Source organism: Chiloscyllium punctatum, chromosome 14, assembly GCF_047496795.1.
Source record: "Chiloscyllium punctatum isolate Juve2018m chromosome 14, sChiPun1.3, whole genome shotgun sequence".
Lineage (NCBI taxonomy): Eukaryota > Metazoa > Chordata > Chondrichthyes > Orectolobiformes > Hemiscylliidae > Chiloscyllium > Chiloscyllium punctatum.
The window spans coordinates 50,841,800-50,913,888 of record NC_092752.1 but is presented as its reverse complement, the minus strand read 5'-3'; the positions used below and the strand labels follow the sequence as shown (position 1 = coordinate 50,913,888).

Genomic DNA, 72,089 nt, shown 5'->3' with positions numbered 1-72,089 from the left:
GATGGACTGGGACATTTTCCACTGCAGTGTAGGAGGTTGAGACCTTGCCAACCTTATAGAGGTTTATCAAACAATGACGGGTATAGTAAATGTTGACTAGCAGGTGTCCTTTCCTTCGGGTGGCGGATTTCAGGACTGTGGATAATTTTTAGATGACAGGAGAAAGCTTTACAGAAGACATAGTGTCATAGAGCTGTCCAGCATGGAAACAGACCCTTCTATCCGACTCGTCCCTACTGAGCAGGTGTCCCACATTAATGTGCGTCCATTTGCCCGCATTTGGCCCATATCCCCGGAACCACTTCCTATTCATGTGCCCATCCAGATGCCTTATAAATGTTGTACTTGTTCCCCCTCCACAACTTCCTCTAGCAGCTCGTTACATATAAAGCACCCTCTCTTTGAAAACGCTGCCCCTTAGATCCCTTATAAATCTTCAACCTCTGACCTTCACCCTGTGTCCTCTAGCTTTGGAATGTGCTACACTGGGGAAACGACTTTGGCTATTGACACTATCCATTCCATTTGTGAGTATATAAACCTCTATGATCACCTCTCCACCGCTGATGCTCCAGGGAAAATAATACTGACATATTCAGCCTCTCAATACATCTCAAAACATCCAATCCTGGCAATATCTTTGGAAATCTTTTCTGAATTCTTCCAGATTTCACAGATCCTTCCTCGAAGAGTGAGACCGTAATTGCACAAAGTGTGCAATAGTGGCCTAAGCAGTGTCCTGTACAGCCGCAGTATGATCTTCCAACTCCTACATTCAATGCACTGTCCAACAACGACACGCAAATCAAACATCTGCTTCACTATACTATATACCTGCGACTCCGCTTTCAAAGTACTATGAACCTGCACTCCAAGGTCTCTTTGTTTAGTAACACTCCCCAGGGAATTAACATTAAATGTAGAAGTCAAGCCTTGTTTTTCCTTTCCAAAATGCAGCACTTCACATTTATCTAAATTAAACTCCATCTGCAACTCTTCAGCCCATTGGTCCATCTAATCAAGATCCCGTTATATTCCGTGGTAATCATTTTCTATATCCACTGCATCTTCAATTTTGTTGCCAAATATGAACTTACTAACCATACCTCCTGTGTCCACATCCAACTCATTTATGTAAATGATGAACAACAGTGGAACTAGCACAAATCATTGTGGCACACCACTGGTCACTGGCCTCCAGTCTGAAAAACAGCCCGAAACTACCATCCTTTGTATTCTAACTGAGCCAGTTCTATATCCAAATGGCTAGTTCTCCGGGTATTCCATGAGATCTCACCTTGCTAACTAGTCTCCCACGGGGAACCTTGTCGAATGGCTTAGTAAAGTCAATGTAGATCACGACTGCTGCTCTGCCGTCATCAATGACAATAGACAATAGACAATAGGTACAGGAGTAGGCCATTCTGCCCTTAAAGCCAGCACCACCATCATTATGATCACGGCTGATCATCCTCAATCGTATCCTGTTCCTGCCTTATCACCATAGTCCTTGATTCCACTATCCTTAAGAGTTCTATCCAACTCGTTTTAGAAAGTATCCAGAGACTTGGCCGCCACAGCCTTCTGGGGCAGAGCATTCCATACACCAACCACTCTCTGGGTGAAGGAGTTTCTGTGCAACTCTGTTCTCAATGGCCTACCCCTTATTTTTAAACTGTGTCCTCTGGTTTGGGATTCACCCATCTGCGAAACCATGCTTCCTGCCTCCAGAGTGTCCAATCCTTTAATAAACGTATACGTCTTAATCAGATCCCTGCTCAACCTTCTAAACAAAAGGCTATACAAGCCCAGTTGCTCCAATCTTTCAATGTAAAATAGTCTAGCCATTCCGGGAATTGTCTTCGTGAACCTACACTGCAGTCCCTCAATAGCCAGAATATCTTTCCTCAAATTTGGAGACGAGAACTGCACACAGTCCTCCTGGTGTGGTCTCACCAGGGCCCTGTACAGCTGAAGAAGAACCTCTTTGCTTCGATACTCAATTCCACTTGTTATGAAGGTCAGCATGTTATTAGCTTTCTTCACTGCCTGCTGTACCTGCATGCTTACTTTCATTGACTGATGTACAAGGATGCCTAGATTTTGCTGTACTGCCCCTTTTCCTAACTAGACTCAATTTAAGTAGTAATCTGCCTTCCTGTTCTTGCCACCAAAGTGGATAACCACACATTTATCCACATTGAACTGCATCTACCATGTCTCTATCTACTCACCTAGACTGTCCAGGTCACCCTGTAATCTCGTAACATTTTCCTCACATTTCACCCTGTCACCCAGCTTTGTATCATCAGCAAATTTGCTAATAGTACTTTTAATACCATCATCTATATCATTAATATACATTGTAAAAAGCTGCCGTCCCAGCACTGATCCCTGCGATACTCCACTGGTCACCACCTGTCATTCCAAAGGGGAGCCATTTATCACTATTCTTTGTGATACCCCAATACCATGCTCCCTTATTTTGCTCACTAACCTCATATTTGGGACTTTATCAAAGTCCAGGCACACTACATCCACTGGATATCCCTTGTCCATCTTCAGAGTTACATACTCAAAACATTCCAGAAGATGAGTCAAGCAAGATTTCCCCTTTATAAATCCATGCTGACTCTGACCTATCCTGTTACTACTATCAAGATATGTCGTAATTTCATCCTTTATAATTGACGCCAGCATCTTTCCCTACTGAGGTCAGACTAGTTGGTCTATAATTCCCTGCTTTCTCTCTCCATCCTTTCTTAAAATGTGGGACATTAGCCACCCTCCAATCCTCAGGGGAACTGATCCTGACTCTATAGAATATTGGAAAATGATCACGAATGCATCCACGATTTCTCGAGCCACCTCCTTCAGTACCCTAGGATGTAGACCATCAGTTACCGGGGAGTTATCAGCCTTCAGACCTAACAGTCTCTCCAGCGCCATTTCCTGGCCAGTATAAATTCTCTTCAGTTAAGGTTGTTTAGTCACAATTATCTTTGGGAGATTGCGTGTGTCTTGCCCAGTGAACGCAGATCTGAAGTACTAATTCAACTCTTCTGCCATTTCTTTGTTGCCCCTAATATATTCACCCGTTTCTGTCTGCAAAGGCCCAATTATAGCTTTAACCAATTTTTTTTTCCTTTCACAAACCTAAAAAAGCTTTTCCTCTCCTCCTTTATATTTTTGGCCAGTTTACCTTCGTAGCTATTTTTTTTCTCTGCATATTTCCTTCTTAGTTATCCTCTGTTGTTCTTTAAAAGCTTCCCAGTCCTTCGTTTTCCCACTTATCTTTGCTATGTTATACGTTTTCTCTTTTGACTTTGTATGTTTCTTAACTTCCCTCGTCAGCCACGGACACCCTTGCCTCTTCTTGGGATGTTTCATCCTTTTTGGATTGAATTCATCCTGCATCTTCTGCATTATACCCAGAAATACCTGCCATTGTTGCTCCGCTGCCATTTCTGCTGGGGTATTGCACCATTGAACTTTGGCCAGCTCCTCCCTCCTACCTCCATAGTTCCTTTTATTCAACTGAAATATTGTCACTTCCGATTGTACCCTCTCCTGTTCAAATTGCGGATGAAAGCTTATTGTATTATGGTCACTACCTTCTAATGTCTCCTTCACTTTGAGGTCCCTGATCAAATCCGGTTCGTTGCACAGCCCCAGATCCAGAATTGCCTTCTCCCTGGTAGGCTGCAGTACCAGTTGTCCTAAGAATCCATCTCGGAGGCACTCCACAAACTCCCTTTCTTGGGCTCCAGTACCATCCTGATTCTCCCAGTCTACCTGTATGTTGAAATCCCCCATAACAACTGTAGTAATATCTTTGCGACAGGCCAATTTCAGCTCCTTGTTCAACTTACACATTACATCCAGACTACTGTTTGGGGGTCTGTAGATAACTCCCATGAGGGTGTTTCTACCCTTAAAATTTCTCAGCTCTATCCATATTGACTCTACACCCCCTGATTCTAGGTCCCCCCGCCCAAGGGTCTGGATATCATTCCTTACTAACAGGGTCACCCCACCCCCTCTGCCAGTCAGTCGGTCCTTACGATAGCACGTATCGCCTTGAATATTCATTTCCCAGGCTCTGTCCACTTGAAGTCACGTCTCCGTTATCCCCACAACATCGTAGCTGCCAATTTCCAAATGAGCCTCAAGCTCATCCATCTTATTTCTAATGCGTCATGCATTCATATATATTCATACGTTTTTTTGTTATCTCTTCAAGAAAAAGTAATCCAGTTCGTGAGACATGATCTCCCATGCACAAAGTCATGTTGACTCCTTTATCAGTCCTTGCCGTTCCAAATACATGTAAATCCTGTCGTTGGGATTCTCTCCAACAACTTGCCCACCATCGATGTCAGGCTCACTGTTCTATTGTTCCCTGGCTTTTCCTGACCAGCTTTTATATTAAAGGGACCACGTTAGTCAGCCTCATGTCTTCCAGCACCTCACCTATTGATGATACGAACATCTCATCACGATTTCCAACAATCACTTCTCGAGCTTCCCACAGAGTTCTTGTGTATACCTGATCAGGACCTATGAAGTGCATTTTTATTACACATCGTTTGGTTTTTGTATGGCATGAACGTCCTCAGAAGTGATACATGTGGGTTGTTACAATGTTTAAAAGACATTTTATTAAGTACAATAATAAGAGAAGGTTTGGAAAAATATGGACCAAGCGCAGGAACATGGGACTGGTTTAGTTTGAAATTATCGTTCGCATTGAGTGGATGGGCTGATATGTCTGTTTTCAAACCCCCTGTATAACTCTATTGTCCCATGTGTCTTTGTATGTCCAAGTTTGTATCTGCAAATTTCAGTCCGGGCTTGCCGATTTGTGTGCGTTTATATGTGTATCTATCTCTCTGTGTAATCTGCATTAGTGTGTATATGCATGTTTATATCTCCATCTCTGCATCTATGTGCAGTGGGAACTGTTTTGTTTTGGGGTGACTCATTGAATGGGGTTCAAATCCTCCCTTCCTCCCTCTCCTCTCCCTTTTTTGCTGAAAGTAATACAATGCCATGCTCTGCTGGTGTGTTTTAGGACTTTTCAATCCTTTCTTAGATGTAAGATTATTTGTAAGGGTACGTGACTAAACATTGCATCTTATAAGATGGGTGTGTATGTACGTGCGTGCGTGTGTGTCAATGTGTGTGCCTATGTGTCTGTATGTCTGTGTGTGTTCCGATGTGTGTATGTATGTTCGTCTGTTTGTGCGTGCAAGTCTCTGTGTGTCTGTGAGTGTCGGTGTGTGTTCGTGTGTGTCCTTGTCAGTGTGAGTGCGTGCCTGTGTGTCTGTATACATCTGTGTGTGTGCATGTGGGTGTCTGTGTCGGGGTGGCTGTGGGCATTGGTCTGTTTGTGTGTGATTGTGTGAGTCTCTATGCGTGTGCCTGTGTGAGAGTGTATGTGTGCGTGTGTGGGGTGTGTGGGTGTTTGTGTGTGTGTGGGGGGGGGGGAGTGTGGCTCAATGTAAAGTAGTATGTGACGATGCACCTTGGTAGGAATAACTCTGGAAGTCAATATAAAACAGTCTGTACCATTATAAAGGGGGTGTAGGAGCAGAGAACGCTTGGTGAATATATGCAGAGATTATTGAAGATGTCAGGACAAGTGGGGAGAGCAGTAACTATCACAGATTCGTTTCAGTATCTGAGCTTTTTACAGGAGAGGTGTCGGAGGGAGTCTCCATGCTCCCTTCCTGGGAATTGGTGGTGACGATGTGTTGTGAGCCCACCCTCCTGCCCACCGAGACCATGGCAATTCCATTTGTACCAGCTCGAGACAAAAGAGAGATGGCATCAGGACCATGGCTTCTAAGTTGTGCCGATGGAATGGAACATACATTGGGTTTAAAGTGAGAATTGCCCTTCACTGAACATTGCTCCTTACTCGGTCGGTGGGACGTGGATGTTTCAGAATCTCCACACAAGGCGTCCTGGTCCTCTCTGGCTCCTACCAGGGTCCTCCCCATATGGCTCAGGGAAGGGTGAGGGAGCGGAAATCGGGCACTCCATCACCCAGCTTGGCCCTTTCCGTCCTATTCCAGGCTGTTTCTCCTGGAATGGGAGAAAGGGAGGGTAGGAGGGTGGGACGGGGTGGGTGCAGTGTTATTAGTCTTGGGGGTTAAGGTGAGTGAGAGAGACAGACAGACAGAGAGGCACACAGAGAGATAGAGCGACCATAATTATATTTGTTTTAAAATAGTGATGGGAAAGGATAGACCAGATCTAAAAGTTGAAGTTCTAAATTGGAGAAAGACCAATTTTGACGGTATTAGGCAAGAACTTTCGAAAGCTGATTGGAGGCAGATTTCACAGGTAAAAGGGTGGCTGGAAAATGGGAAGCCTTCAGAAATGAGATAACAAGAATCCAGAGAAAGTATATTCCTGTCAGTGTGAAAGGAAAGGCTGGTCGGTATAGGGAATGCTGGATAACTAAAGAAATTGAGAGTTTGGTTAAGAAAAAAAAGGAAGCTTATGACAGGATAGGTCAAGTGAATCTTTAGTAGAGTATAAATGAAGTTGGAGTAATCTTAAGAGGGAAGTCAGGAGGGCAAAAAAGGGACATGAGATAGCTTTGGCAAATAGAATTAAGGAGAATCCAAAGGATTTTTATAAATATATTGAGGACAAAAGGGTAACTAGGGAGAGGATAGGGCCCCTCAAAGATCAGCAAGGCGGCCTTTGTGTTGAGCCACTGAAAATAAGGGAGATAATTGATAAATATTTTGCATCAGTATTTACTGTGGTAAAGAATTTGGAAGGTATAGATTATTTGATAATAGATGGTGGCATCTTGCAAACTGTCTCAACTACAGAGGAGTAAATGCTGGATGTCTTGAAACGGGTGAAGATGTATAAATCCCCAGGACGTGCTCAGGTGTACCCGCGAACTCTTTGGGAAGCCAGAGAATTGATTGCTGGGCCTCTTGCCGAGGTATTTGTATAATCGATAGTCACAGGTGAGGTGACAGAAGACTGGTAGTGCCACTGTTAAAGAAGGGCGGTAAAGACAAGTCAGGAAACTACAGACCGGTGAGCCTGACCGGTGAGCCTGACCGCAAGTTGTAGGAGGGAATCCATTGGGACAGGATGTACATATATTTGGAAAGGCTAGGACCGATTACGGATAGTCAACATGGCTTTGAGCGTTGGAAATCATGTCTCACAAACTTGATTGAGTTTTTTGAAGAAGTAACAAAGAGGATTGATGAGGGCAGAGCAGTAGATCTGATCTATATGGACTTCAGTAAGGCTTCTGATGAGGTTCCCCACGGGAGACTGATTAGCAAGGTGAGATCTCATGGAATACGTGGAGAACTAGCCATTTGGATAAAGAACTGGCTCAAACGTATAGGATAGAGGGTGGTGGTGGAGGGTTGTTTTTCAGACTGGAGGCCTGTGACCAGTGGAGTGCAACAAGGATCAGTGCTGGGTCCTCTACATTTTGTCATTTACACAAAATGATTTGTATGCAAGCATAAGAGGTACAGTTAGTAAGTTTGCAGATGACAACAAAATTGGAGGTGTAGTGGACAGCAAAGAGGGTTTCCTCAGATTACAACAGGATCTGGACCAGATGGGCCAATGGGCTGAGAAGTAGCAGATGGAGTTTAATTCAGATAAATGCGAGGTGCTGCATTTTGGGAAAGCAAATCTTTGCAGGACTTCTACATTTAATAGTAAGGTCCTAGGGAGTGTTGCTGAACAAAGCAACGTTGGAGTGCAGGTTCATAGCTCCTTGAAAGTGGAGTCGCAGGTAGATAGGATAGTGAAGATGGCGTTTGGTATGCTTTCCTTTATTGGTCAGAGTACCGAGTACAGGAGTTGGGAGGTCATGTTGCGGCTGTACAGGACATTGGTTAGGTCACTCTTGGAATATTGCGTGCAATTCTCTTCTCCTTCCTATCAGAAAGATGTTGTGAAACTTGAAAGGGTTCAGAAAAGATTGACAAGGATATTGCCAGGGTTGGAGGATTTGCGCTACGGGAGAGGCTGAACATCCTGGGGCTGTTTTCCCTGGAACGTCGGAGATTGAGGGGTGACCTTATAGAGATTTACAAAATTATGAGAGGCATGGATAGGTTAAATAGGCAATGTCTTTTCCCTGGGGTGGGGGAGTCAGGAACGAGAGGACATAGGTTTAGGGTGAGAGGGGAAAGATATAAAAGAGACCTAAGGGGCAACTTTTTCACGCTGATGGTGGTACGTGTATGGAGTGAGCTGCCAGAGGAAGTGGTTGAGGCTGGTATAATTGCAAAATTTAAGAGGCATTTGGATGGGTATATGAAGAGGAAGGTTTTGGAGGGATATGGGCCGGGTGCTGGCAGGTGGGACTAGATTGGGTTGGGATATCTGGTCGGCATGGACGGGTTGGACCGAAGGTTCTGTTTCAATGCTATACATCTCTATGACTCCAGGACTCATTCAGAGCGAGAGAAAGGTTGGTGGTGGGGGGATGGGTGGGGGGGGGGGGGGGGAGGGTGAAGGTGGTGCCTGCAATAGTGAGAGTGGTCGAGCATGATCCATATTTGGGTGTCGATGATATAACAGATATACAGTGAGTGAGAGGAGCAGGAAGAATTTGGTGAGCCTTACCCTGACAGAGTGGGGAAGGTTATTATTGCTTGTCCTGTATTACTGGACATTTCTTCAGTCCTCAGATAATGCACTGACCTGGGTGGGGAGCTCAGACCATGCTCGAACGGTCTAGTATTGTACCCCACCCTTGGAGAGAATGGTTCCCCTCTGTACGAGCTCATTCACCAGGATCTCCGCTTGTCTGTTGACAAACCGTGATGTAATTGCCCGTTATCTGCCGTGCTCGGGGTAACCTGTGCAGGGCAGCTCCAAACACAGAAAGCTCAACCATGTGCCCATTGGCCTTTAAAGATACCACCTGTGTCAGGTATCACGGAATATCTAGGGTCATGCGGGCGTTCCTGAATGCCTCCAGAAATGATAGGTTGGAAAATCGGGCTGGCATTAAATAAAAGCGACACCATGGGGTGGGGTGGGTAATTAATGAGATGAGTTCGATAAGATAGCACCAGGAAACTATTTCAGTCTCATAGACAATCCTTCCGTCACACTCAATGAAAATGTTATTGAGACAAGTTATTGTTAGATTCAACCCAATGAGTCAAAGACTCTGCTGACCCTACTCCCAGTAACAAAGCTGCTGAACAAATGCTCATCCAATACTCTCCATCATCTGAACTCACACCAATATCCTGTTCATCCATCATTCCTGGAAACACTGGCGCATGTTGCAGGATACTGTTGAAATGTCTTCATTTCAGCATTCTGGAACCTGGGGACAAGACCTTCCATGACATTGTTTCTCAGTCTCCCCCACTCTGTCTATTTCCCAAACCGCTCCCATTTGATGATACTTAAACTTATTCCCCCGCCATCTCTCCCTAGCAATGATGTTCACACCGGCAGCACCCCTGTGTCATGACACAATGGAGATTTGGAGCTGTAAATGGATGGGAGTGGCATTTCCTGTCATTTCCAGCATGGTCTGCAAGTTTTCCTTCGCTGGGCAGTGATCTCAAACAATGTTACTGAACAATGCACTGAACAACACAGTCCCACATCCTGGTCACATATCTCATCTGGGTTTATTGATCAATGCACTGCTGAGGTCTGCAGTGTTCCACTGTGGACTGATTGCAGCGTGGTGTTCAGCAGTACACTAGCCTGGTCTGCGCAGTGTTCCATGCTGAAAACATATCTCCTCTAGGTTTATGATATCTAGTCTGATTCTGTGAGGTGGATTGACAATGTGATATAACTGATCATTACAGTTGATATGGCAATGCCTTAATTTTTGTTCTCAATCATGTGATTGGATCCTCCAAATTCGGACTCCTCTGGCCAGTCTCATTCTTCAGTCTACCTCCATCGTTCAGTAAGCAGTTCTAACATGAGTAACTTTCCAGTTTCAGTGTGAATAACTGTTCTTTCTATTTCCCTGGCTTTTGGACTTGCTCACCCTGGAGCATTGGGATTCACTCTGATAAACCTCAGTAAGGTCACTCATCAGAACCAACGCTAAAGGGAACATAGCCGCAGCCCATTCATACTCTCCATGTTGATCAACATCACTCGCCACCACCACCCGACACAACACTGTCAAGAAATGTCGATGCTCCTCTGATGCTGCCTGACATGCTGTGCTATTCCAGCAGAACATTCTCGACTCTGATCTCCAGCATCTTCAACCTCCACTTTCTCCCTTGAGGTAATGTATCCAGAAAATTCCCGACCAGACATTTTATGCAGCTGGTCTGTTATTTTATCCCTGTCTCCTTTATAAATAGATTGGGGCATATACAGCCCTGCAGTGCTCTGGCAATACTCCCACGTATATGGAAAAAGTTAATAAAAAGAAAAAAATTAAAGTCCGTCCGTCAGTCGCCCTCATCCATTCCATCGAGACTGAGTAAATATTGCCTTTTATTATGACATGAAATGTTATGTAAGGAAGTGGTTAACTGAGCTTGTTTGTTCGGTGACTTTAATTAATGTCAGTCTCCACGGATTCTAATTATCCCAGTGGAGACGTGCCATCCTTTAATGATAAATGGGCACCGTTCAATGTGTTATCCCAAAGTAGGAGCCGGAGCATCATTGACAGCCCTAACAGAGATCAGCAGCTCCAGATAGAGAAGGGGAGGAGAGATCATAATCTGAGAACATTAGATTAGAATGTCTCAACAATTGAACAGAATCTGAGAGCATTGGACTGGAATATTCCAACAATGGCTCGGAATTTGAGAACATTAGACTGGAACGTTCCAACAATGGACAGGGTTTTATCCAATGACGTTTGGTTTCTTTCTACATATTATGATCGGTTGTCATTGTATTCAAGGATCTTTTGTGTCCTTCGGATTATTCAATATTTTAACTATCCTCTTCTGTCTATCGTTGGTGTTCCTGGTAAGTCCCACCATCCAGGTATGCTTTTTCTATAAACTTGTTACGACTGCGTTTCTGTTCTCTCATGTAGTCTTCAGGTCTTGCCACTATAATTCTTCATGTTGAGTCTATGAATCCAATATTCACTCTGCAGACCACGACTAACTGCATCACGGAACTTGTTCAATTACTGTATCTCTCCTTGATTCTGGCAGTGTTACTCATCGGTCTCTATGTTGACCTACTCACTTTCCGATGTGAACCATCGTCTCCCTGCCCTTGTTATTTAAATATTGGGAGTGTGGAGGTCATAAGTTTACAAACTCCGTTTCCTTCATGGGACTCCATCCCATCCCTGGCCAATATCTTTTTTTAAAATTCATTTCTGGGACTTGGGCTGACCAGCATTAATAGCACATTCCTATTTGCCCTTGAGAAGGTGGTGGTGAGCTGCCTTAGAACATAGAACATAGAACATAGAACAATACAGCACAGAACAGGCCCTTCGGCCCACGATGTTGTGCCGCACTTCTATCCTAGATTAAGCACCCATCCATGTACCTATCCAAATGCCACTTAAAGGTCGCCAATGATTCTGACTCTACCACTCCCTCGGGCAGCGCATTCCATGCCCCCACCACTCTCTGGGTAAAGAACCCACCCCTGACATCTCCCCTATACCTTCCACCCTTCACCTTAAATTTATGTCCCCTTGTAACACTCTGTTGTACCCGGGGAAAATGTTTCTGACTGTCTACTCTATCTATTCCTCTGATCATCTTATAAACCTCTATCAAGTCACCCCTCATCCTTCGCCGTTCCAACGAGAAAAGGCCGAGAACTCTCAACCTATCCTCGTACGGCCTACTCTCCATTCCAGGCAACATCCTGGTAAGTCTTCTCTGCACCCTCTCCAAAGCTTCCACATCTTTCCTAAAGTGAGGCGACCAGAACTGCACACAGTACTCCAAATGTGGCCTAACCAAAGTCCTGTACAGCTGCAACATCACCTCACGACTCTTGAATTCAATCCCTCTGCTAATGAACGATAATACTCCATAGGCCTTCTTACAAACTCTATCCACCTGAGTGGCAACCTTCAAAGATCTATGTACATAGACCCCAAGATCCCTCTGTTCCTCCACCTGACTAAGAACCCTACCATTAACCCTGTATTCCGCATTCTTATTTGTTCTTCCAAAATGGACAACCTCACACTTGGCAGGGTTGAACTCCATCTGCCACTCCTCAGCCCAGCTCTGCATCATATCTAAGTCCCTCTGCAGCCGAGAACAGCCCTCCTCACTGTCCACAACTCCACCTATCTTTGTATCATCTGCAAATTTACTGACGCACCCTTCGACTCCCTCCTCTAAGTCATTAATAAAAATTACAAACAGCAGAGGACCCAGAACTGATCCCTGCGGAACTCCACTTGTAACTGGACTCCATGCTGAATATTTACCATCTACCACCACTCTCTGACTTCGACCGGTTAGCCAGTTTTCTATCCAATTGGCCAAATTTCCCTCTATCCCATGCCTCCTGACTTTCCGCATAAGCCTACCATGGGGAACCTTATCAAATGCCTTACTAAAATCCATGTACACTACATCCACTGCTCTACCCTCATCCACATGCTTGGTCACCTCCTCGAAGAATTCAATAAGACTTGTAAGGCAAGACCGACCCTTCACAAATCCGTGCTGGCTGTCCCTAATCAAGCAGTGTCTTTCCAGATACTCGTAAATCCTATCCCTCAGTACCCTTTCCATTACTTTGCCTACCACAGAAGTAAGACTAACTGGCCTGTAATTCCCAGGGTTATCCCTATTCCCTTTTTTGAACAGGGGCACAACATTCGCTACTCTCCAGTCCCACCCCAGTTGCCAGTGAAGACGAGAAGATCATTGCCAACGGTACTGCAATTTCCTCTCTTGCTTCCCACATAATCCTAGGATATATCCCGTCAGGCCCGGGGGACTTGTCTATCCTCAAGTTGTTCAAAATGTCCAACACATCTTCCTTCCTAACAGGTATCTCTTCTAGCTTACCAGTCCGTTTCACACTCTCCTCTTCAACAATACGGTCCCTCTCCTTCGTAAATACTGAAGAGAAGTACTTGTTCAAGACCTCTCCTATCTCTTCCGACTCAATACACAATCTCCCACTACTGTCCTTGATCGGACGTACCCTCGTTCTCGTCATTCTCAGGTTTCTCACATACCCATAAAATGCCTTGGGGTTATCCTTGATCCTATCCACCAAGGATTTTCATGCCCTCTCTTAGCTCTCCTAATCCCTTTCTTCAGGTCCCTTCTGGCTATCCTGTATCCCTCCACTGCTCTATCTGAACCCTGTTTCCTCAACCTTATGTAAGCCTCCTTCTTCCTCTTTACTAGACAGTCAACCTCCCTCGTCAACCAAGGCTCGCTCACACGACCATTTCTTTCCTGCTTGATAGGTACATACGTATCAAGGACACGTCGTATCTGCTCCTTGAAAAAGTTCCACATTACCACCACATCCTTCCCTGACAGCCTATGCTCCCAACTTATGCTCCTCAAATCCTGTTTTACAGCATCGTAATTTCCCTTCCCCCAATTGTAAAATCTACCTTGTTGTGCGCACCTATCTCTCTCCATGACCAAGGTGAAAGTCACAGAATTGTGGTCACCATCACCAAAATGTTTACCCACTAACAAGCCCATCACTTGTCCTGGTTGGTTACCGAGTACCAAATCCAATATGGCCTCCCCTCTGGTTGGACAATCTACATACTGAGTTAGAAAAGCTTCCTGGACACACTGCACAAACACCGCCCCATCCAATCTACTTGATCTAAAGAGCTTCCAATCAATATTTGGGAAGTTGAAGTCGCCCATGACTACGACCCTGTGGCTTCTGCACCTTTCCAAAATCTGTTTCCCAATCTGTTTCTCCACATCTCTGCTGCTAATGGGGAGCCTATAGTAAACACCCAACAAGGTGACTGCACCTTTCCTATTTCTGACTTCAGCCCATACTACCTCCAAAGGCAGATCCCCCTCAAACTTCCTTTCTGCAGCCGTTATACCATTTCTAATTAGCAATGCCCACCCCCCCTCCTTTTTTACCACCCTCCCTAATCTTACTGAAACATCTGTAACCAGGAACCTCCAACAGCCATTCCTGTCCCTCATCTATCCACGTTTCCGTGATGGCCACAACATCGGAGTCCCATGTACCAATCCACGCCTTAAGTTCACCCACCTTATTTCTGACACTCCTTGCGTTGAAGTATATGCACTTGAGCCCATCTCTGTGTCTGCAAGTAATCCCTGTCAGTGCTACCTTCTCCACAGCCTCCCTACAGTCTTGGACATTCTGACACACAGCTAGCTTACTTGCTGGGCTACAAGTCCGGATCCCATCCCCCTGCCTAATTAGTCTAAACCCCTCCGAAGAGTGCTAGCAAACCTACCCCCCAGGATATTGGTGCCCTTGTGGTTTAGGTGCAACCCGTCCTGTTTGTACAGGTCCCACCTTCCCCAGAATGCAGTCCAATTGTCCAAATACCTGAAGCCCTCCCTCCTACACCATCCTTGCAGCCACGTGTTCAACTGCACTCTCTCCCTCTTCCTTGCCTCACTGTCACGTGGCACAGGCAACAACCCAGAGATGACGACTCTGTCTGTCCTAGCTTTTAGCTTCCAGCCTAACTCCCTGAGCTCTTGAATGACCTCCCCACCCCTCTTCCTACCTATGTAGTTGGTGCCAATGTGTACCACTACTTCTGGCTGCACACCCTCCCCCTTAAGGATTCTGAAGACACGGTCCGAGACGTCTCGGACCCTGGCACCCGGGAGGCAACAAACCATCCGAGAGTCTCGCCCATGTCCTCAGAACCGCCTATCCGTCCCTCTAACTAGAGAGTCTCCTATAACCAGATGGTGCTGGAGGTTTTAAAACACACAGGTATGGAGAGCTGCAGGACCCTGGTTAAGCGCCAGGACACTATGGGATGCTGAAGAAGAAATTGTGGAACCCCTAGCAATGATGTTCGTACCATTGACGGTCATGGAAGGTGGCATCGTGGACAGTGAAGGAGATTTGCTAAGATTACAAAGTAATCTTTGTTAAATGGGGGAATGGGCTGAAAAATTGTAGATGGAACTCAATCTGAATAAATGAGAGGTAATGCATTTGGCAAAACGAACAATGGGGTAGAGGTTTTACAATTAATGTTAGGGCTTTGGTTAGTGTTTTAGAGCAGAGGGACCTCCGGGTTCAGGTACATAATTCTTGATGCTTGCATCACAGGATGCATAAGAAAGTGCTTTGCATGCCTGACTATTGCTCAGTCCATTGAGTGGAGGATTTGAGACGTCATGTTGAGATTGTACAGACACTGGTTAGGCCTGTTCTGCAATACTCTGTCCAGTTCTGGTCGCCCAGTTATAGGGAGGATATTATTAAGCTGCGTGGAGTTCAGAAGAGATTTACCTGTACGTTGCAAGATATGGAAGGTCTGAGTTCTGAAAAATGGCTGGTTAGTCCTTTGTCACTGGAGCCTGGAAGTTGAGAGGTGACCTGATTGAGGTTTATGAAAAATAATGAGGGATATGGATAGAGTAAATTACAGTTGCCTTTTCCTCAGGTTAGTGGAGAGAGATGTTCAGAAAGAAGACATGCGGGGCAAATTGTTGTACAGAGGGTGGTTTGATTGTGGAATGAACGTCCTGAGGAAGGGGTGAATGTGGGTACAATTACAACGTTTCAATGACATTTGGATAACTCCGGGAATAGGGTAGAATTAGAGGAATATGGGCCAGCAACAGGCAGCTGGGAATATTTTAATTTGATACCAAAAGAAGGTTTCCATGCTGTACAACTATCACAAGCATGTGGTTTTATTCTATTAATTAAGAAAGGCTGTGATGGAAAGCGAGGGAACTAAAGACCAATTAGTTCCCTCGCTTTCCATCACAGCCTTTCTTAATTAATAGAATAAAACCACATTCTTCGAGATACCAGTGGTGGGTAAATTGTGAAAATGATTCTGCCAGACAGGAGTCACATTCATTTGGAAAGGCAAGGATTGCTGAAAGATAGTCAGCACGGTTTTGTGCGTACAAAGTCAGGTCTTACTAACTTGATGGCTTTTGTTGAAGTGGTGACCATACATTGCCTACACTACCATCATCATGGCCTTTGGCAGGATTTAGCATGGTATACTGGTCATAAGATTAGACCTAACCAACTGGATACAAAATTGGCTTGACAGTAGGAGACAGAGGGTTGTTGTTCAGAATGGAAGCCTGTGACCAGTGGTGTGCTATAAGGATCGGTGCTGAGTCTACTGATGTGCATCATCTACATAAACGATTTGGTCGAGAATGTAGGAGTCATTGTTAGTAAGTTTGTAGATTATCAAATTAATTTTGTAGTGGGCAGTTAACACGGTTATTAAAGGGGATCTTGACCAACTGGGCCAGTGAACCAAGGAATAAAGATGGAGTTGAAGTATGGTGTTGGATTTTGTTAAGACAAACCATGGAGGACTATCACAGTTAATGGGAGGGCCCTGGGCAGTTTTGTTGAACAGAGAGAGAGAGAGAGAGAGAGAGAGAGAGAGAGAGAGAGAGCAAGGAGTGCAGTTACATTGTTCCTTGGAAGTGGTATTACAGGTGGACAGGGTGGTGAAAGTGGCATTTGACACACTGGCCCTCACTGGCCAGCGCTTTGTTAAATAAGTTGGAGATATTTTTAACATTGTCATAAATATTTGTCTTGGGCAGAGGAGGCTACAGGTGACTTTATAAAGTTTTACAAAACCATGCAAGGCGCCAGAATGGTGAATGGCCAAGGGTATGGGAGTCCAAAACGAGAGGCATAAACGAGAGGTGAGACAGCAAAGGTTTAAAGAGGGAGCTGAGGGGCAACATTATCCACAGAAGATGGTGCACAGACAGAACGGACTGCCAGGTATACATGGGCAAAACAAGAACAATTACAACATGGAGCAGACATTTGGGCAGTTAGATGGACAGGTACATGTAGAGGAGAAGGTTTGAAGAGGTAAGGGTCAAACACAGGTAAATGAGACTCGTTCAGTATAGGAAACATGGGCAGCATTAATGGTTGGAACACAGGTTCTGTTTCCATGCTGTGTGACTCTGTGTCCAGATAAAGAGGATTAGAGGACCGAAATAAAGCATGTTGTGGACACTGAAGCAATTTACTGCAATACGGATGGTAATCGGGAAAGCAGTACGTTTCAAATATGTGGAGGGTGTATCGGGCAGGGAGGAGGTTACAGCGACAGGAACTGTCATAGGTGTTAAAATTTATTGAAGACACTGGTGCACAAGCAATGCCATAGGTACAGTGTTGCAGAGTAATGAGGATTAGTACAGTGTTGGAGGGAGAACAATGAACAGAAAGATCACAGGCAGCATTCCCAACCTCTCGTCAGAGGCCTGCTTTAACCTCTGTTGTACTGATGCTCACGAATACAGCACAGGCCTGGATTGATAACTCTGAACTCCCGATGCTGTCTCAGTACAACGCAAGTTAAAGTAGACGTTGTGATTGAGCCAGGGGTGTGTCTGCACCGTGCTCCCCCTCCAGCACTATATCTGTATCATGTCTTCTTCTCCGATATTTGGAGCACTCTCATTTCTCTCTGATCTGCGCACTGTGAGTGATCTTAAATCACTGTAGGAATTAATGAAGGCTCCAGATCTCCCTTCCCTTTGTCTCTCTGGCTGACCAACCATCTTCAATGTGGTGATGGACGAGACACCCAGCACTTGGTCGGTTTATTAAGTCAGGAACGTCCTGCGTACCTGCAGGAGACAGAGAAATAAACAGAAACGGAAATTAAACTCATGCAGTGACGGTTACAAAGGGAGAATTGCAATCAGTCCCACAGATATCTGGAAAATCCCAAACTTCTTCCCTGGCCTGTGCTGCCTCGTCTCTCTGGAGTGGAGATGTGGAGATTTTTGTTAGCTCAGGATCTGGAGAAACTATAAGAGCGAGGGGTTCTGACAGAGGCAGCAATTAGACCCACACAGTGAGGGATACCACATGGAGAGATACTGAGTGATATCACCAGAGTGCTGGAAGGTGCCAGGATCACACAATCATGTTGGGAAAATGGGTTTGGTTTCATGATGCACTGTTTCAGTGGTCAGGGATGAGCAACCAGTGAGCAGGTGAAATGATGCCCTAATGGTACTATTGCTCGAACATGTATCCCAAACCTAGGTAATGTTCAGGGGAGACAGGTTTGAACCCCACCATCAGAAATGGAGGAATTTGCAATCTTTTTTTAAAAATATTGAATATCAATCCATAAATAATTATGAGACCACTGCTGATGTACAAAATACCCAAACACATGTCCTTTCGATAAGGATACTTGCCCATACTCACGTGGTCTGCACGACATCCCCACAGCGAACCAGAGGACGCAGCTTAAAAATAAGGGGTACGTCATTTAGGATAGAAATGAGGAGAAATCCAGAGAGTGGTGGGTGTGTGGAATGTTCTACCCCAGAAGGCAATGGAGGCCCAGTCTCTGGATTCGTTTAAGAAAGTGTTGGATGGAGCTGTCAAGGATAGAGGAATCAAGGGTTATGGAGATATGGCAGGAACAGGAAACTGATTGAGGATGATCAGCCATGATCATAACGATTGGTAGTGCAGGCTCGAAGGGCAGAATGGCCTACTCCTGTACTTATTGTCTATTGAAGTGTTTGCCACTCAGTTACCCTCTAAAATGGCCGAGCAAGTTACTCAGCTCAAGGGCAGCCAGGGCTGGGCAAGAAAGGCTGGTTAGCCAAAGACACCCACATCCCATACCTGATTCAAAATATAATCCATTAGGATGATCCCACTGGAACACTGCTGGGACCAATGTCCTGTCCAATCCTGTCGGTAGGTTTATGGACATAGCTTAAAACTGACAGAGAGGATGCAGGGATTGGGTTCAGGTCAAAGGAGCTTTCCAAAGAGAAAAGGTGAAGCATTGGAACACCATTGGAATGTGGCTGAAGACCAGCAGAAAGGAACAGGAAGGGTTTCTAATTAAAACTGCCGATCAGCGAATAGGGTTGTGATAGGAAATTGTGGAAAAGAATAAATTATGTTTTTTTTGGAATGGACAACGTCTCATCAATAAGGTAGATGGATTTATGACACAGAGATAAAAGAGATTTAGACACCAGGGAGACATGGTTACAGGGTGAAAAAAGGTGGGATATAAATATTCAATGATTTGCAACCTTGCTAAAACTCAGGCAAAATGGGTAACAATAATGGAAAAGAAAAGCCTTACAGAGAAAGCACTTGACCTCAGATCATGACGTAGAGTCAGTCTGAATGTAAAATCTGGCTACTACTTGCCAAGGACACAAGCAGCAGAACAGTTTTAGCCACAGAACAGCATTTCATTGCTCATCACTGCAGGAATTCATTTGAATTTTTAAACAAAGGTATTGTTAATTTTGGGAAACATCAACATTCGCATAATCTGGGAGAGTCACACTGACAACAGTGATATTGGAAGAGAAGTTCTGAAAGATCTTTTTCAGTGTTTCTTTGAATAACACAATGTGCAACTGGCGAGGGATGGAATTATCTTAGAGCGATCGTTGTGTGATGAACCTTAGTGAATGAGTAATGTCACCTGGAGAGATCCTCTGGGAAATTTGGTAAAGTGCAGTTTAACTAAATATAAAGCTTTAAAGTGAATCACTGAAAGGGCAAGTTACACCCAGAAACGAAAAGAGCCAATTGCATGAGTTTGAGAGGAGAACTGACCAAGGTAAACAGGATAAACAAACTGAAATATGTGTCTGTAAATGAACAGTGGAAAACATTTGAAGGAACAGTGTAATTCACTCAACAAAAGTATACTCCATTGAAACAGACAAAACCTCAGCAAGGAATTCCCACCCGTCCCTCACTCGGGAAGAAATGGATTATATTAGATTATCAGGCTGAGAAGATCACCAAAAATTACTTAAAATCCTGAAGTGAGAGAGTGTTTTAGGCGTACATTTTAAAGGGATTGCGAAGTGTCTGCTAGCAGGGGGAGGGCAGTAGGAAGGGGAATCACTATCAGGGTTTAATGTCACAAAAGGAACAGGGAGACGTGAAGGTACTAGAGGTGATGAGAATGTTGCAGAGAGTGGTCAGGACCTGAACGGGCTTACAAAGCCAGTATGGATTGATGCCGTTGGAGGAGTTTGCAGAGGTAGGGAGGGATATATGCATTTTTATTTATTCGTTCAAGGGATGTGGGTGTCACTGCCTGGACCAGCATTGTATGTCCCCACTGCTAATTACTCAGAGGGCAGCTCAGAGTCAGCCATATTGCTGTGGGTCTGTCTTCACATATTAGCCAGACCTGGTTAGAATATTTGATATTCTTCCCAAAAGGAGGTAAGCGAACCAGATCAGTTCTTCCTATTGATCAATAATGGTTTCATGGTGGTCGCACCAATGCCTTGTGCAGACACAACATAACATCCCAACTCCTACTCTCATTACTCTGCCCAATGAAGATAACCATCCCAAATGCCTGCTTCAAAGCCTGTCTACCTGTGACACCACTTTCAAAGAACTGTGTACCTGCATCCCTGGGTCACTGATTGACAACACTACCCAGGGCCCGAACATTACCTGTATAAGTCCCGCCCTGGCTTGTTTCACCAAAATGGAACACTTCACATTTATCTAATTAAACTCCATCTGCTATTCTTCAGCGCACTATCCAAGCAGTACTGTTCATCCTGTTGTATCATAGATAACCTTCTGCACTGTCCACTTTACCACCAATTTCAGTGTCACCCAAAAAAAAACAGACATACCAGGAAACCAATATTCCCATCCAAACCATTTATCCAAATGACAAACAACTGTGCACCCACAACACCGCTGGTCACATGCATCCAGTCAGAAAAACAACATGTCTCCCATCACCCTCTATCTCCGACCATCATGCCAAGTTTGTATCCAGTTGACTCGCTCCTCCTGAATGTCTTATCCTTTTTCTCTGATCTGATCTTATAACCCAGTTCACCATACGGAACGTAGAACACAAGTCCCCACAGCCATGATGCAATGCCAATCTTTTATCCGACTGTAAGATCAAACTATCCAACATACCCTTCATTTTACTGCCATCCATGTGTCTATCCAAGAGTCTATTAAATGTCCCTAATGTATCTGACTCTCCTACCACCGCTGGCAGTGCATTTCACCTACCCACCTCTCTCTGTGCAAAGAACCTATCTCTGAAATCTCGTTAACCATCCACCAAATCACCTAAAAATTATTTATGCCCACTCATAATAGCCACTTTTGCGATATTATAAAGAAGTATCTCACTATTCACTCTATGCCTCACCTCATCTTGTTCAGCGTTACCAAGTCGTCCCTCACCCTTCATCACTCCAATTAGAAAAGCCTTACCTCCCTTAACCTTTCTTCATAAGACATGCTCTCCAGCAGAGGCAGAATTCTGGTAAATCTCCAATTTACCCCCCTAAAGCTTCCACTGCCTTCCTCTAATAGGGGACTAGAACTGAACACAATATCCCAAGTGGGGTCTAACCATGGCTCTATAGAGCTGCAGCATAAAGTCACGGCTTGAAAACCCAATCCCCCTGCAAGTGAAAGCCAACACAACATATTCCTTCTTAACAACCCTATCAGCTTTACTGGCAACTTTGAGCGATAGATGGACGTGGAACCCAAGATCTCTCTGTTCCACACAGCATAACCTCACGGCTTCAAAACCCAATCCCCCAGCAATTGAAAGCCAACACAACATATTCCTTCTCAACAAACCTATCAGCTTGGGTGGCAACGTTGTCGGATCGATGGACGTGGAACCCACGATCTCTGTTCCACAACACTACCAAGTATTCTGCCATTAACCCTGTATTCTGCATTCATGTTCGACCTTCCAAAATGAATCATATCACACTTTTCCAGATTGAACTCCATCTGCCACTTCTCAGCCCATCTCCACATCCTGTCAGTATCCTGCTGCAACCTATAACCGACCTCCACACTATCCACCACTCCAGCAATCTCCATGTATTGGCAAAATTACTAACCCATTCTTCCACAACCACATCCAAGTCGTTTATAAAAAAACTCACCAAGAGCAAAGGTCCTGCAACCGATCCCTGCAGAACACCACTGGTCACCAAGCTCCATGTTGAATGCTTCCCATCTATCATCACCCTCTGTCTTCTATGAGCCAGGAATTCTGTATCCAGACAGACAGGTTTCCCTGTATCCCATGCCTCTGTACTTTCTGAATGAGACATAAAGGTATTTTGTCTCATTCTCGAAGGATTCAATAAATTTTGTGAGGCATGACCTGTCCCTTACAAAGAAATTCTGACTATCTCTAATCAAACTATGGTTTTCTACAGAGTCATAAATCCGCTCTCTCAGAATCCTCTCCAATTAGCTGCACACCACAGACATAAGAAAGTGAGGTCTGTAATTCCCAGGATTATCCCTATTCCCTTTCTTGAACAAGGGAGTAACATTTGCTACCCTCCAATCATCTGGTACGACCCCGGTGGACAATGCGGGTGCAAAGGTCATCGCCAAAGGCGCAGCAGTCCGTTCCTTCTCTTCATGAAGTAACTTTGGGCATATCCCGTTTGGTCCAATAGACTTATCTATCTTTATGTTTTACACAATTCTCTGCACATCCTCCTTCTTAACATCAACCTGTTCACATAAATCAATCCTTTTCAGGCTGTGCTCACAAATAAAAAGGTCCCTCTCAGTAGTGAATACTGAAGCACAGTATGCATTAAGGACTTCCCCTACCTCCTGTGACTCCAGGCACAAGTTCCCTCCACTATCCCTGATCGGCCCTACCCTCACTCTGACCATCCTCTTGCTCGTCCCATAAGTGGAGAGTGCCTTATGGCTTTTCTTAATCCTTCCCAACAAAGCTTTTTCATGTCCCATTCTAGCTGTCTGAAGTCCATTCTTCAGTTCCTTCCTGGCTATATTCAGTGAGTCCCCAGAGTGTGGAAGCAATTCATTTGGCCCAACAACTACATAGGTGGGGGAATAGATTTTGGCAGGATGTTCTTCAGACAGTCCATACGGACACTCTGAAAAGCATCCCCCCAATACTATTCCCCCACCTATTACTCCCCATTTACCCTGACTAACGTGTCAATCCTACACATCCCTGAACACTGTGGGTCATTTAGCATGGCTGATTCACCTAATCTGCACATCTTTGGACGAGGGTGGAAACTGGAGCACCTGGAGGAACCCCACGCAGACATGGGGAGAACGTGTAAACTCCACACAGAGAGGTGCCCGGGACTGACATTGAAATCGGTTCCCTGGTGCTGTAAGGCAACCGTGCTAACCACTGAGCCATCGTGGAGCCCGCATATAACCCTATCGAGGTCTAACGATCCTTGCGTCCTCAATCTTATGTAAGCGTCGTTCTTTCTCTTGACTAGATGTTCCACATCCCTTGGAACCTTGTGAAATGCTTTGCTGAAGTCCATGTGGACAATGTTGACTGTTCTACCTTCATCTATCTCCTTGCCACCTCCTCTGAGAGTCAATCCGGTTTCTGAAACATGGCTTTCCACTCACAAAGCCATGCTGACTATCTCTAATCAGCCTTTGCCTTTCCAAATATATGTAGCTCCTTTCTCTCAGAATCTCCTCCAACAAATTCCCAATCACTGGGCTCACGGGGCTGTAATTTCCTGGCTTTCCCTTCAGCCCTTAATTGTTGTAACAACATAAGCCGCCCTCCAGCCTTCCGATACCTCACTGTGTGTGTTGATAATACAAATATCTCTGCGAGGGATACTGCAATCGCTTCCCTTGCTTCCCATAATAACCTTGGATCGACCTAATGAGCTACTGAGAGTTGATCGACCTTCATATTTCAGCAGTTTCTCTTCTCTGTTAAGGATTTTTTCTAAGATATCGCAACTTATTTCCCAAAGTTCCCGAGCTTCCATGTCTTTCTCCAGAGTAAATACTGACAAGACATTTTATTTGTTTAAGATCTCACCCATCTCCTCTGGTTCCACACTTTGGTGACCTTATTGATCTCTAAGTGACCCTACTCTTTACCAAGTTATTCTTTATCCCGTATTGAAGCTTGCACAAATGCTTCTGAAAATTCAAATAAACCATATCTACCGTACAATCAACCCCACACCCTTATCTATACTGCCTTTTATATTCACACCAATAAATCAAATCCAACAGGCTCAAAAACAAACTCTCTTTTATAAAATGCGTTTCTAAGGGTGAATCCAGAAGTCTGGTAAAATGTTATGAAACATTTCCCAAATCATGGAAATCAGCTTAACATTATTGAAATCGAAGTACTCGTAATGGTCTTCAAGGCCACCTAATTACTGTTCGGTGAAAACCTCTTTGTAAGTACCTTATTGTTCTCAGGATCAATTATCACAGCAATCATCATGCTCTCATCAGATCCAAACATATGTACGAAACACCTTATTATAATTTACACACTATATCTTTCCCAGACCAATGATGACAGTTTATGACTTATGGCTGAAGATGCTAATCTTAACATGTATTGAGATGAAGGGTACTGAAGGAGGTGGCTCGGGAAAGGGTACTGAAGGAGGTGGCTCGGGAAATCATGGATGCATTGGTGATTATTTTCCAGAGTTCGATAGATTCAGGGTCGGTTCCTGAGGATTGGAGGGTGGCTAATGTTATACCACTTTTTAAGAAAGGTGGGAGAGAGAAAGCAGGTAATTATAGACCAGTTAGTCTGACCTCAGTGGTGGGAAAGATGCTGGAGTCTATTATAAAGGATGAAATTACGGCACATCTGGATAGTTGTAACACGATCGGACAGAGTCAGCATGGATTTATGAAGGGGAAATCATGCTTGACGAATCTTCTTGAATTTTTTGATGATGTAACTCTGAAGATGGACGAGGGAGATCCAGTAGATGTAGTGTACCTGTACTTTCAGAAAGCTTTTGATAAAATCCCACACAGGAGGTTAGTGAGTAAAATTAGGGCGCATGGTATTGGGGGCAAAGTACTAGATTGGATTGAAAATTGGTTGGCTGATAGGAAACACAGGGTAGTGATAAACGGCTCCATTTCGGAATGGCAGGCAGTGACCAGTGGGGTACCTCAGGGATCCGTGCTGGGACGGCAGCTTTTTACAATATATGTTAATGATATAGAAGATGGTATCAGCAATAACATTAGCAAATTTGCTGTTGATACAAAGCTGGGTGGCAATGTGAAATGTGATGAGGATGTTAGAGACCTGGACAAGTTAAGTGAGTGGGCAGATGTATGGCAGATGCAGTTTAATGTGGATAAATGTTTGGTTATCCGCTTTGGTGGCAAGAACAGGAAGGCAGATTACTACCTCAATGGAATCCATTTAGGTAAAGGGGCAGTACAGAGAGATCTTGGTGTTCTTGTACACCAGTCAATGAAGGCAAGCATGCAGGTACAGCAGGTAGCGAAGAAGGCTAATAGCATGCTGGCCTTCATAACAAGAGGAATTGAGTATAGAAGCAAAGAGGTGCTTCTGCAGCTGGACAGGGCCCTGGTGAGACCACACCTGGAGTACTGTGTGCAGTTCTGGTCTCCAAATTTGAGGAAAGACATTCTGGCTATTGAGGGAGTGCAGCGTAGGTTCACGAGATCAATTCCTGGAATGGCGGGATTACTTTACACTGAAAGACTGAAGTGACTGGGCTTGTACACACTTGAGTTTAGAAGACTGAGAGGGGATCTGATTGAGACATATAGGATTATGAAAGGATTGGACACTCTGGCAGCAGGAAACATGTTTCAGCTGATGGGTGAGTGCTGAACCAGAGGACACAGCTTAAAAATACGGGGTAGACCATTTAGGACAGAGATGAGGAGAAGCTTCTTCACCCAGAGAGTGGTGGCTGTGTGGAATGCTCTGCCCCAGAGGGCAGTGGAGGCCCAGTCTCTGGATTCATTTAAGAAAGAGTTGGATAGAGCTCTCAAAGATAGTGGAATCAAGGGTTATGGAGATAAAGCAGGAAGAGGATATTGATTAGGAATGATCAGCCATGATCATATTGAACGGTGGTGCAGGCTCGAAGGGCTGAATGGCCTACTCCTGCACCTATTGTCTATTGTCTATAAGTCCTGACGACAGGCAAGTTTTCTGAAAGGTTTCCAATCCAATAGTTCTGATAAAAAAATACAATTGTGGTTCATTACATTGTGAACAGATCCCCATTAAATTATTCACCTGTTTGTTCAGAGACAATATTGAAACATATACCTTGACAAAAGCTGTTGACTGTGTGTTTCTGTGAAAAAGTTCCTTATTGTCTTATTTTCTTTGTAATTCTGAATCAAATGTCTAAATATTGATGATATGAAAAATTGCATGAATTAAATATAATACATAACTTGTTCGTATTATATATTATATTTCTCCAGAAGGAAAGCAGAGACACCAATTGTAGAATTCTTGAAGATCTGAGAATTTTGAATGACAAACCAGTTCTGACCAATGTTCACTGAATGTCTAATGTGTTTTCAAACCATCATGCCAGCATTATAATTCTCACTTGATTGATCTTAATAAATTATTAATCAACATCAGAGCAAACGCATTTGGAAATATTGATTCATTTACCTTGCCAGAATTCTAAAATTAATTAATAATTTATTGTCTCTCCAAAAATCACACAGCAATTCAGTTTAGGTTTCATAACAAACATCATCAAATTCCCATTTTAATTTAACCCATTATGTCTTAGTGCCAATATTACAAAAAAATAATAGTTCTCTTATTCCAGGTCAGCACAGCCACAAACTAACTAATGATTCCCCATTCAACATTCACAGATAATATCTGTTTTTTCTCCTTTGAATGTTCACAGAAATCATTGGATTAATATTCCGTCTTACATATTAACAGACATCTGATTGTTTTGTACTCCAATAAATACTGTTCATTTTTACACATTACTGGCAGCTGTATGAGATTTCTAATCATTTTTAAGTTTTCTATGAAATGATTTTTAAGACTAATTGTTGCTTATATCTAATATTTAATAATTGATCAAATCCATTATATCCAGCTTTAAGTGTGAAATTAAGGCTCAGTGATGGAAACGTATTGCACTTTCTAGATACCATTGGTAGCGAATGGTGATTTTTATTATAATACTTGAGTCTTTGTTGATTTTCTGTTGTGGGTGCGGCCTGTCCCCATCTAGAACAGAATGGTCCATATTGGCTCATACAAAATGCCTGACAATCAAAAAGAGGCAGCCTACCTTCAAACTAAAACACAAGGTGTCAGAGGTGTGATAAACAAGATTAACAGTCTCTTCCAGCCTTTAATTTAAAAATAACCCACTAGCAATGGACCTACTCCAACACCAGGATGACAGAATTCCAGATAGCATACAGACAAATGACCAATCCTGATCTTCATAAATGAAAGGATAGTTGTCCCAGTAAATGAATAACCAGCAGCTGCAGGGTGCAGCCCAGTTAACTCACTAAGCAGCTATCACGACAACAGAAGAGTTTGTTTGTCAGAAATAGTTATTATTTTAAAGTTACTCAGAACATTAAACAAAGGTTCTAATTGCAGATTCTTGAGAATCATAGGGGTAATTTGCAACATAAGTTAGATACATGTAACCAATGTCTGTTAAAAAGCATTAGAGAAAAGTATTCAGACTTAGATGTGCAGTTAGCTAGTTTTAGGAATTAGCTTCAAGATATGATGTTCACTGCCTATTAATTATAAAGTCCTGACAGTGAGAGTAGCTGTTTAATTTTACACAATATAACGAATTTTATAACACAAGTCATATTACTAATCTTAAAGCAAGTAAGTTAAAACTAACTGTCGTTTGTATTTCTTTGTACATAAATAATTAGGGCAGTGAACAATATGAGGAGTAATTGACTTTGGTAAAGTAAAAAAAATATAGTAGAATTCAAAATGTCACACCAGATAAGGCATCCTGAGAGGCCCGAGGAATCTGACTGAATGAAATGCGTGGAAAGATCCCAAGGCCTGGAGATTATAGTACCTGTTAAACAACATGAGATGATAAGACTCTGGGACTGTCTATTAGGATGCCCATCTGAGATTATGTGTTTGGTTTGAGTGTCTGGATGAGGAGGAGAGGGCTGTCACAATATATGTGCATAAAAATGCAGCTTTTTACTGTACATGTTACAGTGTGTCATGGATCTCCCTTCCGAGATTGGCCTCGGGGGACGATCCCTTCATTAACTGATTGTTGCATGAGTAAACATTTTCCACATGTCTGAGCTCAGCCTGCCTCCTGAGGCTTCATTCCCTGTCAGGGAAAAACACTTCTGCAGCTGTGATGACATTTCAATTCAATACAAACATTTGTCGTGTGTGAAATGATTACATTTTGATCAATGTTATTTTCATGATAAAATTGCTTTACATTTGCATTTTTTTTGGTAGACAAGAAAACAATGGGGGAATATCCATTTGCTCTTTAGTTGAACTAACACTAAATTTTAAATTATGGTAAAGACGACAATGGGGAAACGGGAACTAGTATTCAGCTCAAATGTCACATTAAATGATTGTTTCCTTTTTTTTCCAATCATGTGTCCTCCAAAATGATTTTTCATTTTTAGTTCATTTTAAGAAAAACATTGCTTGGAGATGTTGACAATTTTCCTTTTCATTTCATGTTAGTCGTCAATGACAAATGCTCACCCAATTATGAGAATTCCTTTCTGGACGAAATGTCATTGACTCTACCTTTTGTTCACAGTAATAGTCACTTTCATGGCCTAATTCGTTTCCTCCTAATTCTGAAATAAATGTCGAAGCATTTATTGTGATAAAAGTTACATTAATAAAATTGACATGACTCTTCAAGAAAACTGCTGGAAGAAAGCATGTAACTCTTACGTTGCCTGCATTATTGAACAAAATCAATTTTTAACAATTATCACTGAATGATTCTTTTCAGATCATACAGCTAAGTTTTATGCTTTAATTTTCAGTTTCTTAATCTTAATGAATATCCAATCAACATCAGAACAAAGTGCTTTCAAAATATTAAGTCAACTTATCTGTCAGGATTCCAAAAGCAATTATGAATTACAATAATTACACAGCAATTTAACTTAGACATTGTAAAAATGCAGTGTTTTTAAAATTTCATTCATTATTTCTTATTGTCAATGCAACCATATGAATACCAATTTGTTCAGGCCATTGCAAATACAAAACGACCAATAATATCCCTTGCAAAATTCTTTGTAAGTATCTGATTTTTGCTCATTTGAATGATAATAATGATCTCAGTCGTTGAAATTCAGAGAGCTCCAATTCCTTTTCCCTGCAATATTACTCTTGATTTCTAATATTACTCAGTCTAACATCAAGATGCGATATCTCATTATTCTCAATTTAATGAATATGATTTTTAAAATCCCTTTGTTGCTAATATATATTATATACAATAATTGTGCAATCCAGTAAGGGATATAAATGTGGAATTATTCTTCCATACAATAAATACTGCAAGGACATTGCAATGTACAGTCACTCAGTCATTGTGAATATTGTATTTACTTTTAACTTGAAAATATTTTTGAATTGATTTGATTAGAATTTACTTCGATGCTGACACTTACTGTATATCCAATCACAATATCAGTAGATTATTTGAAGGTATCATCGTCCATTCCAATAATCACAGTAACTGCTATATACTTTCTTCTGGTCACAAATAGCAAGATGTATCTAATTCCACTCAATCAATATTCCTTGGAAAATATTTGAGAATGTTGCAGTCATAAAACTGAAATATACGAAGTATGATAGTCTTTAATTTTCTCTTGTTCTGTAGATCTTAGTTAAAATAACACATAGAATTTTATGTTCCAGTGCTATAAATATGAGAAAAGATCAATTACTTCTTCAGAAAAATAAACAAATGTCACTTGCTATTATTTATCAATTTTTAATTCCTGGTCAGTTTATGAATTGTGTGAGATTTGTTTTTAGCTTTCCAGTCACCTATTTGTATTGAATGTGACATTGAAATGGTGTGAAAATATCAGGGTGTGTTCATTTGAAAGTTGGATTTGCATATCTCTCACTTATCCCATTGATTGCATGATGGTTTAAGAATGTTTCACTCAACAATCCTCGTAAATATGAAAAACTGCCTGATTTTAAATCAGATCATTCGCACCCAATTATCACTCTGTTCCTAATTCATGCAAATATCTCAATTTTAGCGAACCCAATGTTCACACTAAACAATACAAATAAAGCAACACAAAGACTTTCATCACTATCTGATTATTGTTCAGTTGAATAACCTGAGTAAGTACCTTATTGCTCCTGAAACCAATGACAACAGTCAACATCGAGGTAAAACAATGACTGCAGATGGAGGAAACCAGATTCTGGATTCGTGGTGCTGGAAGAGCACAGCAGTTCAGGCAGCATCCAAAGAGCTTCGAAATCGATGTTTCAGGCAAAAGCCCGATGTTTCATCGATGTTTACTGATTTTTTTGGCTTTTGTCCGAAACATCGATTTCGAAGCTCTTTTGATGCTGCCTGAACTGCTGTGCTCCTCCAGCACCACTAATCCAGAAACAGTAAGCATTTATTTACTAATCCATGCAACAAGTGCAATTGATATCTTCTATTTCAGTTCAGTCGTAGTTAAAGATGATTTATGTTGCTTAAAACAATGCTTCTACTTTATCACGGATATTGACTGTAATACAATCATGCAAACAACAAACGTTTGTCATTCTAATATTCTTTAAGTTTACTTATTTTAAATTTGTGTGCAAACGATATTTCAAATTACAACCATTTTTGTTGTATAATTCAGCAAACCTAAATTTTGAATTTGTGAAAGTCTCCATTTTTGCAAAATGGAAGTAGTCTTCGGTTTATATAATACATTAAATGACTTTTTTTTTCAAATCACGTGTTCTGCAAAATGATTATTGGTTTCAGTTAATTGTAAGAAAAGAACTGCTTTGAACATGATGATTCTTTTTGTCTTTTCTATTCCAACATTATTCGTCATTGTACAATAATGACAATTATTATAATTCCTTTATGTACCAAATGTCATTGACTGCATCGTTTGTTCACTTTCATGCTCACTTTCATTATCTATCAAATTTCTTTCAAATTCTGACACAAATGTCTGTACTCTGATCATAAAATTAATCATCTAAGTTGAAATAACGTGTCCCTATGAGGAAACCAAGTGATAGAAATTCATATTTCTTGTGTTACCTGCATTTTTTAATAAGGAAAGAAAAAAATGTTCTATAATCACTGATTGGCTCATTTGTTCTTCAATTCATATTTTATTCCACAATTTACCAATTTTAATAAATATCCAATCAACATCACAGCAAAGTGTTTTTGAAATATTGAATCATTTTCATTGCTCATAGTACAACATTAATTATCAAGTCATTGCCATGATAATAATTACACAATTATTTAAGAAAATCTTTTGAACAAGTAAAGTGAGATTCACATTTTAATTTAACCAATTGTTTCTGAGTACCAACACTGCAATATGAAGCTTTATTTTCACGTCAAGTATCCCACAATGGATCCAAGGACTTCCCATCCAACATTAATTGTGAATGTCTAATGTTTGCTGATTTGAATGATCTCCATAATCACAGACTTTAAATTCACAGACCTGCAATTACTTTTCACTGCAATAATTCCTGTTTGTTTGCACATATTCCTCAGTCACATAGCAAAACGAGATTTCTCATTATTCCTAAATTCATTGATCACATTTTATATTCAGTTGTTGCTCATACTTAAAAATTATTCAATCCAGTATTTGCCATAAATGTGGAATTATGGCTCTTTACATGAATAATTAAATATATTGTCGTGTACAATCTCTCAATCATTGTTAATATTAATTCTTATTTTACCCGCGGAAACATAGTTGAATTCATTTAAATATATTTCACTTCAATGCAAACATTTATTGTATTTCTAATCACAATAAGATTTAAGTATTTTTCCTGCTACAAAATCATGTAAAATTCCTGCGTTTTGTTAAGTCCAATGAAAAAGAATTAACAGCTCTGTATTGTCTCATTAAACAATGACAATGCATTTTGAATTTTTCGAAATTGAGCATTTTTGCAAAGAAGGGATGTTGTCTTCTGCTGAATAATCGCATTGAATGACTAATTCAAAGAATCTGTTGTTTATTCTCTTTGAGTTCCAAAGAAACCAAATTAACTAATCCTGCTGGTTCTAAATTCCTGGAAAGTAATTAAGAATGTTTGAGTTTTAAGGATGAAGAAGTCGATGAGATTGTACTGATTTTGTTATTGGAAAGACCTTAATTCAAACATTTCAGGCACATAAATCGTTATTCTGCAGTGTTGCAAAGATGAAAAGCAAATCAATTTCTTCATCAGTGAAAGAAACAAATGTCACTTCCCATTATTCTTAGTTAGCTCATTCCCAAATTTGTTATTAAACAATGCAATTCACCTGAATATTGTTGTGTCCTTTGATCATATTAATTTTCTAATTATTGTTAGGGATTTTTACTTTTTGTTTTGCACGTCTCTCACTTATTTGCATGGGGGCTGGGCATTGAGAACAGAGGATCAGTGGTTAGCACTTGTGTCTTACAGAGTTATGCACTTGGGTTTGATTCCATCCTCGGTCACATGCTTGTGCGGAGTATGCATGTTCTGGTTTTCTCCCACAATTCAAAAATGTGCAGATTAGGTAAATTGGCCATGCTAAACTGCACGTTCTGTTCAGGGATGTGTCGGTTATGTGCATCAGTCAGGGGTAATCGTCCAGTAAACTGAGAGCAGAATGGTGCTGCGTGGATTATTCTTTGGATCGTCAGTGCAGCCTTTTTAGATTAGATTAGATTAGATTAGATTACTTACAGTGTGGAAACAGGCCCTTTGGCCCACCAAGTCCACACCGCCCCGCCGAGGTGACCTCTACCTCTACCTCTACCTCTACCTCTACCTCTACCTCTACCCCTACCCCTTACCTAACACTACGGGCAATTTAGCATGGCCAATTCACCTAACCTGCACATCTTTGGACTGTGGGAGGAAACCGGAGCACCCGGAGGAGACCCACGCAGACATGGGGAGAACGTACAGACTCCACACAGTCAGTCGCCTGAGGCGGGAATTGAACCCGGGTCTCCGGCGCTGTGAGGCAGCAGTGCTAACCACTGTGCCACCGTGCCGCCCACTTGTTGGGTCAAATGGCCTGATTCCACACAGTAGGGATTCCATATAATTTGAATTGTGTTTCGCTAAACAAAACTGACATTTATTTTAAAATGTTGCATTTAAAACTTATCTTTAACAGTCAATTGTCAATCTTGTAAAATATCTCAATGTTACTGAAATCAATGTTTAAACAAAACACTGCACATAAAGCCACACAAAGATCTTCATGACCATCTAATTACTGTTCAGTGGAATAATCACAGTAAATATCTTATTGTTTCTGAGATCAATCCCCACTATCACAGTAAGGATCTCGTTAACATTTCTTCCAATAAATGCATTCGTTGTCCATCTGGTATTTCAGTTCAGTAGTTATACACCATACTGGTTGTTCAAAGCATGGTTATTTTTTATTATGAATGGCCAAGGGTTCTAATGGCAAGAGCGGTTGTTCGATCTGATTTGTTGCATGTTCTCAAACAAGTTTTCTCTATAAATATTGCAAAAAATGTGTTAATTTGGTTTTGTTCAACTGCTGATGCGAACCTTTTCAGTTCATGTTCATTAAACACATTTGGAGAAAGTGAGGAAAGCTGAAGCTGAAGATCAGAGCCAAGAATGTGGCAATAGAAAAGGGCAGGCACATCCAAAGAGCAGGAGTATCGACCTTCCGGACATTAGGCCACCGTCAGAAAAAGTTCCTGATGAAGGGCTTATGCCCAAAACTTTGATTCTGCTTCTCCTCGAATGCTGCCTGACCTGCTGTGCTTTTCCAGTGCCACACTCTTGACATTAGAAATATTTGACTGAATGTTCAGAGATTATACTAAAAGTTGCCTCTGTCAATTTATTTTACTTGGCTTTCTATTCACTAAAGCTTTCATGTTAATTGCTTCTCCTTTTCTTCTTAAATCTGGCACAAATCTCAAAATACAGAACACATTAAAATTCACATGAACTATAAATTTGCATTCTCGACAAGAAAACCATAGGAAGGCGATATATAATTCTTGAACAGTCTACACATTCAAATGAAAAAGCAATTCCTTCCAAAAAAATGCTTGCCCGTCTGTATCTCTCTTTCAATTCAATAATCCTGCAAATAGTTCATAATTGTCAGTTGATCTCTCTGAATGAGTACCTAATCAATGTCAATGTAACAGCTGGAACATTAACAACAGATTGATGACTAGGTGTTAAAGACCTTATTTGAAGTGAACAAATGTTTGATATTTACTTGAATTCCACCAGAAAACATTCTTGAATCATAATACAAGAAATGAGATATGTGAGAGATGTGCAAACCTTATTTTTAAATGAACAAACTCCAATATTTCCAAATCATTTCAATCTTACGGTCAAAATGAACAGGTGAATGGAAAAATAAAAACAAATTTCTGACAATTCATAAACTGAACAACAATTACAAGTTCACTTTGATCAAAGAACAGAGTAATATTGAGATGAACCACAACATTTAGTTACAAAGTAGGTAATCAGCTGACTGACAAGTAATAGGTGGTAGCATTTGTTAGTTTACTGAAGAAGATATCAACTTTATTTCAAATTTATACTATGATATAATAATGTTTAATGTGTTTCAATTGTTTGGACTTGCCCCTTTGCAACAAAAAAGATCAATCTCATTACTTAGACATCGTAATCTTTAATTCTGCAACATTTTCAAATATTCTCCAGGAACTTATAAACGACAAAATTAGATAAAGGTATCCCCACTATTCGAAAGTAAAGCATTATTATGAAACTTTTCATAAGTTGAAAAGGCGTAAATCGAAGAAGCATTAATTCATGTGGGAAACATCTCCCCTTTTTTCGTAAAAGTGAAAATCCTCTTCAGATTTCTTTCAGTTAGAGAAAACAGAGACAGATATAAAAGCTAAGTGGCTAAAGCGATTTTTCCAACACATATTGCTTGGTAACCTGACTCAGATAAGTATCAGATTTTTTGATTATTGATATAATAGATAAAAGCAGATCTAATGCTGGATTGAAAAGCAACTCAGTCTGTGGTTAGGTACTCTCTAATCAACATTCAGAGCAGCTCTTAATATATTTCTATTGAAGGTGTAATTTGAAACCTTCCCTCGGGTCTAGTAATAGAGACACTGCCACAGCTCCACAAGCTCCTTTCATAATGTTCCCACTCAGGACGGCAGGACTGCAATATTATGTTTAATGTGGTTTCTCAAATGAAAATTAATCAGCTGTTTATTGCAATAATTTGAAAGGGAATTAATTATGTCATTTCTGTGTGTAATGGACTGGAAATTAAACAATATTTTACAATAACAATAGAATAAATGAATGAGAGTCTTAAATAAACAGGAATCTCATGACAATTCTTTGAAAGACAAATTGACAAAACCGAGTGATCATTGTACTTTGATTTAAAAATGCATCAGTCATTCAATGTGAATATTCAGCTGAAGACAATTTCCCTTCCTTTCAACAATGTACGACTTTCACAATTTCAAAGTGAACAGTCATTGAAAAAGGAAGGAACAAGCAGATTCTATTTTCTGAACATAAATGTGCGATGAATTTTAAGTAAGTTTCATATAGGTAAAAAGGAAACTCTTATTGTGGTTCGCAATACAATAAACATTAGCATGAATTGAAATATAATCAAATCAATTCAACTGTGTTTTCTCAGTTAAAATACAGTTCAATATTCAAAGTAATCGAGTGACTTCACACTGCAATATGTTTACATTAATTCAGTGCTGAGACATAATTCCACATTTATACCCCTTATAGTGAAGCAAACTTGTGCCAGGAGTCAGAGGGGGTAGGGGAGGTCTTTAATGAGTACTTTGCTTCAGTATTCACGAGTGAGTGGGACCTTGTTTTTGTGAGGACAGCATGAAACAGGCTGATATGGTCGAACAGGTTGATGTTAACTCTGAGAATGTGCTGAAAATATTGAAAAGTCATGGGGATAGATAAGTCCCTTGGTCCAGAAAGGATATAACATAGGTTGTTATGGAAAGGGAGGCAAGAGATTACTGTGTTTTGGCAATGATCTTTGCATCCTCACTGTCCACTGGAGTCATACCAGATGATTGGAGGGTGGCAAAAGTTATTCACTTATTCAAGAATGGCAATTGAGATAATCCTGGGAATCATCGATGAGTCAGTCTTACATCAATTGTGGGCAAATTATTGGAGAGGATTCTGAGAGACAGGATTGATGATTATTTGGAAAAGTATAGATTGATTAGAAATGGCCAGCATGGCTTTGTGAGTGGCAGGTTATGCCTCACAAGCCTTATTGAATTATTTGAGGATGTGACAAGCACATTGGTGAGGACAGAGTAGTGGATGTGGTGTATATGGATTTTAGCAAGGTGTTTGATAAGGTTCCCCATGGTAGGCTCATTTAGAAAGTAATGAGGCATGGGATACAGGAAAACCTGCCTGGTTAGATAATAAATTTGCTGGCCCATAGAAGACAGGGTGAGATTACATAGATAGTTTTCAGCTTGGAGCACGGTGACCAATGGTGTTCCGAAGGGATTAGTTCTGGGACCTCTGCTCTTTGTGATTTTTACAAATGACTTGGATGATGAAGTGGAAGGGTGAGTTAGGAGGTTTGCCAATGACACGAGGGTTGGTGGAGTTGTGGATAGTGTGGAGGGCTTTTGTCGGTTGCTAGAGGACATTGACAGGATGCAGAGCTGGGCTGAGAAGTGGCAGATGGAGTTCAACCTGGGAAAATGTGAAGTTATTCATTTTGGAATTTCAAATTTGAATGCATATTTTCAATTTAAAATACAGGATTCTTTACAATATGGAGGAACAGTGGGATCGTGGGGTCCACGTCCATAGATCCCTCATACCTGACATCCAAGATGATAGGGTTATTAACGTGGTGCATGGTGTGTTGGCTTTCATTAACAGGGAGATTGAGTTTAAGAGCCACGATGTTATGTTGCAACTCTATGGATCCCTGGTGAGACTACTCTTGGAATATTGTGTTCGGTTCTGATCACCTCATTACACATTGGATGCGGATGCTTTAGAGAAGGTGTAGATGAGATTTATCAAGATGTTGCCTGGACTGGAAGGCATGTCTTATGAAGAAAGGTTGAGGGAGCTGGGGCTTTGGTCATTGCAGTGAAAGAGGATGAGAGTTTATTTGATAGCTTTGTGTAAGATGATGAGAGGCATAGATAGAATGGATAATGAAAGACTTTTCCCCACAAAATGGCATAATTTTAAGGTGAATGGGGGAAGTTGTGGGGAGATGTCAGAGATAGTTTCTTTATAGATAGTGGTGGGTGCGTGGAATGCACTGCCAGTGATGGTAGTAGATTCAGATCCATCAGGGACATCTAAGCAATTCTTGGATAGGCACATGAATGATAGTAAATGAAGGGCATGTTGGTTAGTATGATGTTAGAGTGGGATAAAAGGTCGGAACAACATCGTGGCCAAAGGGCCCGTACTGTGCTGTACTGTTCTATATTCTATGGATGGAAATGAACATTTATATATTAGAAACATATAGATTTGCAAAATTGTATTAGCATACTTACAAATAATGATAAATTTCATCTTGCTATTTGACTGTGTTATCTGCAAAAATGAACAGGAATTGCTGCAAGGAAAAGTAATTAGGTTTTTCTAAATTTATAAGTCTGGGATTACACAGATCATTCAAATGAACAAAAGTCATATTTTTAACAGTGCGTGTTGCATCAGAAATAATGAATTCTTTTGTAAGTGTGTTGATTGGAAATAAAATGATTTATTATATTTCTGTATAGGTACTAGGGAAGATTGGATTAAATTCAAATATAAACTTCACTGTAGTTGTTAGCAAGATAAACTAAAACATATAATAATTATTGTCATGTAAATTCTTTAATAATTACTGTTAGAATCCTGAAAAAAGGATATACTGTACCATTTTTCAAACAGTCAATAAATTAAATTGTGAACCTCAGTATACGTTTTACCCAGACCAATTATTATGCAATTATTGTAATGATAATGACTTAATAACTAATGCTAAAGCCTAAACAGATAAATTGGTTCAATACTTTGTCAGAATGTTGTTCTGAAATTGATTGGATATTTATTAAGATCAGTAAACTGAGGGATCAAATATAATAGCTCGCTTGATAGAATTGAAGGAAAAAATGAGACAGTGTTTATTGAACAGGATTGCTTTCGTTTAAAAATGCAGTTGATGCAAGAATAATATATTTTCCTCCATTGATTTTCTTGTAGAGACATGTTCTTTTAAAAAAAAATTGTCATGATTCAATGTTGAGAAACTTCAGTCAGAGTCTGAAAAGTGGAGAGTGAGAGAGAAAGGAATTTTTAAAAAGGAGAAATGAAAGGAACTGGCGAGAAGAGGAGCTCCAACTGTAGTGTCTCACCCTGCTAACATCTTATTGGGTGAGCTGGAACGCAGACTAGTGAAGCAACAAGCTGACACAATCATACGCACAGAATCATAGCTTACAATGTCCTAGACACCATCGTCACTATCCCTGTACGTCCTGTCCCACCGGCAGGGGTCATTGATGTAACTGAAATGCTGGAGCATGCAGGGTAATGGACTAAGATCTGCAGAATGTGATCAATGTGATTTATTTGACACTCCTCCAGAATATTAAACTCCAGTCCAATTTGAAAAGTTACTGGCGTCATCAGACTGTAACTACAAATGTCAGAAAAAAAAAATATCAGAAAGTTACAGCACAGTTGGAGGCCACTTGGCCAATCCTGAGTATGTGTTGGCTGTAAGCTCCCCAGGCTTTACAGCTTTTTGTACTCACCATTGAGAGCAACAATTTCAGACTGTACTCTGCCCTCTATGCTTTTATAATCTGTTTTTAACATATTTCTTTGACAGCTGCACACCTTGTTTCCTTGTTTCTTTCCCAGTCCTATTTCTACCCCCTGTGACCTTGGGGGGCGACCATTTCTGCTATTTAATCTCCCCTGCCTTCCCCAGTGTGACAGACTGTCGATGTCCTTGTCTCATCTCCACCTTGCTCACAACCTGTTACATTTCTGATGGGTCCCAGACCTCTGTAACTATCACTGCGCCCCCGGGTCAATGGTACGAGTTTGGAATTCTCTTTCTCCTGAGATAATCAGAAATCTTTCTGGTTGCAGTTTCCCCCTGATTTTATTTTGAAAAGCAGAGCATTTGTGTCAGTCAAGTATTTGTGAACCTTCATCCACAATTCCGAGCATTTGGATGTAATTTGTGACCCTCCCACAGATGTGTAATGTTACTGGATTGGCCATGCTAACATGGCTGCAGTGTGCAATTTATGTGGGTTGGGCTAGCCATGGTTAATCTGGGGTTATGGGGGTAGGGTGGGTGAGCAGGTCATTGCAGACATGATGGGCTGAATAGACTCTTTCTGCACCCACTGGATTCTGTGATTCTTACTAGTGTTGCGAGTGTTGTCCCATTTTCCTAATGCCAGATTCATTCAACTCACACATATGATTCTGTGGGTGCTCACTCACTCATTTCCTTCAGTTTTACATCAATTTCACACTGTATGTGAGGGTGGGAATGGATTTGTAAATATAAATACTCCAAACAAAACCCCTCACAGGTCAGGAACTGTTTCTGCTCCTTTCATCACTCACAAGGAACAGGAAAGTAAAGGTTCCGTCACAAATCTTACAGGAACATAGCGGTTATAATCACCAGGAAAGGCTGAATAGCTCAAAACGCTTTTCTCAAGAAAAGAGGCGGCTCAGAAACAGCCTGGTACAAGTAGAAAGCTTTGAGTCAGTGTTGTCAGAGATTTGTGGTTGAAATCATTGGGTTGGAAGCATGTTTCATTGCACTAGATCATCAAAGGTGCTATCTAAATGTGCATCTTTCTTTCTATCTATCTGAGTTAACAATCAGATGGACAGGTCAATGTCTGTGTGTCTTACCAAATCCCTGATTGAATGTCTTTCCCCACAAACTCAGATGTCTCGCCACTCACTGGGTCACGGAGAAACTCTGCCATTACAATGAGAACTGTCTTTGCTGTCGCCACTCCTCGTGCTTCCGCCTAATCCCCACTTCCCTTCATTAAATCCCAGTTGCCTCTAGTCCAACCACATGGGCACGTTGAAGAGCATGACAGGAGAATGAATTGAAACCGAGAGTTCAATGTCAGAATGAAAGAGGAAGAAGGAAATAAATGGTGATTGTGGATCCCAGGGGATACAGACTCCAGGGACTAGTCCTTGTGGCATTCCCACAGTAATATAAGACAGCATTCCATGATGAGAGTTAAATCTGGGTGGCAGGAGAGGGAGCCATTGAACGTGAGCAGGTTTAGTTCAAACACAGGAGGTTTGTTCAGTCAGTAACAGTGTGTTCGACATGGAGGTGAAGTGAGCAGAAGGGGAAATGTTACCACAAGCTGCCGATGGATAACTTTCATTGGAACAGGAGGAGGCCATTCAGCCCCTCAACTCTGCTCTGCCATTCATGATGATCATAGCTGATGTGTGACCTAACGTACAACTTTCAAACCTCTCTAATTTCATCAATAAACTCCTCTGCAACAGACAAGATGAGTATTGGAAACCTAAACATCTGCAAATGCTGGGACATCAGAAACAAAATCAGAAATTGCTTGAAAAATTCAGTAGGTCTGGCAGCATCTGTGGAGAGTGAACCATTCGTGTCCAGTGATCAGTCAGGAGACCAGTTGCAGCTAACCATTCTGCTGTTTCTGTTACACTGGAATAGGTTCTGGTGCGAGGGGAATGAGATTGTCAATAATAACTGAGAAAACAGGAGGACGTACTCAATCAGAATTAGGAATTCACTTACCCCTCCCAGCAGGACAGTCACGAACACAGTCACACTGCGGAGAGGCCGTTCACCTGCCCCACGTATGGGAAGGGATTTACTCGATCTTACAATCTGCTGAGGCACCAGAGATGGCACAGTGGATTTAGACCCTTCACCTGCTCCATGTGTGAGAAAGGATTCATTCAAATCTCTCACCAGCGGAGAAATTAATGCAATCCCACTGGGGAGAGGCCATTCACCTGCTCAGTGTGGGGGCAAGGAATCACTCAGTCGTCTGACCTGCTGAAACACCAGCGAGCTCACTCTGGGGAAAAGATCATTCACTTGCTCCCAGTGTGGAGGGAGATTCACTCAATTGCAGCACCAGCGGAGTACCCAGTGAGCCCACACATGGGGAAGAGGCCATTCAGGTGGTCAGTGTGGTAGAAGGGATTCAGTGATTCATCCCTCCTGCTGAGACCTCAAGGAGCCCACACAGGGGAGAGGCCATTTAGGTGCTTAGTGTGGGAGAAGGGATTCAGTGATTCATCCTGCCTCCGAGACTCCATCGGGTTCACTCTGGGTAGGAGCTGTTCACCTCTCTGTGTGACAAGGGATTTGTTGCGTCCTCAACACGATTGAGAGCCCAGTGAGTGTTCCCAGGGAAGTGGTCATCCCCCTGCTCCGTGTGGGGTAGAGTTCACACATCACTATAGGACTCAGATTCTGCAGTTACTGTCCATCAGAGATAGGACTGCACCTTGTACATGATGACACTGTTGGAGAATTGTTGTTGTGGTTGTTAACCACATTAATTGGGCTGGAGTTGACTGAACTTACATTGCCACTCTCTGAACCTCAGGATGTCTCTCTGGGCAGTAAGTCTCCACAAGCAGCAATGTGACAATGAGCAGGGATCATCTGTTTTGATTTAAATTGTGACTGTAGCACGGCTGCTTCACAGCATCAGGCACAAGGTTGGAGTCCAGCCTTGGTCAACGGCCTGTGTGGAGGTCCCACATTCTCCCCAGGATAGTGTGGGTCCCCCTGAGGTACTCCAGTTTCCTTCCACAGCCCAAAGATGTGCAGGTCAGGTGGATCAGTCGTGCTAACTTGTCCACAGTATCCAGGATTGTGCAGACTAGGTGGATCAGCCATGGGAAATGCAGGGTTAGAGTGATAGAGTGCTCTGGGCGTGATGTTCTTCAGATGGTCGGTGGGGTTTGATGGGCCAATGCTCTCCTTCCACACTGTAGGGATTTTATTCAATGATTGAGGATAAAGGCTACACAGCAGGGTATCCTTGGAGAAGGAGCATCTAGTATGGATCAACGCTCTCGATGCCTTTAGATAGAGGTGGGCACTGTAGAGGATACAGTACTTTATCTCCACCGCAGATCCCCTCCCCACAACTCAACTTTGATTTAGTCCTTCTCACTCTGTCACTTGCAATGGTTTGTTTGGTGCGTAATGGGCTTTGTTTGGAAATATTCAATTGGTTTACTGCTGGTGATATTTCTCGATTAAAGTGGTGCTGGAAAAGCACAGCAGGTCAGGCAGGATCGGAGGAGCTGGAAAATCAATGTTTTGGCAAAAGGCCTTTTCCAGCACCACTCTAATCTCGGCTCTGGTTTCCAGCATCTGCAGTCCTCACTTTTGCACTGCTGGAGATTATAGGTTAACCAAAAGCAAAATGGCATAATGATGATTTTGATGGTGGGAATGTTGCTGTGCTCACATTTCTGGGTCGGAAAAATGGGGAAAAAGAACGCTTCACAGCTAACAGAACGAGAACTGAAAAGCTATTAAATCAAACCAAAGGTTCAGACAGGGAGGGAATATTTCCCTGGAGTTTGAGTAACTCGAAAGTGATGGTGTCTGGGAAGAGACAGGATTTTGTTTTACAGGAGTTTGAAAGCTTTACAACTGTTATATTTAGACAGTTCAATTTATTTTCTTTAATTTTATTTGTGGTGCAAAAAGCTTTTACCACATTTTAAAGCCAAAATTTACAAACCTTGTGTTCAAGATAAATGTTAAATAAAATCCATCACACCATCCCTCACCAAAAACTGTTGTGAAAGTGCAATCTCCTGGAGAATCCCTGCCCACTCCTTCCTACCCGGGCTCCATGGCTATATACATACCTGGGAGATAGCAGCAGGAGGCCATTCAGTCTTTCAATCCTGCTCCACCATTCAATGGGAAACAGCTGACCATCCAGCTCAGTCTCCTGTTCCTGCTGTGTTCCAATCCCCTTTCGTGACTTTACCTCGAAGAACTATATCTAAGTCCTCCTTTGGCTTCACTGCCTTTTGTTTCAGTGACGTTGTGGTGTTACTGTGTGGGTGTAGGCAGGGGTAATGTGATGGTGCTGCCTCCTGGAGGATGCACTCAGCATCCCTCATCATCCTGCAGTAACATCAACTGGGGTTCAGCAACTAGAGATAGAAACCGTTTCCAGGATATGGGCATCACTAGCTCAGCCAGCATTTATTCCCCATCTCTCGTTACCCTTGAGAAGATGATAGTGAGCTGCTGTCTTGTGCCATTTCACAGTCCATTTGGCGCAGATAGACCGACAATGCTGGGAGGGAGAGTGTTGCAGGATTTTGCCCGAGTGATTCTCCATCTTTGGTTCTTCAAATGTTGTTTAACTTAATCACTATCTGCACGTGATTTTGAGATTTCAGTCTGCAAATCTTCACTATCTCACACCCTGTATAAAGGAGTATGTACAGATTAGAAATTCAGAACAGACAATTCTAGTTTCTCTGGAATACCCATTTCCCCTTTCTTCCCCCAAAGCTGTAACCCTCCAGCCCACTTACTCTCTCCCACATTCTGACTCTGCTACCCCCTAATGTACACCTTCCCCATTCTCATAGCATTACTGATAAACAGATTCATGCCACCACTTCCCGTCACTGTTTAGACTCTGCACCCTTTCTGGGTTCACTTCCTTTCCCTTCAGTTGCTGCAAGTCTATAATGTAACAGCAGAATGAAACAAAAGGAAACAGAAAGGGAGATGGCAGATCCTGGACAGAAGAGGAACCTTCAGTCTGGGAAAATGGGTCAGATTCTTCCTTGTTTCCCATTGGTCAATTCCCAGTGTTATGACAAGTTGCGAATGGAACTTGGTCCCATCTAGGCGTAGTGACACTTCGACTACCCCCCCCAACTGATCAACACTATAGGCAGATGCGTCCCTTCTCCTGCCAATCACAGTGTGAAATGCTTTCCGCTAGTTACCCTAAAGAACATGCTCCAAAACCAGCCCACATTCTGTACATGTAGTGCTGGGTCTCCCCACACACTTGGCCCCTGCCTCAGGGATTGTGGGAGTTGTAGTCCCCATGAAGCCTCTGGAGACCTGTCCCTGGAAAGTGAAAGAAAGTGTGGGCTGGAAGATGTTGTATATAAGATATCTATTCAGACACACAGGACATGTGGGCTGTCACTGGGATTTACTGAGACATCCGCTTCGACACCTCGATTTCTGACGTAAGGAATATACATTCAGCCAATTGCGGGGTGGGGAGGTTAATAATGGGCAGCAGATTTTAAGCAGAGGTGGCTCAGTGGCTAGCACTGCTGCCTCGTAGCGTCAGGGACCCGGGTTTGATTCCAGTGTTAGGCAACTGTGTGGAGTTTACACATTCTCCCCATGTCTGCATGGTTTTGTTCGGTGCTCCAGTTTCCTCCCACAGTCCAAAGATGTGCAGGTTAGGTGGATTGGTCATGCCAAATTGCTCACAGGGTCCATGCATGTGCTGGTTAGGCAATTAGCCACGGGAAATGCAGGGTTACAGGGAATGGGTGGGTCTGAATGGGATGGTCATCATAGGGTCGGTGTGGACTCGATGGATGAATACCCCGTTTCTGCACTATAGGGACTCTATTCTAGTCTCATCAAGAAGAATGTACTTGTCCCGATGTGTTGTGAATCTGTGGAATTTCCTATTCAAAATGCGGTGGATGCCAAGACACGAGCAAATTTAATGAAGAGATACAGATGTTGAATTTGCAATGAACTGAAGGGTGAGAGAGAGCAGGCGGGAAAATCCAGGTGTGACCGAGGTGAACTCAATCATCACCGTATTAAATGGTGGAGCAGGTTCGAAGGGCTGCATTGCCTCTCCTGTGCCCAGTGCTTATCTTCTTACGGTAATAACTGGAAAGCTGAATCCAAAACTCACCATCTTCACCAAAGGAGATTTGCAGAAACAGCAGGATAGTCAGGTGGATTAGCGTTCCAAACTTAGGTAGTGAGGAAGTGTGGAGATAATGATTTTGCAATTTTAAACTGAGGGGAGACAGTGATTTATGGTTTTAGACTGTGTAATACATTCATAGCGTCCAGAATACTCTGTTGTGAATATCTATCCTGTACTTTATTACAAAGCCAAGGTCGCTGACAATGAAATCCAAAACACCCAGGAAACATTGCTCCCCTCGTAATCTGTTAAAAAGACTTGTCATAAGTCTGGTTGAATTTAGAGCACAGATGGAAAGCAGGAAATTAAATCCAATCCCAAGATACTGTGCTTCAACAAAGGAGACGACAATAGGATGAGGCAGGAGTTGGCTAATGCAGATTGCAAGTAAGACTTTACTGTGGGACAGTTGACAGACAGTGGAGGACTATCAAAGTAATTTTTCAAATTTCTCAGCAAAAGTATATATCAGTGAAAAGGAAGGACTGTAGGAAAAGGAGTAATCTGCCATGTCTAAGGAAATAAGGGAGTCTATGAAATTGAAGTAGAAGGCATACAAACTGGCAAAGACCAAGGATAAATTCGGAGATTGGAAAAACTTCAAAGATCAACAGAAAGCATGATGGAATTGGGGATAAAAAGTGATGAGTAACTATCCCCAGGGACAGAATAGCAGTTTACACTGCTAGAGGGAAACCTATTGTTTGGGGAACATATGGCCTCTGTAATTGTTGAAGCACTTAACTGTTACCATAGAGATAATCCTGATCAAAGTAAAAATCACAGCACACCCCAAAAGCTTGTACTTCCAAATAAACCTGTTGGACTATAACCTGGTGATGTGTGGTTTTTAACTTTGTCCACCCCACCCCAAACCCGGCTCCTGCACATCACCATCCCGACAGACAGCCCCACGGAAACTGAAGTGCCTGTCAGGTACTTGAGGGAGCCACGGGGGTGTGGGGGAGGGGTGTGTGGTTTAATCACAAAGTGCTGAACTGAACTAGACTTTTGAACTGCCGTTGCCATGGAGATGATATTGCGAGACAGTCTGTATTCAAAGTCACAAACCACAAAATGTATAAGAAGGGGAGCCATACATCGGACAGGCGGGGAGTTACCTGATGCTGCCTGAAGGCGTTTTGCATGTACACTATCCAGGGAGCTGCCGTGTCTCATCAATAAAGACTCAAAGAAGACCTCTCAGAGTTCTGTGCCGAGTTATTCCTATCCAGCAGAGTTCAGGAATATGAGTACACAGCAGTCAGTCTTCACAGTGGAGGATACAAAGAACATCCTGATGAAGGGCTTTTGCCTGAAATGTCGATTTTGAAGCTACTTGGTTGCTGCCTGAACTGCTGTGCTCTTCCAGCACCACTAATCCAGACACGAAGAACATAAGACCATAAGACCATAAGACATAGGAGTGGAAGTAAGGCCATTCGGCCCATCGAGTCCACTCCGCCATTCAATCATGGCTGATGCGCATTTCAGCTTCACTTGCCAGCGTTCTCCCCGTAGCCCTTAATTCCTCTAGACAACAAGAACCTATCAATCTCGGCCTTGAAGACATTTAGCGTACCGGCTTCCACTGCACTCCGTGGCAATGAATTCCACAGGCCCACCACTCTCTGGCTGAAGAAATGTCTCCGCATTTCCGTTCTGAAATGACCCCCTCTAATTCTAAGGCTGTGTCCACGGGTCCTAGTCTCCTCGCCTAACAGAAATAATTTTCTAGCATCCACCTTTTCAAAGCCATGTATTATTTTGTACGTCTCTATTAGATCTCCCCTTAATCTTCTAAACTCCAACGAATACAATCCCAGTATCCTTAGCCGTTCCTCATATGCTAGACCTGTCATTCCAGGGATCATCCGTGTGAATCTCCGCTGGACACGTTCCAGTGCCAGTATGTCCTTCCTGAGGTGTGGGGACCAAAACTGGACACAGTACTCCAAATGGGGCCTAACCAGAGCTTTATAAAGTCTTAGTAGTACATCTCTGCTTTTATATTCCAACCCTCTTGAGATAAGAGACAACATTGCATTCACTTTCTTAATCACAGACTCAACCTGCCTGTTTACCTTTAGAGAATCCTCGACTAGCACTCCCAGATCCCTTTGTGCTTTGGCTTTATTAAGTTTCTCACCATTTAGAAAGTAGTCCATTCCTATATTCTTTTTGCCAAAGTGCAAGACCTCGCACTTGCTCACGTTAAATTCCATCAGCCATTTCCTGGACCACTCTCCCAACCTGTCTAGATCCTTCTGTAGCCTCCCCACTTCCTCAGTACTACCTGCCTGTCTACCTAACTTTGTATCATCGGCAAACTTCGCTAGAATGCCCCCGGTTCCCTCATCCAAATCATTAATATATAATGCGAACAGCTGTGGCCCCAGCACCGAACCCTGTGGGACACCGCTCGTCAACATGCCAGTAATTGATAAGGAGACTGAGGAAGGTGAGGACCAAGAAACAATCATTATCATGAAAGAGTTAGAACTGGGCAAGCTAATGGAGCAAAAGGTAAACAAGTCTCCTTGCCCCGATGGAATACATCCCGGGATACCAACAGAGTTAGGGGGAGAAATAGCAAATGCACTTAGAGTTATAGCGTCCTGCAGCAGAGACAGGCCCTTTGGCCCAAACTGGCCCATGCGAATCAGAATGTCCATCCACGCTAACCCCATTTTCCTGCACTTGGCCCATCTGCTTCTGAAACTTTCCTATCCATGTATTTGTCCAAATGTCTTTTATGTGTTGCTAATATACCCACCTCAACCACTTCCACTGGCAGCTAATTCCATATACATACCACCTTTGTGTAGAACAGTTGCCCCTCAGGTTCCCATGTATTCTTTCTCCTCTAACTTTAACCTGATGCCCTCCAATCCTTGAGTCCCTGCGAAAAAGACCGAGTGCATTCACCTTACCCATGCCTCTCATGGTCTTATACACTTCTACAAAATATTCCCCCTTCGGTTTCCTCTGCTCTAAACAAAATCGTCCTCACTTGTCCAACCTCTCCCTGTACCTCAGACCCCTGAGACCTGGCATCATCTTTGTAAATTTCTTCTTCAACTTTCCTGTTGAATAACTGAAACTACACTGCATTCATCAAATTTCCTGTGTTTCCCCACGGCGCTGGAACCGATGTGACAACGCCAATGGATTACAATCAATGATCGATAATTCACTCCATTACAACAATCCCATTTTCACAACTTTTTCCATGATGCAGGAATCCTTTTGTCTTTCTGGTTTCATGGTTAATTCTACTCATCCAAAACCAATCTGTGGCTTACCTGTTCCAGGGAAATGTGCCATGATTGTTTAGACTTTCGAAAACCAATGAAATCTCTCTCCACAGTCTCCACGCTAACATGGACTTCGCTGTCTCAGTACTTTTTTCCAGTCACACAGACATTTGAAATATTCGTCCACGGACAGAATGCACCACCTTCCCATCCAGATGAAAAGGTCAATGATATTCAGATCAGCACGGATCCAGTAACATGAAGTTCAATTTGAATTTCTCAATACTCTATAACAGAGAAAACAGAAAGCGCTGAAGATCCTCAGCAGGTCTGGCAGTATCTGAAATGGTGACAGATACAGGAAACATTGCAGCCTTGAAGAAGTGTTTAGATGATCACACCAGGCATGTGTGCTTGATGATTATGGATAAGATGGGGACAGGGATCCCTTTCTGGAAGGGCCTTGGTGAGACCACACCTGGAGTACTGTATACACCTTTGTTCCCCTTTTCCTAGGAAGGTTCTCCTGGTTATTGAGAGAGTGTAAAGGAGAATCACCAGATGAGTCCTGGGATGTGCAGATCGTTAAGGACTGCAGATGCCGGAAGTCAGAGTCTGTACAATGTGGACCTGGGGAGGTGCAGCAGATCAGACAGCATCAGAGGAGCAGGAAGGTTGATGTTTTGGGTCGGGACCTTTTGTCAGTCTTGATAAATAGCCCTGACCCGAAACTTCACCTTTCCAGCCCCATCGTATTCATGCTGGTCATCAAGCACCTATTTATTCTAGTCCCACGTTCTGGTACTCAGCGTGTAACCGATATTGTAGTGCTTGGTGTGATCATCTAAACACTTCTTTAAGGCTGCAATGTTTCCTGCATCTGTCACCATTTCAGATGATGACAGACTTGCTGAGGATCTCCAGCGCTTTTTGTTTTTATTGCAGGTTTCCACCATTTTCCTGAAGCACACAGAGTCATAGACATGTAAACAGCTCCAAATTTTGTTGACTCACCTTCCTGGGATGTCAGGACTGATGGCTGAAGAGGGACTCAATCTTCGTTTAATCCTCCTTTCCTTTGGCTTTCTGAGCCGCTAACTACATCACTAATATTCTACCTCCCATTCCCTGTCCTGAATCTGACCCTCTAAGCCTACACTTTAGTTGCCATCCCCCTGCCAGACTAGTTACAAACTCACCAACAGAACTGGCAAAAGCCCCCACCAGATTTGTCTCAGCCCTGCCCGGGGTAACCGGTCAGGATGGTATAGGTCCCACCTAACCCAGAAACAATCCCAGTGCCTGAAGAATCAAAACCCTTCTCTGGTACACCATTTCCCCAGCCACACATCCAGCTGATCTCCCTTCTCATTCATGCTCTCATTAGCACATGGCACTGAGAATAAGTCTGACATTATTACATTTCAGGAGCTACATTTTAATGCATCTCTGCTCTCCCTAAGTCCAGCTTTCAGGCCCTCATCCCTCTGTTTAGCGATGTCCTTGGTATCTGTGTGTTGCACAACCACGGCCTGTTTCCCCTCCAGCTCCGGAATGTCCTGCAGCCACTCCATGATATCATGGATCTTGGCACCAGGGACATTACATACCATCCTGGATTCATGTCTGTGGGCACAGAAGTGCCTGGCTGTACCCCTGATTATTGAATCCCCTGTAATGATAGCCCTGCCACACTCAGTCCTCTTGTTCTGAGCAGAGCTCTGTGGTGTCATGAACCTGGCTGATGCTAATTTCCCGAGAAGCCACCCCACCCATTCCCGCCCTTACAGAATCCCAAGCTGTATACAGTATCTGTATGAGAAGGGGATAACAACGGGGGACTCCTGTACTCACTTCCTGAGCCTTTTACTTGATCTGATGTTCACCCATTCCCTTTCTGCCTGTGTAACCCTCACCTGCAGTGTGACTAACTCACTAAACGTGCTGTCCATAACATTCTCAGTATTGCAGATGCTCCACAGTGAGTCCACTCCCAGCTCCAGCTCTGAAAAGCAGTTTCCCAGGAGCTGCAGATGGGAACCCTTACTGCACACATAGCCATCAGGGACACTGAAAGCGGACCATATTTCCCACATTGTACAAGAGGAGCACACCACGGGTCTGAGGCCTCCTGTCACAACATCTCTCTACATTCATCTAGTTACTCCCATTAAGAGAATTTAAATGAGTGAGTAACCTTCCTTCACTTCAAACATGTCCATTACAATAACAAAAAAGATCTTTACTTAAGCTGATATGTCATACTTTAAAAACTTAAATACTCCACAGGTATCACTGACAAATTGGCTATTCCCATTGGGACTGTGAATTTCTGAAAGGCCTGAACTAAAACTGAGTTTCAGCTTCACCTTCTCCCTGTCTCACCTCACTATTTACACCCAACTCCAAAACACTCTCATTGAGCCAAGCAGCCCTCACAGTGCAGCCCTGTCATTTTCATTGTCTGCTCACACCGACACTGCCCTCAGCCTCCTGTCCTGTTCCAATACAACACAATGGGAGCTTAGGAACAGCAAATCATCTTTCAATTCAGCCCTTTGTAATCCCAGAGTCAAAATGGACCTCAACAGTTTCTAAATGAACAGACAGTTGTCAGAATCTGGAGCGTTCCACCTGAAATGGTGCTGGAATTTGAATCCACAAGGAAATTCAATGAGAAATTTGCAGAGAATTGGAAGGAGGGAGTTTACAGATTAACATTATAAAGTGGATGATCGAGACTAAATCTGACAGTTCCTGCAAAAAGACGAGGTGTAATTTGGATAAATCTGTGCTCCCTCTCAAGCCAATACCTCCTTCCACAGCTACAGGGCCAAGAATTGAACACATACCCCAAGGGTGATCCAACTATGAACTTGAACATCTTTCTGCTTTTGGCTTGACAAAAATATTGAAGATATTTTCCCACAGACAGAACAGACAAACCTTTCTCGTTCCACAGTTAAATGTCAATGATATTCAGATCCTGATGACTCAGCTGACTGTAGAAACTTGTTTTTTGAGATCCCAGTCTCAATTATTCTCAATTAATATCCTATAAAATGAATTCACAAAACAAAGCTCACAGTCAGTGCAAGATGAATCGTGAAGACAAACACTTCTCTCGGTATGTGTTTGATGTGTAAATGCTCCTCTTCAAATCACCCCGCCCCCACCCAGGAAGAGGACACGTTCATGCTCCTTGCTGTACCTTGCCCCACATAAAGATGGTGGCCAGAACCCAGGACCTCTCATTGCCTGAGGCCCAAGCCATCTTCTCCTTTGCTGCAAACGTGGGACCAAGAGTTTCTAATTCAGACTAACGACCTGCACAGAGTGTAACTAAACCCTCCCAGTCTACACTGATACATTTCATCCGGTTCCTGCTGCCACTGTCCCCTTTCCGCCTCCTGCACACACTATCGGTTATCGCGGGTCCAGTGACCCTTCCTCAGAACCGATGACAGCTGGGAAAATTAGAATCCCTTCAGGAAACAGGCCCTTTGGCCCAACAATTCCAGACCCACCCTCCGAAGTTTATCCCACCCAGACCCATTCTCCTATTCTATTACTCTCCATTTCCCCGAACTAATGCACATCCCCGAACACTACGGTAAACTTAGCTGGGCCAATTCACCTAACCTATAGATCTTTGGACTACAGGAGATAAGGGTTATAGAGTAAATTATAGGTGGGGACAGAGCCCAAAGAGACACAGGAACATTAGGAAAGATAAAGGAGTGGGAAGGTGGAAAGCTGTTAATGGAGGAGACAGGAACCTTCTAGCATCTCAGTGGCGGTGGTGGAAATGGTGGCTGATGATCTACATTGTTCCTGCAAAAAAGACCCTGAGCTTCCAGTTGCATGCTCTTTAACACACAAGAATGTTCCCTGTCCAACATCTCTGTCTCATGCTTACTGCAGTGTTCCAGTGAAGCTTGATGCAAGCTGGAAGAACACTTCAGAACATACCCAAATGGCTTCCTATTTCAAGGACTGCAATTTCCCCTCACATGTGGTCAACAATGCCCTCCAGTGTATCTCCTCCATTTCCCACACCACTGCCCTTGAACCCCACCCCTCCAAATGCAAAGATGGAATCCCACCATCTTCACCTTCCACCCAGATACAACGCATCATCCTTTGCTCTTTCCACCATCAGATCCCACCACCTGAGATATATTTCCCTCCCCACCCCTTTCAGCATTCCACAGAGATCATACCTTCTGTGACTTCCACGTTAGATCCACGGTCCCCACCAACCCACCCTCCAGTCCAAGCACCTTCGCTTGCTATTGCAAGAGGTGGAGAACCTGTGCCCACACCTTCCCCTCACCTCCATCCAAGGCACCACTGGATTCTCCCACATCCAGCAGAGATTTCCCTGCCCACCCAAACACCTCACCTATTGTGTCACTTGCTCTCAGGACGCCAAATTGTGGAATATTTCAGGGAAAATTTCTGGGACACATGCACCAACCAACCCCACCGCACTGTGGCCGACCACTTCGGCTACCCCCTCACCCCCTCCGCCACAACACTGCCAAGGACATGCAAGTCCTCCATCCCAAATCCGAGCCACCCGACACTTGGAGGAAGAACACCTCATCTTCCACCTTGGGAACTTTCAACCACACAGCATCAAGATTTCCTCATCTCCCACTCCCCAACCTATCTCAGATTCAACCCTCCAACTCGGCACTGGCCTCTTGAACAGTCCCACCTGCCCATCTTCCTTCCCAATTGTTCATTCCACCCTCTCACAACTACCCTCCATCTACAACTACCTATTGCCTCCCTAGCTCCCTTCCCCCAACCCCAAACACCCCTCCCTATTTATCTCTCAGCCATATTCCACCACCCACATTTCTGATGAAGTGCTGACATGCCCAATACGTCAATTCCCCTGCTCCTTGCATGCTGCCTGACGTGCTGTGCTTTTCCAGCGCCACACTTCAACACAAACTGGAAGAACACCACCTCATCTCCCACTCGGGAACCCTGCAATCCTCTGGCTTGAACATCAAATTAAATAATTTTAGGTCCTGAACTCTCCCACATCCTAGTGTCTTTGCCCCTGACCCCATATACCAGGCCTTATTACAACATAGCCTGCCATTACACACTACCTATGGTTAGCCACTAACAGTCCCCATAAACAGCTATTCACCCTCCCCCCGTTAGATCGTTATTCACTCCTTTGTCCAACCGCTCTTATCTCTCTCTTTGGACTCTATCCCCACTTATCATTTACTCCTTAACCCCTACCTTCTGCATAAAAACAGACTTTTTTTCTCAGTAACATCAGTTCCTGAGGAAGCGTCACTGGATCGAAAATGCGAACTGATTTCTTTTCACAGATGCTGCCAGATCTGCTGAGCATTTCCAGAACCTTCTGGTTGTTGTGTGTGATTTACAGCATCCGAAGTTCTTTTGGTTCTAATTTACCCGGAGTATCTAATTCAGGTCCAGCAGACTGAAACAGTGTTTATCAACCTTCCCAGTCCACATTAACTCCATCTCTCTCCCAGTATCTGCTGTCTCTCCCGCTCCTTCACATTCAGTGCCCCCTCACAGTGACACTGCGCCTGCAAAGCTGATGGTCATGCGTTGGCCTGCTGGACCCACCCCTCATTCACTCCCATTGGCTGGAGGATCATGCCAACTCTCCTATTGGTTTGAAGCTGTGTCAATCAGCCAGGCCCCATTGTGACCTGAGTGGTGGGATCCTCCCAGGTGCATCAGAGGCTGAGAGGTAACCTCATAGAGGTTTATAAAACCATGAGGGGCCTGGGTAGGATAAATAGACAAGGTCATTTCCCTGGGGTCGGGGAGTCCAGAATGAGAGGGCATAGGTTTAAGATGAGAGGGGAAGAATTTAAAATGGATCTGAGGGGCAATTTTTTTTCACCACTGAGGTTGGTGCGTGTATGGAATCTTCTGTCAGGAAGTGGAGGATGTTGGTACAATTAAACCATTTGGCATCTGGATGGGTATATGAATAGGAAGGGTGTAGAGTGATATGGGCCAAGTGTTGGCAAATGGGTATAGATTAGGTTGGGATATCTGATCAGCATGGACGAGTTTAACCAAAGGGTGTATTTTCATGCTGTACATCTCTACGGCTCTGCCCTGTGATGAGCTTCATCATTCACAGTGAATGGGTCAGTATCACAGAGCACAGGGACTGGAGGCTATTCAGCCAATTGGGGCTGTACTCTCTCCCTCTGGAGATGGTGCCAGTCAGTCCCAACTCACCTCCCATTTGGACAGACCCCTCCAAATCCTTCCTTAAAAATGTTAAATTTCAAATTTGTTTTGACAATAACTACTGAATCTGCATCCAGCTGTCGGTCAAACTGTTGCAGATGCTCAGAATTTAGTGTGCAAAATAATCTTCACATTTTTCTTTGCATTATTTGCCAGTTACCTGAAAATAGTTACGAAAAATTGTGACGTTAAAAAATTCTCACTCTTTCTCTCTGTAAATGAAATACCCCGGAAACAAATCAACTCCTGGTCGAAATCACTGCTTAACCTCCTCAGTTCCAAGGAGAATTATCTGACCTTCTGCTAACTCTCCATAAAAGAGAAACCTATCTTAATTTTAATTTATTAGTGCAATAGAGATGTACAGCACAGAAACAGACCCTTCAGTTCAACTTGTCCATGCCGACCAGATATCCTAAATTAATCTCGTCCCATATGCCAGCCCTTGGCCCATAGCCTTATAAACCTTTCCCAATCACATATCCAATGAGATGCCTTTGAAATGTTGTAACTGTACCGGCCTCCACACTTTCTATGGCAGCTCATTCCATACACGTGCCACGTTCAGCTTGAAACTTTGTCCTCAATATCCCTTTTCAATCTTTTCCCTCACGCCTGTGCTTTCTAGTTTTGGACTCACCTAAACAAGAATAAGACCCTGGCTGTTGACCCTATCCTAGCCCCTCACGATTTTATCAACCTCTATGGTCACCTCTCAGCATCCGATTCTGCAGTGAAAACAGCCTCAGTCTATTTAGCCTCTCCCTATATCTCAATCCCTCAACCTTGGCAACATCTTTGCATCTTTTCTGAATCCTTTCAAGTTTCACAATATCATTCCAATAGCGGGGAGACCAGGTCTGAAAGCAGAATTCCAGAAGTGGCTGAATGAATGTCCTGTACAGCCGCAAAATGACATCACAACACCTGTACTCAATGCACAGACCAATAAAGGCAAGTACACCAAACACTTTCTTCACTACCCTTCCTATCTATGATTCCACTTTCAAGGAATTATGAACCTGCACTCCAAGATCTCTTTGTTCTGCAACACTCCCCAGGACCTTCCCATTAAGTGTAGAAGTCCTGCCCTGATTTGCTTTTCCAAAATGCAGAACCTCACAGATATCTAAGTTAAACTTCATCTGCCACTCCTCAGCCCATTTGATCGGAGTCTCATTCTACTTTCAGGTAACTTTGCTATCCATTGCACCTCCAATTTTGGTGTCTATTGTAAACCTACTAACCATAGCTCCTGTATTCACATAGAAATCAATTATATAAATGGCAAAAAGCAGTGGACCAAGTACCCAGCCTGACAGCATATTGCTCATCACAGGCTTCCAGTCCAAAAAGCATCCTGCACTATGACACTGACTGCTCAGCAAGGTTAGAGCTCATGGCATACAGGGAGATCTAACCATTTGGATACAGAACTGGCTCAAAGGCAGAAGACAGAGGGTGGTGATGGAGGGTTGCTTTTCAGTCTGGAGGCCTTAGACTAGTGGAGTGTTACAAGGATCACTGCTGGATCCACTAACTTTCGTCATTTATATCAATGACTTAGATGTGAACATAGGAGGTACAGTTAGTGAGATGACACTAAAACTGGAGGTGTAGTGGACAGTGAAAAAGATTACCTCAGAGTACAATGGGATCTTGATCAGATGGGTGAATGGGCTGTGGAGTGGCATTTTGGGAAAGCAAGTCTTAGCAGGACATATACACTTAATGGTAAGGTCCTGAGGTGGGTTACTGAAAAAGAGGCCTTGGAGTGCAGGTAGATAGGATAGTGAAGGCGGCATTTGGTATACTTGCCTTTATCAGACAATGTATTGAGTAGAGGAGTTATGAGATCATGTTGCAGCTGTGCAGGACATTGGTTAGGTCACTTTTGGAACGTTGCGTACAAATCTAGTCACCCTCCTATTGGAAGGATGTTGTGAAACTTGAAAGGGTTCAGAAAAGATTTACAAGAACGTTGCCAGCGTTGGAGGATTTGAGCTAGGCTGGGGGTTGAATTGAGGTTGAATAAACTGGGGCTGTATTCCCTGCAGCGTCGGAGGCTAAGAGGTGATCTTATCTATGTATATAAAAACATGAGGTGCATGGATAGGATAAATAGACAAAGTCTTTTCCCTGGCGTGGGGGATCCCAGCAATAGAGGGCACATGTTTATGGTATATGGGGAAAGACTTTAAAAAGACTTGAGAGACAATGTTTTCACACAGAGGGTGGTACGTGTATGGAATGAGCTGCCAGAGGAAGTGGTGGAGGCCATTACGATTGCAACATTTAAAAGGCATCTTCATGTGTGTATGAATAGGAAGGATATGGGCCGTGTGCTGACAGGGGAGACTAGATTGCATTGGGATATCTGATCAGCATGTACTGGTTGGACCGACGGGTCTCTGTTTCTGTGCTGTCCATCTATGACTGTTTGACCTTCCAGCCAATTCCGTATCCAAACAGCTAGTTCCGCCAGAATTCTATGGTATTGAACCTGCTAACCAGTGTGTTATGTGAAACTTTGTGTCTTTCTCAAGTCCAAGTTAATGATTTCAATGCAAAAGCCATGCTGACTCTCCCTAATAATTTCTTGCTTTGCCAATGACATGTAAATCCTGTCCCGGAGAATCCCTTCTAACAAATTCTCTGCCACTGATTTCAGGCTCACCGGTCTATAGTTCCCTGGCTTTTCCTTACCACCTTTCTCAAATAATGGCACCCATCTTCCAGCACCTCACTTGTGATGATCGATGATACAAATATTGCAGCGAGAGGCCCAGCAAAAGCTTCCCTAATTACCCACAAAGTTCTGGGATACACCTGATCAGATTCCAGGGATTTATCCACCTTTATGCGTTTGAAGACATCCAGTACCTACTGCTCTGTAATATGTACACTTGCCAAGTTATCACTATTTATTTCTCCAACATCTCTAACTTACATATCCCCTTTCAGTAAAAACTGACATGAAATACTTATACAATCTCTCCCACCTCCTGCTGTTCCATAGACAGTCTTGTTGATCTTTGAGGGTCGCTATTCTCTGCCTAGTTATTCTTTTGTCTTTAGTGTATTTGTAGAATCTCTTTGGATTCTCCTTAAACTTTTTTCCCAAAGCTATCTCATGTGCCCTTTGTTGCCTCCTGGTTTCCCGCGAGTATACTCCTACTGCCCTTATAGTCCCCTAGGGACTTACTCAAACCCAGTGGTGTGTACCTGCTATATCCTCCCTTCATTTTCTTGACCAGAGCCTCAATTTCTCAGGTCATGCAGCATTCTCGACCCCTCCCAGCTTTGGCCTTAACAGGAACATACTATCTGTGTCGTCTCATTGTCGCAGGCCTATGGAGGCAATGTCAGATGAGGACAGAGAAACAATCATTATCAGTAAAGAGGTATTGTTGGGAAAGCTAACAACTCATTCTTATCTCTATAATTCCTCTCTAGTCTCAGAACTATCACTATCTCTGCATCAAAAACATCTCAATCTCTACAACATCCTCCAATCTCAACACACTCTCTACCTTTCATCTTGTCCACCCTCACAAATCTCTGATGTGCCTTTCTTTAATTCCAGCCTTCAAGATAACCCATTTTTATTTCAGATTCCTGCATCCAGAGCTCCACAATGTCCCGCTTAACCTCTGTCACATTTTCCTCCAAAAAACATTAATCAATCACCTATCATCTATTCTAATATCACCTTCTCTGACCTGGTTTCTATTGTGGCTTGTCATATTCCTATATTACGCGTCCGAGGTCTACAGGACGGAAAACGGTTTTGTGGTCCATTGGGTTTATGCTGTAAAGAAATCTCCCAGCTGACTATTTTAATCCCATTTTCCAGCACAGAGCCCATAGAAAGTCAGCGTTGGCCTTGCAAGTGTGTTCCTAAATAGATTTTAAATGCCTTCGGGATTTCTGTCTCTTGCTCTCTTCCAGACAGTGATGTTTAGTGCAACTGTTGCTCTATGCTATCACCCACAGGGTTCAGAGTAGCTGGGTCTGTGCGAACCACAGATCGCCCACACATTGTGAAGGGTGGCAGGGTCCCTGAGAGAGGGCACAGGAGATTTACCAGGGTGGTTCAAGGAATGGGGGATTTTAGTTGCAGAATTTGTGGGGCTTTTTTAACATTAATTGTTCACGTGACATGTGTTGCTAATACACTTCAAGAATAATCAACCACAATTCATGGACTCTCCTTTTCAACCTCTCCCCTTGCCTGCGCTGTGGTAATATTCACGTTAACCACTACCAGACATCTCTCTCTAATGAGACAGCAGTCCTATGGTCGGGTAGGACAATGCTGACTTGATCTTTTACACAGTGATGCCACTGTGCCTCGAGGGTTGGGAGAGGGAATGCTGAAGGCGGTGGTTGGGAAACCACTCGGGTACAGTACTTTACCCTGGAGGATGTTCACTTTCTTTAATATTGTTGGGGGGGGGGGGGGGGGTGCACTGATGCAGGCAAGTGGAGAATGTTCCAACACAACCCTGATGTGTACCTTATAGAGAGAAAACAGACATTGGGGAATCAGCGGTTTTGAAAAAACTGAGATTGTTCTCCTTGTACCAAAGGAAACTTGGGGAGCTGTGACAAAGCGGTTTACAAAAGTTACACGTTGTAATAATAAACCTTACACCCATCAGCTTATTATACAAGGGTTACAGGACACATGTTGAAGATTTGGGAAGATCTATTGAGAGGATGGTTTGATTCAAAGGAGAACTTTTATTCAGCAAATGGTATTGATCTGGAACACAATACTCTCACACAATATGAATATCCAGGTCCTGAAGTATTGAGTAATTCTGTCAGAGTTTGGCGTTACAATGACTGAGATTACCATCTGAATATTTGCCTGTAATACAAGTTTATAAAATCCGTCACTGTCAGTTCAAGTTTGAAACTCATACAATCCCGTCCTCCTGGCCCAGGATGACTGTACACATTACCCCTGGTGGAGGTCAGCAGGCACTTCAAGGGCAAATCTATGTGGGTTTCTATGAGTTTCCACCTTGGAACTTCATGTGACTGCATATGGGACAGAATGTCCTAAGATTCAATGAGATATAGAGAGCAGGATTTGCTTCCTTTTCTTTCCTTCCGTGCTGCCGCTGTGCCTCCACAATAAGACATGGGGTGTGAAAGGCTCATGCACCTTGATGGGGAAGATGTCTACATTCTGACCAAGGGGCAACAAGCTCCTCCCAGTCATGAAACAGAGTATCCCTGAAAGATAGCAACTGAGCATGCTTCCCACTGCCCAGTGCTCACAGTACATGTTTCGAATAATGAGGGGGGAAATCTCCTAGAAAAGGCATAACAGGAAAGATCCAAAAGGTTATAAACAGTTTACAGAGAGATATTCACAGGAAACGTGGGCAACAAGTTGGCAAATAGAGTATAACTTGGGAAAAACTGTAGAAAGCTGCACCACAAAGGGACTGGGGGAAAATGAGCAGGCAACACAGAAAGCTAGCACACAGTTACAACATGGAATCAGGAAAGGGAATGGAATGCTGTCCCTTTTTACAAAGAGTTTGTAATATAAGAATGTGGAGTATATACCTTAGGGCAACTAAACAAATGGCAAGTGAGACCACATGTGGAGTAACGTGAACAGATTTGGTCACTTTAGTTAATGAAATAGAGCAGTTTATTGGAGGCATTTCAGAGAAGATCCATTGGGATGATCCCTGTTTTGAAGGGATTATCCTCTAAGCAATGGCTGAATAAGTTGGGAATCTACTCACTGGACTTTGGAAGAATGAGAGGTGATCTCTTTGAAACATACAGGATTCTGTCAAGGGTTGACAGGGTAAATATGGAGACGATGCGTCCCATTACGGGTGAGTCTTGATCCAGATTCTGGATCAGTCGCGGAATCAAGGATTCTATTTCAGATTTGTCAAGTTAAAGGCAACACCGATACAGGTTAGGGTTTCAGTAGCAATGGAGCTGGTGTGAGAAGGAGACAAGCAACATTTAAGAGATTGGAATTCCTGGTATTTGTGATTGTGTAGATGTCTGATCTGACCTTGGGGTCAGATATGAAAGCATTATTGTGAAGAATGTAGTTCTGCCTCAGACACTTCTCAGTGAGAGGGAGGGACACAGCAGTAAGGGAAATGAATTTGGAATAGCAACTGAAGGCAATGGGTTTAACAATTACAGTGTTTCATTGGAGTGAATTGCAGCTAAACGAAGCGTGGTAAGCAGTTTGATAACTGAGTAATAGTGGAGTAATGGAGACGGATGATGGGGAGGGAGAGCTGGGCATTGTCAGTGTACATGTGAAACCTAACACTGTGCTTTTGGGTGATGTTTCCTCCTGGCAGTGTGTAGGTGAGAAACAGGACGGACCAAGGATAGATCCTGGAGGGACACCAAATACAATAAACTCAGAAAGGAAAGGGAGAGTGGAGATGGAGCAGGATTTTCCAATGATGGTGAGGTCAAATATTAGGTTTTAGCCGAATGGGAGAGAAGGACATAACCAGAAAAAACAGACCGACAGATCATGGAACAATATCTGTGAATTGCAATGGGGGTGGGGGGGGGCGTTGGGAAGAGAGCAGTGACAAGCGGGAGGATGAGACAGAGATTTGGAATGTCCATGATTTAGCTACACTAGGGTAAATGGTCAAGATGACCTCGAATAAGGCTTGACAAGGAAATGAAAGTTTTTGACTAAAATGAGCAGCACTGTTATGAGGCAGTTTGGCTCGGTGGGCTAGTGGAGAGGGAGGAAAGAAGCAGAGGCAGCTGATCGGATTGTCTCAATGTTATGGACAGAGAAATTCCATGTGCTCCTCACTCTTGTTGTTGGAGGGGAGGATGGAGGAGACAGGATAATGGACATTCTATTTATTTGCAAAACAATAAACAAAACCTGTGATAGTGATTCTAAAAATAAGTGAACAAACCTGTCGTATTTATCATTTATCAAGAATATTAAAATATACAACTGAAGTTCAGGTTTGAATCCCAAATCGGTAGAGGGTGGCTCTGAAGTCAAGAAAAAAATAACTGGAATGAAGAATCTCCTGTTTGCCATGGAACCATTGGGGATGTTTTTCTGCTATTGACAATGCCCTTGAGGGAAAGAAACTCGACAGAAGGCCATCAAATCACTCATTGTATTAATCACTCCACAGTCTCAACAAAAGAATGAAACCGGATGGACCACATTACATCTACCAATGCACTAGCAAATAACCACAAATCAGGCCTCTTGAACCTGCAACTTCTGTCTCACTGTTGGGCCAACAACAGCAGCATAACTGTACTCCAGCCCAATCTGAAATCTCATCGCCTGATATCCCTCACTCAACCATTAACATCAAGCCAGGGGAATCAACCCTGGTTGAATGGTGAATGCAGGAGGGCATGCCAGGAGCAGTAGCAGGCATACCTAAAAATGAGGTGCCAACCTGGTGAAGCTACCAAACCTGCATGCCAAACAGCACAAGCAACACTAAATAGAACTAAGTGATCCCATAGCCAATAGATTAGATGTGAGTTCTGCAGTTCTGCCACACGTAGTCAAGAATAGTGATGGACAATTAAACAACTCACTGGAGGAAGCATCACAGATATCCCCACCCTTACAGATGGATGGGTCTCACACATTCATGCAACAGATAAGAGGACAGCATTAGCAGCGATTTTCAGCCAGCAGTGCCAAGTGGATGAGCCTTCTCCATTGGTCCCTCACATCACAGATATGGATCAACTTGGTTGAAAACTCATTTCAAATCAGATCAAGAAATGGATAAGCAGTGTAAAGGTATGGGCCCTGCCAATATTCTGGCAATTATACTGTTGGCTGTGCTCCAGAACCTGCTGCACACCAAGGCAAGTACTGCTCCAGCACTGGCAACTACTGACTTTGTGGAACATTGCTCAGGGATGTTCCAACACAAAAACACAGGGCAGATCCAACCCAGCCAATTCCCCTCCATCAGTCCACACTCGCTCAGCAGTGAGGTGATGGAAGGTGTCATCAACAGTGCTGTCACACAGCTGCTCAGCAATAACCTGCTCAGCGATGCCCAGTTTGGGTTCTGCCAGGGCCACTCAGTTCCTGAGCTTGTTACAGACTTGATTCACAAACTGACAAATAGCTGAATGAGGTGAGGATGACAGGCCAGACCCCCTCCAAGTCCACTATTTCGACTTCAGTGATATCACCTGACCTCACCACATCCTCAGCTCATTTGCTGAAACTCGCATTCATTCCTTTTGTTAACTCTAGATTTCATTGTCTAAACCCACTCCTGGCCAGCATCCCACATTCACCCTCCCGATAATCTCAAGAATATTGAAAACTCTACTGCCGAAGTGCTCACTTGTACCAAAACTTGCCAATCAATCAAAAGACTCCCATTTATAAGCAATAACAATTTACTTTCGCACCTTTGAATTAATTCCTGGCTGTAATCATTCCTATCTCCCTGCACCACACACCCTTTCATATCTCAATAACTCATTTTAGTTCAGACTCTCAATCATGTGTTTAATTTTGAGTTCACCTGTGTGACTGTTTCTATAGACTGCAAGGGAACATGGTCTGGAATCCCCACTAAGATCTGCTTTCTTCCTTTAAGGCATTCTTGAAAAACTGCTTATTTGGCAATGGTTGTGGTCACTGGACAAAATATTCTCCATCTGTAGCATTATGTAAAAAGTCCTCAATAATATTTTTGTGAAATTAAAACCATGATGATTTGCACGGATATCTTCTACTCTTCAATATCGCTGAGTGAATACTCTGTAATGTCTCTTACCCAACATTACTCTCACATTGTGGGAGCACCTTCACCACACAAACTGCAGCAGTACAAGGAAGTCAAACATCACCCTCTCCACAGGCAATAAGGCTTTGGCATTGATCATTAGTTTCTGTGGAAGGAGAAACACACAGTTGATGTTTCAGGGAGTGCAATATGAATTACAGGGAATTAAAAATGGTGCAGAATTTGACTGTCAGGAATTGAAGGAAAATGCACTCGCTTATCGGACAAAAGAATTTTTGACTGTCAAAGATATTGTGGAAAAAATAACCTGATAATGGAACAGCGTATGGTCAGGAGCCAGGCAGCAGTGGACAATTCATTTACATTCCTGAAGAAAGGTTTATGCCCAAAACGTCGATTCTCCTGCTCCTCGGATGCTGCCTGGCCTGCTGTGTTTTTCCAGCTCTACATTTTTCAAATCATTTACAAAACAGCTGTGAAAGTAATAGTAACATACTATACAGAGCAAAAATACACCCATGAGAGACTGAGGAAGCTAGATAATGAACAAGTGGACATCAGAGAACCCAGAGGTGAACCAGAGCAGAATTCACTTTTATGATCCCACAATCAAAGATATCTAGCACAGAAACAGGCTTTTTGGTCCAACCTAAGCCAACCAGATATCCTAGCTTACTCTATCTAAATTAAATCCTATCTGCCACTCCTCAGCCCATTGACCCATTTGTTCAATATCCCACTGTACTCTGAGATAACCTTCTTCATTGTCCACAATACCTCTAATTGTGGTGTCACCTGAAAACTTGCTAACTAAACGGCCTATATTCACATCCAAATTATTTAAATGAATGACAAAACAAATCCAGAGAAATAAAATCCATTTCTTTGGGTTTGAATGTGCTCTGCGTAAATCCTGCCCTATGACTCTTTTTACCAGGGAAGTCTGGACATACATCCCTCCGAACTTTGCCCCCTACAAAGCTGGCGGCCGCTCACGTGTCCAGTGAATCATTGCCCCGAATAAAGATGGCGGCGCTCACTCGGACCGATTACTCAACGAGGCATTTTCCCGTTTGCTGCAAAAGTTTCAAATTTGTATTTTCCCATGTGTACCAAATGATAGTAAAACCTCTCAGCCCATTCCAACACCATTTCCCTCCCGCTTCCTGCTGTTTATTTCTTTCCTTACCGACAGCACTCCGCGCACACACACTCCGAACATCCGCGCCCCAAGAAAGTCGAGTCCCGCCCTCATTCACTGATTGGCCGGAGGACCAACTGCCCCGCCAGGTCCTCCAGCTCCTCCCCTGCCTTTCCATTGGTCCGCCGCTGACATCAATCACTTCTTCGGTCCAACCTGTCTATGACAACCAGATATACTAACCGAATCTATCTCAATTAAATCCTATCTGCCACTCCTCAGCCCATTGGCCCATCTGATCAATATCCCATTGTATTCTGAGATATCTTTCTTCATTGTCCACAATACCAACTGTTGGCTGGAGCTTGCGCACTGCTTCATGGCTTTTGTTGCTGTTTATCAGTTACAAGAGTGAGGGACAAATTTAAAAATCACACAACCACCTGATGAAGGACCAGCAAAGTAGTGCTTCCAAATAAACCTGTTGGACAATAAGCTGGTGTTCTGTGAATTTTAATTTTGTCCATCCTAATCCTACACCAGCACCTCCAAGTCACGAGTGATGGAGGCATGCATAATATAAGAACAAAAGATCTCGGAAAAGGAGAAGGCCGTCCTGCCCTTCGAGCCTGCTCTACCATTCAATAAGATCATGGCTGATCATTTTGTGGGTGCAGAACCATTTACCCACGTTCTTACCGTATTCCTTAATTAATTATTTCTTTTTCTAAAAAAACACTAACTTAGCTTTAAAAACGTTTACTGAACTAGCATCAACTACTTCCCTGGGCAATGCACTCCATCGAAGTCAAGACATTCCTTCTCAATTCAATCCTAAATTTGCTGCTTCTAACCTTGTGGTGATGCCCTCTTGTCCTAGCTTCACCTGCCAGTGGAAACATCCTCTCTACTTCTATTTTATTTTTTCCATTCATTATTTTATATCTATCCATTCTTCTGAATTCCAATGAATATAATCCCAATCTACTCAGTCTCTGTTAAGCCAAACCCCTCACCTCCGGAGTCAACATAGTTAACTTCCTATGCACCCCCTCTAGTGCCAGTACATCCTTGAGCAAGAAAGGAGATAAAAACTACATGCAGTACTCCAGGTGTGGGATCACCAGCACCCACTATAGCCCACTTCTGCTTTTAAACACAATCCCTTCAGCAATGAAGGACAATATTCCATTTGTCTTCTGAATTGATTGTTGTATCGCGTGACCAACACTCCTACAGAAGGATGTTCAGGTGCCTCGGCATAGCAAATAATGCATTTTTTAAAAATTCAAGTAATAATATTTTTACTAATATTACTCCAACCAAAGAGTATGACTGTACATTTATGTACATAATATTCCACTCATATTCAAACCATTGCCCACTCACTCAATATATCTTTGTTCCTCTGCAAAGTTTCCCAGTCCTCCGCACACTTTGTTCTGTTATTTGTCTTAGTGTCATATGCAAACTTTGACACCCTACATGTGGTCCCCAACTCCAAATCATCTGTATCAATTCTAAATGATTGCAGTCCCAACACTGATCCTAGAGGCATACTACTAGTTACTGATTGCCAGCCAGAATAAGACTTATTTATCCCCACTCTTTGCTTCCTGTTAGTCAACCAATCTTCTATCCTTGCTAATACTCTATCCCATGCACCCTTATATAATGCAACAGCCACTTGCGTGGCACCTTGTTGAAGGCCTTTTGGAAATCCAGACACGCCGCATCCACAGGGTCCCCGTTGTCCACATTGCTCGAAATGTCTTCACAGAATTCCAAATGATTTGTCAAGCATGACCTACCCTTTATGAATCCATGCTCTCTCTGCCTAATGGGACAATTTGTATCGAGATTCCCTGCTATTTCTTCCTTGATAATAGACCAAAGCATCTTTCCAACTGCAGAGAATAAACTAACTGGTGTAGAATTCCCTATCTTTTGTCCACCGCCTTTTCTTACAGTCCTTCCTTTTCACTGGAATATGCCTTTGCTGAGCACTTCCTAAAATGTCTTTGAAAATCTTTCACTGCTCATCAACTGTTCCACCATAAAATCTTTGTTTTCAGTCTACTTTATCAGGTTGTCCCTCATTCTGTGTTAGTTCCCCATGTTCAAGCACAGGACCAAGGTATTAGATTTTATCTTTACACTCTCCATGTGTGTTCTAACTTCAACCTTACAGTGATCACTTCTTCCAAGAGGATCCCTAACTCTGAGGTCATTAATTATTCCTGTCTCATTGCACAGGGGCCAGATCTTGGATAGCTTGCTCCTTGTCAGTTCCATTTCATACTCTTCAAAAAAACTATCATGGATACACTTAATGAACTCCTCACGGTTACCCTGACTGAGCTGGTTTGACCAATCTACATGTAGATTCAAATCACCCATGGTAATAGACATGCCATTTTTACAGGCTTTAGTTATTTCTTTGATTATTGCCCATCCCAACGTGACGTTATTATTTGGCCGACACACTGCGCCTATCAGTGATTTTCTTGTTAACATTTTGAAAGCATCATTCCTGTTTCTCCTAATGTATGGCAACCAAAAACAACTGCTTGCATTGTATGGAATCTTTCACAATAGCAAATGTCCTAAGGTGCTTCATGGATGATGAAAACATTGATTCAATAGAATGATTTTAAAATACATCTTAACGGAGGATAAAGAAGGTTAGGGAGGGCATTCCACAGATTTCTGTCCTTGGCAGCTCCAATCGTGGAGTGATGCAGGTGGGGTGGGTTGGAAAGGGAACGTGCAAAGGGGAAAACGAGGAGTGCATGCAGTGCATAAGGTCTTAAGGACAGAGGAGGTTCTGGACTGAGTCTGTCTGTCATAGAGAGTATGGCTGCTTCATGGAGTAAGAAGCACCGCAATGGGCCCATAGATGTCATATTAGTCAAGAATAGTATAACGGTGGCTGCGGGAACTTTTGATGAGGACTTCTCTACTGAAGTAGTGTGCGCTGAGGTTAGAAACAGGAGAGGGGAGGTCACATTGCTTGGATTTTTTTTATAGGCTGCTGCAGATTTCCAGGGAGGGGGAAAGAGAGGATTAGCAAAATTACTCTGGGTAGGAGTGAAAGTAACATGGTGGTCATTATGGGGGACTTTAACTTCCCAAACATTGACTGAAAATGCTATAACTCTAGTATATCGGATGGATCAGTTTTTGTCCAACGTGTACAGGAGGGTTTCCTGACACAGTATGTCGAAGGGCCGACAAGAGGGGAGGCCACATTGGATCTGGCGCTTGGTCATGAACCGGACTATGTGTTTGATTTAGTTGCAGGTGAGCACTTTGGAGAGAGTGATCATAATTCAGTTATGTTTAGTTTAGCAATGAAAAGGGATAGGTACATGCCACCGGTGAAGACTTATCAATGGGGCAGTGGCAATTATAATGCAATTCAGCAAGAATTAGGATGCAAAGGATGGGGTAGCAAAATGCAGTGGATTCAGACAATGGAAATGTGGAGCTGGTTTAAGGAACAGATATTGCGTGTCCTTGATAGGTATGTCCCTGTCAGGAAGGGAGGAAGTGAGAAGGTAAGGGAACAGTGGTTTACCACAGAAATTGCATCTCTTGTTAAGAAGAAGTAGGAGGCTTATGTGTTGATGAGGCAAATGGTACAGATGAGGCGATGGAGACTTACAGATCAGCTAGTAAGGATTTCAAGAGAGTTAAGAAGAGCAAAGAGAGGACACGAGCAGTCTTTAGCAAGTAGAATAAAGGAGAACCCTAAAGCTTTCTATAGGTATGTGAGGAATAAATGATAGGGTAGGAATAGGGCCAATCAACGACAGAAGTGGGAAGCTGAGTGTGGACACTGTGGAAATTGGAGAGGTGCTAAACAAACATTTCTCATTGGTTTTCACTCAGGAAAATGAGAATATTGCAGACAATAATGAGTTAGAAGATGTTAGACGAGAAATGATCGAGGTTAGTTACGAACAGGTGTTATCAATTCTAGAAGGACTGAAAGTAGACAATTTCCCTGAGCTGGATGGGAATCATCCGTGGATTTTCTGGGAAGCTAGGGAGAAGATAGCAAATACTTCGGCTTTGATATTGAGTCATCATTGCCTACAGGTTCAGTACCAGGGGACTGGATGATTGCAAATGTTATGCCCTTGATCAAGGAGGACAATCGAGATGACCCAGGTCATTATATACCAGTGAGCCTTACTTCTGTTGTAGAAAAGGTTTTGGAAAGGATTATAAGAGACACTATTTGTAATCATCTGGCAAACAACAATATGATTTCAGATCGTCAATATGGTTTCATTAATGGCAGGTCGTGTCTCACAAACTTCATTGAGTATTTTTGAGATGGTGACCAAGCATATAGATGAGGGTAGGGCAGTTGACGTGGTATACATGGACTTCAGTAAAGCCTTTGATAAGGTTCCAAATGGTAGGCTGTTAGATAAAATTCAGCGACATGGAATTGAATGTGATTTAGCAGTTTGGATTAGAAACTGGCTTTCTGAAAGAAGGCAGTGAGTGGTGGATGATGGAAAATAATCAGCCTCCAGCGCAGTTATTAGTGGTGTGCCACAAGGGTCTGTTTTGGGACCACTGCTGTTTGTAATTTTTTCTAAAAGTCTTAGATGCAGGCATAGGTGGATGGATTGGTAAATTTGCAGATGACACGAAAGTCAGTGGAGTAGTGGACAATGTGGAAAAATATTACAGGTTGCAAAGGGACTTGGATAAACTGCAGAATTGGGCTGAAGGGTGGCAAATGGAGTTCAATGCAGCTAAATGTGAGGTGATGCACTTTGTGAAGAATAACAGGAAGGCAGAGTACTGGGTCAATGGAAACATTCTTGGTAATGTAGATCTGCAGAGGGATGTTGGAGTCCACGTACATAGATGCCTGAAAGTTGCCACCCAGGTGTACAGTATTGTTAAGGTGGCAGACAGTGTGTTCGGTTTCATTCGTAGATGGATTGAGTTCTGGAACCACAATATCATGCTGCGACTATACAAAACACTGGTGCGGCTATATTTGGAATATTGTGTGCAGTTCAGGTGCCCATATTTCGGGAAGGATGTGGAAGCATTGGAAGAGGTGCAGAGGAGATTTACCAGGATGTTTTGTGGTCTGGAGGGAAGGTCTTATGAGGAAAGGTTGAGCAATTTGAACGTGTTCTCATTGGCAAGAATTCGGCGAAGAGAGGATTTAATAGAGACATACAAGATGATCAGAGGCTTAAATAGGGGAGACAGTGAAAGTCTTTTTCCTAGGATGATGACATCAGTGTGTATGAGGGGGCATAACTACAAATTTAGGGGTGATAGATTTAAGACAGATGTCAGAGGCAGGTTCTTTACTCAGAGACTGGTTAGGGCGTGGAATCCACTACCTACTAATGTCGTTAACTCAGCCACGTTAGTAAGATTTAAACAGTCCTTTAGATAAGCACATGGGTGATTTCAGGATAGTGTAGGGGGACGAGCTGAGAATAGTTCACAGGTCAGCGCAACTTCAAGGACTGAAGGGCCTGTTCTGCGCTGTGTTGTTCTCTGGCTATTGTGCTACAAGAGATTTTTACTGTCTTAAACAGAGTGATGGATCTTGTATTGTGAACTTACGAAGTGTCACTGATCTCAACCAAACATGTACGAGGTAGCGAATGCTGCCTGACCTGCTGTGCTTTTCCAGCAACACATTTTTCAGCTCTGATCTCCAGCATCTGCAGTCCTCCCTTTCTCCATGTCCGAGGTAGAGTCAGGGCAATAATAAGATGCTGCAACAGGAGGGGGACAGGTAGCTCCATACAAAACCCTACTCCTTCTCAACTGTTTTCACCACAAAAACCGAGCGCCTTCCAGAAAAGCACCTCTATATCCCACCACAACATTTTGCCCCACAATCGTGGTATCTGGCTGTGCACTAAGAGGAGTGCAACAGTCTGTACTGGGACCCTGAAACGCTTGGTAAAGAGTCAAATCATCTGAACATTGACAGCCCCACCGCATTGCATGCAATTTCTATTGTTTTCTCTCTGTTCCTGACTTTCCTTGTTTTTCCTAAATAACCTGCTAACATTTGTTGTTACACACACCTGCACAAGCTGTGAATTGAACCCAGGCCTCTCGGTCCAAGATTCGGGAAATTTTCACCGCGTCACAAAACATCGACTCGAACTTCCCTTGTCCCTTGCCTACGAAGTCTCGCCTGAATAAACTCTGCAATTGGGAGGAAGGGGAGGAACAGGAGGAGCGAGTAGCGGCCGGTCCTCTAACCAGAGTGAGTGAGGAGAGTGGCCAAAGTATTCTCGGGGAGTGAACGCTTCAAGATTGGTCAGAGAGCAAACTATTTTGCGGGATTGATCATTCTCACTACATAGTGGAGCATTAAATCTCTCTCATAAATCAATGTGAGATTTTAAGAAATCCTGTAGTTGAAATGTAAATCTGATAACGTCCATATTTCAAATCGATTTGCATAACTCGAGTAAGAAACTTATTTTCAAACTCCCAGACCGATTAGTAATTTACATACCTGGCCGTTATTGTTGATTTGGACCGGACAATCTATTTGCGTGCTAGACATCTCTATGACTGTAACTCGAAAAAGCAATTGTTAATGACTAATATTTTACCCATCAGTCTGTGCAGTTATGGATATTCTCTATGAACTCACTGATAACCTTTGGCGCACGCGCGGTTTGGTTTCTATGCAGAGCATGCGTAGTGTGACATGGTCAGGACAGAGAGACAGAGACAGAGACCTGGAGCTGCTTTCTCCGGCAGCGGCTGCGATTGGCTTCAGAAAGCGGCGCTTAGAGCCAGTGTGTGGGAGCCTCGCTGGGAGAAAAGAGCGGAGAGAATTCACAAGTCCCGGATAAAGGTTGAAAAAAACCTGAAAAAGACCCTCGAGGCCTGTGTAAGAAGGTGGCGGTCGCTGATCACGGAAGGGGCCCAGAGTCACGGCCGCCATTTGTTTGAGGGAAGAGGGAGCGTGGGCCTGAGGGCCGCCATCTTGAGAAGGTCAAGTTGCAGGAGGGCGGGGCTCTCGGGGTCTGTCGAACAATCAGAGGAAAAGGAAGACCCATTGTTATTGATTAATTCCATGAACACAGATTCACTGGGCGATCCTGCAGGAATATCCTCTCTCAGTCCTGCTGGGATGTTTCACCCAATCAGAACCAGCAGCTCTCCTCCTCTCTCAGCTCCCCTTCTGTCCTTCCTGCAGCATCTGTCCCCTGGAACATTGAGCTGCCTGTCCTGTCCCTCCCTCAGCTGTGTTTCCCTACCTGTGATAACCCAGTCCCATCTTAGATTACTTCACTAAAGACAGGAATGCACCCTATGGATTTTTCTTAACATCAGCAATTGTTTAAT

At 42.9% G+C, this 72,089-nt stretch overlaps 1 long non-coding RNA gene across 1 annotated transcript; it reads right to left on the bottom strand.

Annotated features, from left to right (window-relative positions):
- Positions 1 to 17,363: 17,363 nt before the first annotated feature.
- Positions 17,364 to 64,823, bottom strand: LOC140485489 (uncharacterized). Its single transcript, XR_011962348.1, has 3 exons — positions 64,770 to 64,823; positions 63,611 to 63,725; positions 17,364 to 17,792 (listed from the first exon to the last, which is right to left on the bottom strand). It is a non-coding gene; the product is annotated as an uncharacterized lncRNA (long non-coding RNA).
- Positions 64,824 to 72,089: the final 7,266 nt, after the last annotated feature.